The 60,948-nt window shown below is 40.2% G+C and overlaps 3 protein-coding genes and 1 pseudogene across 3 annotated transcripts; all 4 read right to left on the bottom strand.

The window, feature by feature from the left end:
• Positions 1-600: 600 nt before the first annotated feature.
• LOC143221926 (uncharacterized) lies at positions 601-8,850 on the bottom strand. The gene is made up of 5 exons (XM_076447594.1): positions 7,769-8,850; positions 7,219-7,705; positions 5,906-6,924; positions 5,186-5,812; positions 601-712 (listed from the first exon to the last, which is right to left on the bottom strand). The coding sequence occupies exons 1-5, from the start codon at positions 8,848-8,850 to the stop codon at positions 601-603; spliced, it is 3,327 nt and encodes a 1,108-aa protein (XP_076303709.1).
• An 8,537-nt stretch (positions 8,851-17,387) lies between these two features.
• On the bottom strand, positions 17,388-18,176 carry LOC143211604 (uncharacterized; annotated as a pseudogene).
• Positions 18,177-18,276: 100 nt separating this feature from the next.
• Positions 18,277-19,982, bottom strand: LOC143211597 (uncharacterized). Its single transcript, XM_076429422.1, has one exon. It carries the CDS (start codon positions 19,575-19,577, stop codon positions 18,321-18,323), a length of 1,257 nt encoding a protein of 418 aa, XP_076285537.1. The 5' UTR covers positions 19,578-19,982; the 3' UTR covers positions 18,277-18,320.
• A 1,266-nt stretch (positions 19,983-21,248) lies between these two features.
• LOC143211976 (uncharacterized) lies at positions 21,249-23,109 on the bottom strand. Its single transcript, XM_076430183.1, has one exon. It carries the CDS (start codon positions 23,051-23,053, stop codon positions 21,908-21,910), a length of 1,146 nt encoding a protein of 381 aa, XP_076286298.1. The 5' UTR covers positions 23,054-23,109; the 3' UTR covers positions 21,249-21,907.
• Positions 23,110-60,948: the final 37,839 nt, after the last annotated feature.

Below are 60,948 nucleotides of genomic sequence, written 5' to 3'. Positions count from 1 at the left end.
TCTTCGTTCCATTGGAATCGGAGAATATGGTCCCCTTGTAACCAGGGAACTCGTCGAATCGGCTCGTGTACTGGGCTGCCTTCTCGGATGAAATAGCACAGCCATGATATGCTCTGCAGAGATTTGGCGTGTTGTGTCTCAAAACGTAGGGCCATCCTGCGAGTCGAGGCAGTTTCCTTTTTGGAAGGGACAGGCTTGTCCGGATTGCAGGTGAATTGGAGGAGTCACCGTGTGAGGTTCCAATGCTACGGCCATCGTTTCGGATCTTGCCGGGCAGTATGAGGCTACGGGAGATCGTTGAGCTTGGTTGGGTTTGGGTGATTTGGGCGGGCGGCGTGATGTACGGTGTTCCCACGGAGCGTAGACTGAAGCAGGTTCCGTTGGTAGTTGACAACAGGTATCCTCGGCGTCTGTTGCGAACTACTGGGACGCGCGAATGTCGATCGTTTATATTTCCAGGCTGTACATTTTCCTTGGATAGCCTGTTTAATTTGTCGCGACGCTTCTTTGACTTCCTCCGCGCAATCCAAGAGGAAATTCTATGCGCATAGTCTGGAATTTGTGTCGAAGCAGCATTTGGTATTTCTGTGATTTTGTCGTTTATGATTTCCTCGTGGGTTGGCGGGGCTTGGTATTGGTGAACACGAGAAACGGTATCGCTAGTGGCGAGGATTTCGCGTTCGCATGCGTGGGCGTTTCCACGTCGATCTTTCTGGAGATAGGAGAGATCGTGGTTGTCTCGTGGTAAAGATTTTACCTTTTCAATCTCATCTGGATTGAGATGAGTCAGTGGGATTGTTTCGCAGAGTTCTGTCATACTCGGAGTAGCATCTTGTGGGGAGAAATGAACTCTCTTTGCTTCGAGGTCTGGAATTGGCGCGAGGTGATCATTTTTGATCGACTCGTACGGTCGAGTCGTACGAGATGTAGCGAGATGGTCCGAACCAGTTTCGGACTGTGGATTTGAATTAGAAATAGAATTATCCGAAGCCGATTCGGACTTTGGATTCGAGTTTGAAATAGAATGATCCGAAACCGATTCGGATATTGAGTTTGAATTAGGATTAGAGTAATCCGAAGCGGATTCGGATTTTGAATTTGAATTAGAATTAGAATGATCCGAAGCGGATTCGGATTTTGAGTTTGAGTTAGCAATAAAATAATCCGAAGCGGATTCGGATTTTGAATTTGAAATAGAAATAAAACAATCCGAAGCGGATTCGGATTTTGGGTTTGGCGCGAGCTGATCGATGTCGATCGACTCGCACGACCGGCTCGTGCGAGATGTGAAATTAGTAAACTGTTCCGAAACTGATCCGGAATCAGAAATGGGTTTGGGGTGGGAATAGAAAGGGTGGGCTTCGATCTCTTCTACCTTCAGTACCGGTAGGGAGGAGGTCGCCGCTTCGGTCAGTGCAACGCTGCACCGTGGGCTGGCCTTTCCGCGATTGTTTGTGACTCGGCAGTCACCTAAAACTACGCTCGGTTTAACATCTAGGCGAGAAATGTGCCCGGTATTTGGACTATTTACATTGACGGTGACGCACGCTACGGTACGGGCCTCAACCGTGTGCTCGCACGGATTTGGGAACGGAATAGAGACGTTATTGCGCACGACTGGTTGATTTGCGAAAGAGATTTCGGCTCGCTGTCTGTTCTGCGGGGGTTCGTATCGGCGCGGAGGCGGGAGGGGTCGAGACGCGTTTACAGAATATGAAGGATCCGCGGTACGCCAGGGTTCGCGGTACGCGGGCGTGGGTCGGTCAAAACCCGACGTCGTTCGTCGCTCAAAAGTAGGACTACGCGAATCGTATTCGTCGCGGGGAGGGTAGCCGTAGTAGTCGCGACGTTCAGGCGTACGATTGCGGGGTTTGTGAGATTCGCGAAGTTCGCGAGGAGGGGGATGATATTGGTCGCGATTCTCGGGGGTGCGACGTCGAGGCTCGGGGGAATAATAATCGCGGTGATTGGGCGTAGAGGAACGTGCCTCTGAAAAATGTGCGCGGCGATAATCGTCGCGAAGGGGTTCTTGGTATCGGAGTTTATCGAGTTCGTATTGTTTATAGGCGGAAATGGCCTCGTCGAAAACGATTCGTAACGGCTCATTTCGAAACGGGCGGACCTCGGCGCGTAACGTGGGGATAAGGCCGCGAATGAAACTGTCTATAGTAAGGGTGTCGATATCGTCGACGTTGGTCCCGTCGCGGTGGCAATCGAGGATCGCGGTGCGTAAGTCTTTTACGCGACTGATAAAGTCGAGCACGTGTTCGGTGGGCCGCTGCGAGATGCTTGCCAGTTCGCCTCGGTACTGGTCAACGAAGCGATGGGGACCCAGCACGTCTTTAAGACGGCTGCAGAGGTCTGAAATAGTGGAGCAATCTTCGTCCTCCACGGCCGCGTAGGCGCGACCGCGGAGCTTGTTGCAGACGAGTTTGGTCAGCGTGTGTTCTGCGTACGCGGGTATGACCTCGCGTGCGCGTTTGCACGCTCGGATGAATTGTAGGACGGTCATATTACTGCCATCGAAGGTGGGTATGAATTCTACTGCTTGCTTAACAGTGAAATTCACAGGGTCTGGGCGAGGAGCTTCGGTAAAGGGGGTTGAATCGTAGCGGGGGCGGAAGCGTGCAGCGTTCGAGTCAAGGTGGTTCATCCGCATCTCATGAAGGTCGCGACGCATTGCTAATAGTTCATTTTCACGCGCGCGTTGTTTTGACTCGCGTAGGCTCGCCGCGGTTTCAAGGGCGGCGGCGCGCTCTTGAAGGATGGCTTCTTTCCTGGCGAGTTCCAATTGGAACGCGAACAGGTCCGAGGAAGAGAGGGGTGAGGGCACGTTCGAATTCAATTTTGATTCAGCGGAATCCATCGTGAAAAGAAGAGGTCGGGATACATGTATAGGCCGCCTAAGGGGCGAGAAAGAAGAAGAATTCGGATTAAAACTTCAACAACCAACGACCGGTTTTATTCGGCGATCGTCGTGTCCTACCGACTGCGCCAAAAATAACCTCCTGTTACGTCCCGGGTCGGATATGATCCGACGAAACGACGCCCAGACGGGGCGGGGACGTAACCGGACCAATTTACTTAAGACGATCTTAGATCCACGTGGCGCGTAACGTCCACGTCTGATCAGGGACCCGATACCGGCGTTCGTCGTTGTTGAAAAGGGGCGAAGAGGGAAATGAATGGACGTCGTCCGGCGGGGATGTCGCGACGGAGCGACGAACTGCGCGATGACGGTGACAGCTCCCTGCGATCAGAGTGTCACTATGTGGGCGTGTTGTGTGTGACTCGTCCGAGCGCGTGGGTTGTTCGATTCGTGACAGGATTCTCGACCGAAGGGAAATTAGTGTTCTCTCGGTACCGAGCACCCTCTGGGCTCAGACGTACACGATTGATACACCAATTTTAGGGGTTATAGGAACGAATGTGAGGAATGTGAGGGATGTGAGGAATCGGTCGACGGACCGATCGGGATTGAACAACCCGGAGACGCGCACACACACACGCACACACTCGCGATCACTTTAACCGGTCACTGGGAACGACACTTTAGAAGTGGAAGATATCGAGGAGCAAGGTGTTGCTGAATAAGCTGCGAAATAGATGGTTTAAACAGACAGAATATAATGAATCAGAATATGTACAAGAATAAGACTTGCGAGCAGAACTCGTGAACCAAATACAATGTCGGTTCGCTAGCGAGCTCGAACGAGATATATAGCACAGAATAGTAACAAGCAGGTTACGAGCGAGCTCATACAAAGCAAAATGGCACAAAAATAAGAATTATCAGCCTTAATTATAATGCGAGCAAGCTCGTACAACAAAATAGCACTAGATAATAGTTATCAATACGAATAGTAATGCGAGCAAGCTCGTATAAGCCAAATAACACAAAATTAACAATTGAAATGTGAATAATAAAGCGAGCAAAATCGCATAAACAAGATAGCACGAAAATAGTAATTATAAATTTGGAATGATAATGCGAGTAAGCTCGTACAACAAAATAACGGTGACGGTTTACGAGTAACCTCGTACGACCAATAAACCAGAATAATATCTGTAAATACGTAATAATAATCTACGAGCAGACTCGAATAACAATTTAGAACCAAATGATATATAAAGAAATAGTGTAAATGGTAAGGAGCAATACGACCTGAATATCGTGAACGATCTGAAATAGAGTCCGAAAACGCGAGAAAAGACTGAGTCGAACTGAATTCGATTGAAGACGCGAGAGAACTGAATTAGTAGAATTCCGAAACTGGAAGAGAGTGAACTAGAAGAGAGTCTGAACTGGAAGCGGGTCTGAACTAGAAGAGAATTTGAACTAGAAGAGAGCTTGAACTAGAAGAGAATTTGAACTAGAAGAGAGCGATTCGCGCGATTTCGTCTTATTTATAATGAGAGCGCGGACCATAGGGATTCGGTGAACCGTGAAGTCCTTTGTCTAAATCGTACGAGGTACGGACGAATATGTTGTCGTCGATGTATACTTTTCGCTGTTTGAACGAGGCGACGGTTTAGATGTACGTACACCTGTACTCGCGGTTGCCATGCTGGCGTCCGCTTGTACCGGTGACTATTGCGTCTTTTCCGATTCCCTATGTTCGCGCTCACGGGGATATGTATATATATGTATATACGGCGAGAATTTGCTCGTATGAAGGAGGCCGACGCAAGACGTCGGTACGACGTTACATATTAATTTAAAAAAAATTATTAATATTAAAAAACTTTTTTTCTTTTCAGGACATCAATGAGCAATAATTGGTATCATAAAAAAAGGAATCCCTCAACCCAGTCAATATTTTGAAGTAATGTTTTAAAAATTTTAAAAATGTAAAAAATTTTTTATAATAAAAATCATTTTTTTTTTTAAATTATGATTTATTGAAAAACAATCCCTCATACTTCTCAATCTACTACTCAATCCTACTTAATGTAATAAAATTTTTTTTTATAATAAAAAGCATTTTTGAATTAAGATGTATTTTTTATTTAAAAAACAATCCTCCTACTTCCCAATCTGAAGCGCATAGAATATAATGTTTTCATAGGATGCGTCTCCATACTTTTTTTCTTTTTATAGATAAAAATTTCTCAATTGATACTGTAATGCCCCCAAGGAAGAGTATTGATTAAATTATTACAAATATATCGCTTATCGTCGTACGGACTCAATGCTAATTTTATTTCCGACATCGAATACACCTGATGTCGTACAGACGCTATACAATTACTGCTAACACTCTTTTCGGTATGATTATTAAGACATTCGACATAGTCTTCGAAACTTATATCTCGAGCGGTAACGTTTGTCCTAATGCCTTTGATCTTTTTGGTTTCGCAATCATCATGCACGCGAATCGCATACATTTTCGAACAAAGTCCTACGAACTCTGTCATGATTTTACCACCATTCTCATCCTTCATCAATCCTAGTTGTTTCTTGTTTGCAATCGGAACACCGTAAACGTTGTTCACTGTATAATTACTGGTGTCATATCGATGGATATCACGTTTCAGCAGCGTCTCGTACGCGTCATCGCAAGTGATTTCATATATCAGACTATCCGTATCCGTGTATAAAATCTTACAATTTTGCTGGAATTTTGGATACATGTACTCGTAATGAAAAGTGTATAAATGAAATTTTGATATATCCAATATGGACATGCCTACGTAGATGGGCTTGTAAAATTTAACGAGCAGCTTTTTCATCTGAATCGCGACGAAGTCTTTGGAAAACACTGTATAACTGTGAAAATTTGGTCTAGCTATCAATCGTTCAACTCCGTGTCTACCATTCCATCGAGAAAGTAATTTCACGATCGCATGATTTCGAACGTTCTCCATCGTTTTTCCAAACACAGCATTGTTCATTAATTTGAACAAATTCTTTGAAAAATCGTTAGTTGCGTTAGTGCGTAATTTTGTATTCAAGTCGATATATTCGTGCAACCATCGCGACTGTTGAAACTCTAGAATTCGATGAATTTTCTTCAATTTCAGATTATGTTTTAAACTTTGCTGGAGGTATCGATAATGTATAACATATCGCTCCTTATTGCGAAGTGTTGCCAGCAACTTTCTTTGACTCGAGCTGGTTGCTGCATCGTGACTTGGACAAAATGGAAGATCTGCGTGAGCATCGTGAATTTCGCGTGGATACTCTAAATCAACCTCCAAAATGTATCCTACAGGGCTATCGATTGGAATGGATTCAATGTTGAAATTATCAATATCCTCCACCCATCGAAAGTCTCTGTGCGGTAGAGGTTGCGACATGGCCCAACCATACAAATTATTCACGTCAAAATACATTAAGTAGGTGGATGGTTTACTCGAATCGTGCGTAGACAAATATTTGTTGTTTGCATATGCATATCTGTGAGAACATTGGCTCAATCCACCACGTATTCCTCGCTCCACGAACAAAAGCATATCGACGTCGGTGAACAACTCCAATTCAATCTTCGTCATTTTCAACATCACATCCCACGCGAAACCGGGGAGCGTGAAATAATGTGCTGGATCAAGCTTATAATTCTCGAGACAGTCATCGCGAAAATTTTCGAAAACATCCGCCAACAACAATACATCCAATTTTAGATATAAATCACTGTACTCTCCTAGCGTTTGTATAGTGAAACGCGACCAAACAGTATTTGCATGAAGGTAATCGACGTCGGATATCTCACTACCCTTTAACCGATTGTAAAATGCTTCGCGCGGTGGTAAACATGTATCATTTAATTTATCGTACGATGCCAGATAGTCGTATGGAAACACGCCTTTTCTGGTCAACAGATTGAAATCATCGTTAGAAAGATGTGTAAATTCACCTTGTACGATGCGTAATTTATTTTTGTCTAAATACGATGACAGCTTGTCCAGACTTGAGTTCAAGAACTTGAATGAGTCGATGAAGCGAAATTTCAAGAACTTTACATACTTTCGTTCTTCACCCGGCTGTCTCTCGATGGAAACGTTTTTTGTGAATGAGATATACTTCTCTTTCGTCAATGGTAACACGTCTATCCGTCACTCGAACGAATTTGCTAATTCTTTTATGATGAAATGTGCATCGTAGCCTGATAAATTATGGAAAACCACTGGTATCACGTACGAAGATTGATAGCTTAAATTGCATTCGTTATGAGCTGGACCACGATATGCGCCCGTGAAATGACAATGATCACGCACTCGTATATCGTTTTCCTCAAACGTTTTCTCACAGACATGACAATGTGTGGCTATACGAAAATTTAATTTTTCTGCTTCAGTTAGTGGATTCATTGGCACCGTTTTATCAAATAGCGGCTGTAATTTCTGACTCAGCTCGTACAACCTGTTTGCAAACCATGCAGCGCATCCCGCTTTATCACGATAAACCTGATACTCGCACACCGATTCATCGTAGCGACAATGTATATAGTATCCTATACTAAACGCGTGGTGTTGTTGATATTGTACGCGTGCTGCACGGTCTTCTCCCTCCTGTTCCTCAGGCAGCAGCAGACACTCCAAGTCAACATAGATAATGAATGGTGTCTGTTCTTTGTTTACAAAATTTTTAAAGTGTAACCACTTATCTTCGCTCGTTGGAAGCGTCAGAGCACAATCATTCATTCGTTCACAGTCGATTGTATGAATGTTTAATCTCTCCAGCGTAGGGAAATATTGCAGGCACCTGTGGGAAGAAAACTTTTCTTGCTTCAAAGAATTTAAAATAACAAAAAAACGTGCAACTTACCGATCACAAATATGCTTCGTGCACTTATGCTTGCTAAGCTGTGATGAAACCAATCTTGACAAATTTCGTATACATGCGAAATGGCCGTGCGTCTTTGCAGCATTCTGGATAAACAGCAAATTGACATGTCTTGTCCGTTTCTTCTCAGTCAAATGAAGTGTTACACATTTCTTGCGCACCCATTCGAACACGTTTATGGAAACATCGTTTTTTCGTTCAAATTTTCGAATGTCTTTGAACAGCATAGGCGATTGAAAACCTTCGGTTTGAAGCACTGTTTTGTAGTGTGGATATGATGATAAACGCGATGGATTTGTCTTGGCCGGATAGAGACCCACCACGACCGCCCAAAAAAAGCATGCCTCATCCTTGTTATTCACATTCACGACCGTTTTTTTCAGCTGAATCGTTCGAGGCAAGTAGGTTTCAGTGGTGCAGCCGGCTTGCAATGGCTGGTATTTGCTAAAGTTCACAATCAAATGCAGTATCTTCGACAATGCCCACCCGCTGTCTCGCTCTTGAAACTCTTCCAACGATGTCAAAATCGTTGGTACAACGTCTCTCTGATACCACTGTCGTAGATTGCTTGTCCGAAACAATGCAACGTTTCGCGTGCCGAAACTTTTCACGGAAACCTCGTTGGTGTGTTGCATGAATTCTGCCTCCAACGTCACGCTAGCTTTCAGCGATGAATGTACGTTTAAAAATTCTGTAACGCGGCCTGTAACCATTCGTTTCGCATGTTGTAAAAATTGTTTAGGATCGATATGTTCCACGTTGATAACGATGCCAGTCGATATGCGACTTTTAAATGCCGACTCGACATTTTCCCAACGGAGCGTCGAGGCTCTCGCACCGCCGCGATCATATAAACCTCTACCGGTGTGCGGCGAGGAAATACGTTTGTGCAATGAAACGTTTAAAGTTTTCATACGACACATAGTTGATGTTAAACTAGATTTCATGCTTCCCGACAATTCATCCTTTGCACTGGATAGATAATTGATGCAGCACTGCAGAGACTCGATGTACGAGCGATGCCATTCGTGATACTCGTCCATAGTTTTCACCAGCATTGACATGCTTGTCAAACACCTCAACATTTTTTTCCATGTTACAATCATCTTGCTACCGCACGGTTGTTGGCCAAAATATTCCTTTCAACTTTGATTTGCTAAATTTCCAATTCACAAAATATAATTACACTTTGCAATGTAACGTTTGCCCCGTTTTTTAATTATAAATATCAAAATAACTTTTTTGTCACGGCAAACGCTTGCAACGACGGAACGTTTGCAAAGACTACAATTCACATTCCATCGTGTCCTATTTATTCATTGCTACCCTTAGAGATAAGGGTGATGTCTAGATGACGTAAGAAAGAAGGGGGCGGTGCCTAACAGCTCTGTCCTTGGCCTAGATGACGTAATGCTTGTGCAATACCATTAAGTGATGACTCAGCAGCTCTGTCCTTGGCCTAGATGACGTAAGAAAGAAGGGGGCGGTGCCTAACAGCTCTGTCCTTGGCCTAGATGACGTAATGCTTGTGCAATACCAAAGGAGTATAATCTTTCAGAGGGATTGTCCCCCCTCCCCCGCGAAAAAATTTAAGTGATGACTCAGCAGCTCTGTCCTTGGCCTAGATGACGTAAGAAAGAAGGGGCGGTGCCTAACAGCTTTGCCCTTGGCCTAGATGACGTAATGCTTCTGCAATACCATTAAGTGATGACTCAGCAGCTCTGTCCTTGGCCTAGATGACGTAAGAAAGAAAGGGGGCGGTGCCTAACAGCTTTGTCCTTGGCCTAGATGACGTAAGAAAGAAGGGGGGGTATGACTCAGCAGCTCTGTCCTTGGCCTAGATGACGTAAGAAAGAAGGGGGCGGTGCCTAACAGCTCTGTCCTTGGCCTAGATGACGTAATGCTTGTGCAATACCATTAAGTGATGACTCAGCAGCTCTGTCCTTGGCCTAGATGACGTAAGAAAGAAGGGGGCGGTGCCTAACAGCTTTGCCCTTGGCCTAGATGACGTAATGCTTGTGTAATACCATTAAGTGATGACTCAGCAGCTCTGTCCTTGGCCTAGATGACGTAAGAAAGAAGGGGGCGGTGTCTAACAGCTCTGTCCTTGGCCTAGATGACGTAATGCTTGTGCAATACCATTAAGTGATGACTCAGCAGCTCTGTCCTTGGCCTAGATGACGTAAGAAAGAAGGGGGCGGTGCCTAACAGCTCTGTCCTTGGCCTAGATGACGTAATGCTTGTGCAATACCATTAAGTGATGACTCAGCAGCTCTGTCCTTGGCCTAGATGACGTAAGAAAGAAGGGGGCGGTGTCTAACAGCTCTGTCCTTGGCCTAGATGACGTAATGCTTGTGCAATACCATTAAGTGATGACTCAGCAGCTCTGTCCTTGGCCTAGATGACGTAAGAAAGAAGGGGGCGGTGCCTAACAGCTCTGTCCTTGGCCTAGATGACGTAATGCTTGTGCAATACCATTAAGTGATGACTCAGCAGCTCTGTCCTTGGCCTAGATGACGTAAGAAAGAAGGGGCGGTGCCTAACAGCTTTGCCCTTGGCCTAGATGACGTAATGCTTCTGCAATACCATTAAGTGATGACTCAGCAGCTCTGTCCTTGGCCTAGATGACGTAAGAAAGAAAGGGGGCGGTGCCTAACAGCTTTGTCCTTGGCCTAGATGACGTAAGAAAGAAGGGGGGGTATGACTCAGCAGCTCTGTCCTTGGCCTAGATGACGTAAGAAAGAAGGGGGCGGTGCCTAACAGCTCTGTCCTTGGCCTAGATGACGTAATGCTTGTGCAATACCATTAAGTGATGACTCAGCAGCTCTGTCCTTGGCCTAGATGACGTAAGAAAGAAGGGGGCGGTGCCTAACAGCTTTGCCCTTGGCCTAGATGACGTAATGCTTGTGTAATACCATTAAGTGATGACTCAGCAGCTCTGTCCTTGGCCTAGATGACGTAAGAAAGAAGGGGGCGGTGTCTAACAGCTCTGTCCTTGGCCTAGATGACGTAATGCTTGTGCAATACCATTAAGTGATGACTCAGCAGCTCTGTCCTTGGCCTAGATGACGTAAGAAAGAAGGGGGCGGTGCCTAACAGCTCTGTCCTTGGCCTAGATGACGTAATGCTTGTGCAATACCATTAAGTGATGACTCAGCAGCTCTGTCCTTGGCCTAGATGACGTAAGAAAGAAGGGGGCGGTGTCTAACAGCTCTGTCCTTGGCCTAGATGACGTAATGCTTGTGCAATACCATTAAGTGATGACTCAGCAGCTCTGTCCTTGGCCTAGATGACGTAAGAAAGAAGGGGGCGGTGCCTAACAGCTCTGTCCTTGGCCTAGATGACGTAATGCTTGTGCAATACCATTAAGTGATGACTCAGCAGCTCTGTCCTTGGCCTAGATGACGTAAGAAAGAAGGGGGCGGTGTCTAACAGCTTTGTCCTTGGCCTAGATGACGTAATGCTTGTGCAATACCAAAGGAGTATCATGTTTCATATATGCTTGTGCAATAGCGCTCTGCGGTACCGCTCTCCCGTGAATTGGAAAGTTCCTCAGAACCGCCAGAATTGGGAAGTGATCCAGAACCCCCCTATATATCCTACTTACATTTCCAAACATCCTTATGATATATCCCGTTGTGGATTTCCTATCTATAGGGTTTCCTGCCCAATCTGCATCAGCAAAACAATCTAATATTTCAATTTCTTCATTTTTCTTGAAGTTCAGCTTCAACTCTTTGGTTAGATATAAGTATTTTAGAATCCTTAAGGCATATTTATAATGGTTATTATCATAACAATTTTGAAAGCGGCTTAAATAATTTACGCTGTAGCTTACATCTGGTCTTGTTCCGGTACTTATGTATAAAAGCGCTCCTATCAGATTTCTATATTTAGTATTTTCGCATAATGTGTGTGCGGGTTCACACTTCAAATTTTGCTCCATTGGCGTGGTATATAACTTCGTGTTTTCTAATTTGTATTTTCTACCTAGCGACTCGACATAATTCTTTTGACTCAATGACATTTCACTATTTTTCTCGTCATATTCGATATCTATTCCTAAATACGTCTTGACTTTACCCATATCTTTAATGTTAAATCTATCAGTCAACAACTTTTTAATATTGTTCAAATTTCCTTGTTCTTTACAACAAATTAGCATATCATCTACAAATACTATTAGATAAATTTTATCATTTTTCACGTTCATACTGAATAGGCAGTAGTCGTGTTCACTTCGTTTAAATCCTAGCTTTACAAGATATTTGTCTAAACACTCGTACCAGGCTCTAGGACTCTCTCTCAGGCCGTACAGTGCCCTTCTAAGTTTACATACACGGTTGGTACCATCTTCATAACCTTCTGGTTGTTTAACATACACCTCTGATACAATTTTTCCATTCAAAAACGCAGATTCAACATCCATTTGGTTTATAATTAAATTATATTGCATACAATACACTAATAATACTTTCAATGTCTGCATTTTTGCTACCGGCGAATATATGTCGGTTAACTTTTCTCTTTGCTGGAAACCTCTAACTACTAATCTCGCTTTAAATCTATTATCATTCTTTTTTGTGAAAATCCATTTTAAATCAATAACTTTCTTACTATCTGGTTTAGGAACAAGTTCCCAAGTATCATTTTTCTTTAGGCATTGGATTTCATGATCCATTGCTTTTCTCCATTCATTACTCTCGCTGCTCTCCATCGCTTCACTAAAATTTACTGGACTTTCTGCATTTACATAATTTACATAGATACAACTAACATTTGTTTCAGGTGCATATCGATCTGGTTGCCTTCTATTCCTAGTAGTCCTCCTTAATTCAGGCGTTGACTCCTTATTACTGTTATCATCTAAATCTTCAATCTTTTGGTTACTATTATCTGAGTTTACACTTTCACTTTCAGAATTTTCATTTATTTCATTATTTCCATTAAAACCTACTAAGTTTGCACTTTCTTCTACAATATCAACATGATGAGCAACAATGACTTTGTTATTTACTAATATTCTATATCCTACATTTTCATAACCTATTAGGATGCCTACATCAGCTTTCCTATCCCATTTATCATTTCTTTTGCTTTCTGGTACTCTAACAAAGACTTTGCTCCCAAATAATTTTAAGTTACTGATATTTGGTTTCTTACCAATAAAAATTTCATAAGGTGTCTTTCTTTCCAAAGTGTTTGCTAGAGTTCTGTTTTTCAAATAGGCAACAGTCTTCACTACCTCGGGCCAAAATCTTTTGTTTAACTTAGAATCTGACAATAGACATCTAGCGGTATCCATGATCGACCTATTGTACCTTTCGGCTGTTCCATTCAGCTCGTGTACATAAGGTGGACACGGTTCAATATAAATTCCTTTTTCTTTTGCGAGTTGGTACATATTATTATTTAAAAATTCCTTTCCATTATCGCACCTAAGTTTCTTTATTCTTTTTCTAGTTAAATTTTCAACCAAATTTATATATTTTACAAAACATGCATGAACTTCATCTTTAGACTTAATCGGATGAACAGTTACAATTTTACTATAATCATCAATGATAGTCAAAAAATAATTTTCTCCATTGAAACCTACTGTTCGGTGTGGGCCATTTAAGTCCGCATGAATAATTTCTAATATATCTTGAGCTCTATGTCTATTTTTTTACAAAACCTATGTTGTGCATTTTATTCTGAATATATGTACCACATTTTAAATAATCTTCTTCCATTTGTTCCGGTATACCATCGACTAATTTTTCTTTACTCAGAATGTTTAAATATTTGAAATTTGTATGGCCAAGTAACCTATGAAATCTTTCTTTAACCGTCATTTTATTAAGCATTTTTTCTGAATTATAAGTGGACTTTACTTTGACGAAACCTTGCATTTTATATAAATTATTCACTTTCTCAGCTACTGCAATCAATTCTCTCTTTTGATTGAATATTGTAGATAATTTTCCTATTGAAACAATCTTATTGTTAACAGTTACCTTTCCATAACTTATTAAGTTTCTGTCCATTTCTTTTACAAAAAACACATCTTTAATCGTCACCTCATGCTTTCTGTCATCAAGAATAAAGTTACAAATTACTTGTCCAACTTTTGTTGCTTTCAGCATTCTACCATCTCCTATCTTTACATTTACAGGATTCTGCAAAACAATCGACTCATTATAATAACTATCATTATTAATTATATGATCAGTGCATCCACTGTCTAATATCCACTCGACCTGACTTTCGCAATTGTTTACTTCGACATTATTACCTTCATTTTTGCTGTTGACTTCTACATAAAAGGAATTACAATCTTCATTTCGCTCGCTATTGTTGTTATTGAAACGTCGTGGGCCTGCAAGCTGTGTACCTCCTCGCTGCCAAGAGCTGTAACCACGTTGCCATGTGCCTCGATGAGGGCGATGCCTTTGCTCCGTCTCTTGAAAATTTCCACCTCCTCGTCTTTGACTTCCTCTTGCACCTCCACGTACCGGATTTGCAGAAAAACTCATATATGTACACTCGTTTATGTAATGTCCTTGTTTGCCGCATTTGAAACATCTTCCGTCTCTTCTTCTTTCACTCTTGAACGCATTAGAACTGTATTCACCTCTTCTACCATTGTTTTTATTTTGTTGTTCAAACGATTTAATTTTATTTTCAACAAATTCGACTGTCTGATCTTCTGTTTTCATAACGTCAATAAGATCACCAATGTGACTCAAAGAACTTGTCAAAGTTCTTAGCAAATAATTTAACTTTTCCTTTTCCGTGACTGTCGCACCAGCACCTTTTAAATCAATAATTAATTTTTCAAATGCACTGAAAAATTCTCCACTTTCAGAGTAGTCAGTTAACTTTATTTTTTCTAACTGACTTCGCACACAAATTTGCAGAGCCGTTGATTTTCTTAGATACATTCTATCAAATTTGTGTATAATCGCACGTGGTATTTCCTCATCACAAATGAACTCCATCTGTCGATCAGAAATAGCGCTATATATATAATTAACTGCTTTCAATTCTAACCTTTTCCATGTAGCCTCTTCTTCGTTTCCTCTTACCCCAGTGACTACTTTTTCACATTCTTTCATCCTTAAAAAGATTAATATCCTTTTTCTCCACATCTGATAGCCTTACCCGTCAAATACAGGTAAGAAAATTTTTACTTCGTCGACTGTAGCACGTTGAGCCATCTTGTCTCCGTTCGCAATTCCTTTATCCTTGTATATCAAATTTCTCAAAAATATTACTCCTGCTGCAACTAGCACAAATTTCTTCAACAGTTTCTTCTTTAATTTTTCTTCATTCACTGGAGATTTCTTTCCCATTACTGGATTTCATTTTCCTGCCACGTGCTCCCACTGGCTATGTCTTTCACACACACGATTATCGTTAACGAAGCAAAATTTTGACAACCACGCTCTGCTACCATGTTAAAGTTTGTGGATAATTAATATTTCTCTTCTTATTGCACTTTAACTCATTTATTTAATCACAATAGATATATATATAGGAAAAACCCGTCTTTCGTATACGGCGTCTTCACGAACAGCAGCATTGTCTCTCACTCACAGTTTTCTCCTTCGTCCACACACTTGCCCTCGCTGGGCGCTGTAATCGCACTCGACTCCCGCGCTAATTTAAATTTACGAATATTCGCAACAGGATGATCCGAATGAATTAGTGGATAGAATAAGATTACTGGTGTCATCGCGAGCTGCTGGGCATACCGGACATGATAATGAAATTGTTTCAATAATCGAGGAGCTCCGAGAAGCGGGTTTGATTATAAATTAAAGACCGTTCTGATCATGTTCATCAGTACCTTTTCATGATGCCTATCAACAAGTTCGGTGCTATGCTCCGAAACGAGTCAAATAAAGATGGTGAAACATGCAAGAATTACGTGCGATCGAGCGCACTTTGCCTCGATGGCGATGCTTTCGACGCGAGAGATCGAAAGATAAGACGTTTAGCAAGCCCGACGAATGATGCCGATGCTGTGAATAAGGTATACATGGACAAAAAAATGACACATATTTTGAAAGCATGTGATGCCAAGAGTTCCAAGCTGCGGAAAGAAATACTAACCAAACTCAAATTCTTACGTGAACACATACTCGAGATGATGCATGATACAATTGTAAGAATGACATCATTGAACAGAAATGAGGGACCAATTTTTTCTGAAAGCTTTGAAAGAAATAATGGTTAAAGTTCATACATTACGTCGAATGATATAAATATATTTACATATTTTGAAAGATGTCAGTTTCCGGCGAGAATGCATTCGCAAGATACCAATCGCAATGTCAATGTAAAGTTCATGGATCGGATCATGCGATTATTTTTATGCATTTTAAATTTCTTTTGTTTAATCCTAAATCCTGAACATGAGCAAAGAGAAGACGCAATTAGTGGAGGAACTGCATGCCCCCGCCAGACGGATTTTTCTACGACGTCGAGTTTTAGTCCATGGGTATGACGATCTATGGCAAGCCGATCTCGTAGATATGCAGCCTCACGCACGCATAAATGGTGGTAATAAGTACATATTAACCGTTATCGATGTGTTATCCAAATATGCATGGGGCGTACCGCTCAAGACTAAAAGTGGGGGCGAGGTAGCTGCAGCGTTCAGAATGATATTTCGAAATCGATGTCCGAAAAATTTACAAACCGATCAGGGAAAGGAATTTTACAACAGTGAGATGCATAAACTTTTGACGAAACATGGCATTAATCATTATTCTACATATTCGGTTATGAAAGCTTCCATCGTAGAACGGTTCAATCGCACATTGAAGAATAGCATGTGGAAAGAGTTTACACTTAATGGAACCTATAAATGGATCAATGTGCTACCTCATCTAGTTGCAAAGTACAATGCACAAAAGCATAGAACTATTGGAATGCGACCGTGTGATGTCACCCCTACCATTTCCAACAGACTCTTATACACAGCGTATAACAACATAAAGATTGCTGCACCGGCGAAATTCAACGTGGGGCAGTCTGTACGCATCAGCAAATTTAAGACCATTTTCGATAAAGGTTACACACCAAATTGGACCACTGAGGTGTTTGAGATAGTCAAGGTACAAGCAACTAATCCGGTAACTTATCTACTGCAAGATTCCTGTGGAAATCCCGTTGCTGGAGGATTCTATGAACACGAATTGCATCGCGTTGCCAATCCAGATGTACACCTAGTGGAGAAAGTGTTGCGTAGAAAAGGAAATAAGGTGTATGTAAAATGGTTAGGATTGAGTAATGTAAATAATTCATGGATAAATAAAGACAATGTATTATAAACATTTATTATGAACACTTATTATAAACAATTTAACCTGTTTAATGAAAAAAAAAATATAATCTTCTATTTACATTGAATATAGACAATTTTATATTTATTATGAACATTTATTATGAACATTTATAAACAATTTAACCTATTTAATGAAAAAAATATATATATAATCTTCTATTTACATTGAATATAAACAATTTTATATTTATTATGAACAATTTAACCTATTTAATGAAAAAAAAAATATATATAATCTTCTATTTACATTGAATATAAACAATTTTATAGCTGCGAAGGAATTTGATAATGGCCCCACGGCAATGTTTCTGTTGAGTTGGGTATGATATACCGTTTGTCATCATATGGACTGAGAGCAATTTTGCGCTCTGATATAGTATACACTTTGTGCAATTTCGATCGTATACATGTCTATGTACGACTCATAGCCATTTCATCTTGCAAACATCGCATGTAATCATCAAACGTTATCGTTGTCCTTACAACGCTAGTCTTTACACCTTTTGCTTTTTTTGTATCAGATTCTCCATCAACACGCAATGTATACATTTTTGCTCTTAGCCCAACAAAGTCTGTCATTATCATCCCATTGTTCTCGTCTTTCATCAAGCCGGGAACCTTTTTATTTACAAGTGGGATATTATACTTATTCTCTATCGGATAATCGCTTGTGTCGAAACGGTTAATATGGCGCCACATGGTTTCATAAATGTCCTCACACATAATATGATAAATTAAGCTGTCGGTGTCTGTGTACATTACCTTACAAGTTTTACCATATTGAGGAACCATATACTCATGATGAAATTCGTACAAGCAGGTTTTGGATATATCTAATATGCACATACCCACATAGATTGGCTTGTTGAATTTCACCATGACTTTGCGCAACTCCACAGCAGCCAAGTTTTCGGAAAATACACAGCGGCTGTGGAAATTTGGTTTCGCGATCATTGCCTCTGCACCATATCGCCCATCCCAATGTGTCACGAGTTTTACGTCTACATGATTCCGAACATTTTCCATAGTTTTACCGAATACCGCGTTGTTCATCAATTTGTACAAATTCTTTTCAAAATCGTTACTGGCATTTGTTCTAAACAGGGTATTTAATTCTATGTATTCGCGGAGCCATGGAGACTGTGCGAATTGGAGGATTCGATGAATCTTTGTAATACGAAGACCGTGGCGCGTGCACTACTGCAGGTTATAATAGTGTATCACGTAACGCTGCTTATCATGTAACGTTGCAAGCAACTTGGCCTCTCTTTTGCCAGGTGGTTTAGCACGTGTTGGACAGAATGGTAGGTCAGCGTAAGCATCATGCAGACTTTGCGGATATTCTAGATCCACCTCGAGAATGTAGCCTATGGGTGAATCAGCAGCAATCAAAGATATGTCAAAACTTTCAATGTTGTTAACCCATTGAAATTCGGCATATGGCAAAGGCTGACACATTGCCCATCCATACAAATTGTTTACATCAAAATACATCAAGTATGATGATGGTTTCGATGGATCGTACGACTGCATGTACTTGTTATTGGCTTCAGCATATCTACCGGAACATTGGCTCAAACCGCCGCGTATACCACGTTCGATAAACATCACCATATCGATATCAGTTAATAATTCAAACCTAATTTTTGTATGTTTCAGCATAGCATCCCACGTGAAACCTGGTAACGTGTAATAGTATGCTGTATCTAAACCGTAGCTCTTAATGCACGTTTTACGAAAATTTTCAAAAACGTCAGTCAATAACAAAACATCAGTTTTCAAATACAAATCGCTGTATTCACCCAAGGTCTTTATGTTAAACCGCTGCCACACATTCTCGGCATGCGCATAGTCACGTTCCGATACGGTTTCGCATGTCAGCGAACTGTAAAATGACTCGAGCGGCGGCAAACAGAGATCGTCTAATTTATCTACGCAATCCAGGTATTCATACGGAAAGACACCCTTTCGCGTCAACAACATGAAATTTTCTATTGAAAGATTTTTAAATTCTGAACGTAAAATTGTCAATTTATTTTTCTCGAGAAAAGATGCTAATTTGTCCAGACTCGTATTCAAAAATTTGTACGAATCGATGAATCTTAATTTAATAGAATTACGCGAATCTGATTCCCGATCTTTAACATTTTTGGTAAACGAAATATATTTCTCTTTAGTTATAGGTAATACGTCGACATTACCCTCAAATGCATTAGCGATTTCTTCAATAATAAAATGCGAATCGTACCCGGATAAATTATGGAAAACTATTGGAATACAAAACGAATTTTTGTAATTTAAATTGCAATCTTGATGTGCGGGGCCTCTATATCGTCCTGTTAGATGGCAATGATCGCGCACCCGTATATCGTTTCCCTCAAATGGCTTTTCACAAATGTGGCAATGCGCTGCGTTGATAAATGCCTCGCACTGTTCATTTGTTAGCTGCTTCATGGGTACATTACTAGATAAAGCACATTTAACAAAATATGCTAAATTTTACAATTCTCCAACGAACCATGAGACGCACTTCGCAACGCGACGACATCGATATACCGATAGAGATGCATCATATGAACAATGCACATAGTATGCGATGCTAAATACTCTATGTGATTGAAGTTTCCCCTCCCCGCAATCTTCCATCTTCTCCAGAGTACATTCTAGGTCTGCGTACACCACAAATCGAAGCGGTTCTTTCCACATACAGTTACCGAAGGAGAGCCATTTGTCGTCCTCAGTAGGTAATACAATGGCGCAGCGATTCAGTTCTTTGCACAGTCTCGTTCATGGGCCCGCAATCTTTCGTTGGAAGGAAAGTAATGCAAACACCTGAAAAAAAAGAAAAAAAATTTATTTTCATGTGTTATAATATACCATGATACTTTTGTAAATGTGTACATACCGAACACAGATGAATTTCATATGAGCGTTTTTGCTCAACTGTGCGCTAACGAGTCGTGATAGGTTCTTAATCTACACATAATGCCCCACAATACTATCGGCACAGACTTAAGATTTGTACAGACTGTGCATGCTATTGTTCAGTCGCGCCGGGATCCTGAATTACCGACCCTGTAGAAAATGCCCTAGCACGACAGCGGACTCTATCGAAATGGAACGGTCAGCTAGTGAACTACATGACGTTACAACGCGGAAGGTGTTTGGCTCAGGACGCTAGATTTTACAGCGTTGTCAGCTTTAAAAGTGCAATGTTGCCGGATTATATTCGTACAGTAACCGTCGATGCCCGCCTGCCCGCATCGAAAGCGTTTCAGCGGTTTCTTGTCTGCTTTCCGGAGCTGTCGAAATTCAGAGTCACATTGCTCCTTAATTTAAAGTATAGAATTTTCATTCGTTAATAATTTTATTAAACGATTATCTAAATATTCGTTGACTTGTTAAAAAATCTTTTTAATGTTTTTAATTGTTTATGTAAATATAAAATTTTTTAATGTTTCGATATTTTTAATTCGCAGATTGTTTAATGCATTCACGTAAACCTAATTATATATGTACGACGTTCACTTAAGTAATCTACAGAACAAAAGTATAGTTTTAAAAATTATGTTTTGTTCATCTTGGTAACAAATGTTAACGTATCAAACTAATTAATTTAAATTTGAATACGAAAGGTATTATTTTCCGATACGGAAGTATTAAGAAAAGTGTAATCAATCATGCACGGCATGTGTAGGCTGATATTTGTATATTAAAAATGACGCGCTTTCCTTTCTGAACGGATGCAATTTTAGGTTTAGTTATTCCTTTTTTTCGACTTATATTCAAACCGATGCGAGTTTCAGGGTTTTTAATTTTTACTTAAAAAGGTGTCGTTGGCCAAGAGTGGTCACTAATATTGTTCTCGAGGTATAAATAGGATCATTTAGTCGTAAACAGTCTGCTGGTATTTTCTCGAGGCCTGCGGTATAGACAACGGACCATAATAGCGGTGCGCTCGACTCGCCTCTACCTGAAACGGGGGTACACCGCGTACTTTCCCAGCTCATTGTAACACCAATTTTCGAATCGCCATCGTTTCCAAGTGCTCTTTTTGAAGGGGAAACTTCAAGGAATATATTTTTACTATATTTTTTTTAAAATTTAAATCACTCTGGCCCCTCATCTAAAAAACGTAAAAAAAGAAAGTATTTAAATTTTTCGACATTGTAAAGTTGATTATAATTATCGAGGCTAAAAAAATTATTTTATAATAGCTCAATCCTTTCCGAATACAACAAAAAAAATGTAGCTCAATCGGGCCGGATATAAAAATTCGGAAGCGATTTTTGCCCAAAGTGGGCAGAAATCGCAAATTTCGAAGGCATGTCATTTCTAAAAAAATCGAAACCGGCTAAATATATAATGTTTAAAAATGTTGTAAATCAAATAAAATTTATACATGTGAACGTATGCAGAAATAATCAAAGTAAACACCATAAACTTGTGGAAGTTTGTTAAAAAAATTAACAATGCAAGAAACAAACTTGCATAACTATATTGAATAACTGCGTAGAATTATCAGATATTATTGCATATATCAAATTTTATTGTAATTTTGTAATTAACAGAAACGGGATCACATTCTTAACAATCATATAAATGTACGCAAAGATATTAATGCTCATGAATCTATTACTTTACATTACTTGTATGTAGTACTTCATAATTATCCTACTACATAATTTTTACCATTCAAATACACGCGCCATATACATTTGTAATCTTCAAATCATATTAAGTATCCGTAGTAGAAATTGGGTATACAGAATATCCGGTACTTGCTAATACGTTGCTATCGGTAACATTGGGCGCGACACCGAAGTGGTATTGGGGCCGCTTTGGCCCCAGCAAATCCGGCGTGACAGAACAATAGCATGAGACGTCTGTACAAATCTTAAGTCTGTGCTATCGGTCTGGTCTTGTATGTACAGCAAGTTGACGTGTCGATTCCTCTTCTGATTGGTGATACGAAGTGGAAAAAATGATTTTACCCTTTTTTTCTTCTCGAAGATGTCTTCAAAACCATACACATTGATCGAAATATCATTCAACTTTTCGAACCGGGTACTTTGATTCAACAGCATGGGAAACTCGATGTCTTCAAAGTTTAAAACATTTGTGTATTCCGGGTACGAACTATAACGGTTACTGTGAGCAGTCGCTGGATACAGAGCTGCCATCACCGACCATGCAAAGCATGCATTGTCTTTGGAGTGAACATTAATTGTAGCTTTCTTCAACGCTATTTCTCTCGGTATGTTGATCTGACACCCTGCATACAGTGGGTTAAATTTGTTGATACCAACTGTAAGATTGAGTATTCGCGACAATGCCCATCCGCTATCACGTTCCTGAAATTCTTCCAACGATGTTAGGATCGGCCCTACGATGCACAGCTCGTACATCTCTTCGAGGTCGGTTGCGTAAACGATTTCACAGTTCTTTGTGCCAACACCTTTGCGCGAGCGTTGATCACCTGTCACAAATTCACCATTAAACACAGCGTTCACTTTTAAAGACTTATGTTTTCCCAAAGCGTTCCGTATTTTTTCAAGCACAATTTCCCTCGCGTCCTGGAGGAAGCTGAGAGGTTCAATGTAATTGGAATTGATAACGGCACCTGTTAATATGCGAGCCTTGAAAGCCGAGTCTATGTCATGCCATATGAGTCCTGTGCTTGTATGTCCAGCACCTTCATGTATGAAACGTCTTCGTAAAGAATATTTTAAACCCTCAAGAGCGGCGATACTGGCGATTAATGATTGTTGAATACCGATCGATGATCGAGGACGTTTTGCTCGATTATGTTCTTTAAGCAACTCGAGGCATTCGTTGCATCTTTCCTCCCAGACAAGGTATTCTTCCTGCAATCTTAAGCGATCAGAATGGTCCCACAAATCGTGTTCAATTTTCTGAATTTCTTCCATGGTTATATTTTTTTTGCCTCACAATCAGCGACTGAACAAAACTAATTTGGTGGAGTGCATATATAGCCTCCCAAAACAGCAGACTCAGCAAAAAAAAAGCCAATCGGTGTTGAAAAAAACATAGTCCAGAAACGACCGCTAATTTTTCGGTGTCTCATTCGCTCGCGATACATCAATATCTTGAAATATTTACACAGCATTTTTTCGCACGCTCGATGTAATATTTCGCAGTGACTTCCTGTTGTCACAGTTTTGCGAAATTCCTAAGCAGTATCAAGGTCAACCATGCATGCGTCGAGATTCCTGTTCGTTCCTCATGCATGCGCCGAGATTCCTGTTCGTTCCTAAGGGGTTTCATATTTCATAAAAATGATCGATCAAAGACCGGCCAAATAACGTCATAAACGAAAAAAAATGCTGCAGTTACTGGAAAAAAATGTCAAGGTTGATCAAGTAACACGAATTAGTTATAACACGTTCGACATAATATTTCGCAGTATCTTCCTATCGCACCAATAGCGTCTTGGACGAAAATATGCTGTCGCTGCAGTATTTGCATGCCCAGAGTTATTCTTTGACATATATACCAAATGTTCGCTATGTTTATGAGATCGTCGGTTGGCCAAGCGGCTAATGAGTTGGACTACCAAGCGGTAGACCGGGGTTCGAATCCTGTTCGAGTAAGACAGTTTTTTTCTTTAAAAAAAAACGCAACCGCTTGTGACGTCACGGAAGTGGTGGGGGTTCCAGCGAAGGTGGTGGTATGCATCGCAACAGCTCGTGACGTCACGGAAGTGGTGGGGGGGGGGGGGTTCCAGTGAAGGTGGTGGCGGTAGGCTACGAAACGCCATTGTCGGTATGGTCGACAAAGTGTCAACATGTCTCTGGTGACGTCACTTCCCGGGAGCTGATCTCACTTCCTCATGACCTCCCAAAAAATGGGGGGGGGGGTGTAAAAAAATCGAGCAATTACCCTGGGGGGGGGGAAGAATTACTCTTGGGGGGCAATTACAGGGGGTGGGGGCAATTACAGGGGGGGCAATGCCCCCCACCCCCGGTGGGGCTTGGCGGAGGGGGGGAACCACCCTGGTCCAGAACCGGTATAGCCTTACTACTGGTCTCGAAGTGAACGGGCGCCAGGCACGGCGACGTGCCACGCGAAAGGATCGAACCCTTGGTTCGAATCTCAACACGAATTCGAATCTGCGAGGATCGTTTTGGCCGGTGACGGCCACGAACGAGGCCAGGGTACCACGTGAGGAAAGGAACGGGGCATTCCCCGCGACGCACAGTGCGGACTAACGTGGCATATCTCACTACACGTGTATATCACGATGTACGATAAATTCCTTTGGCAAAACGTTTTATTAGGTGGTAATTGATATTATTAATCATATAACAATAATTTTTATGCATAAATATTGTTAATTTTTTTTTTAATTTATTAATTTTATTGTTACATTTTTTTTGTGAATAATTATTATTGCATTTACATAGGTAACCAAATTTAGATTTTTATACAAAATTTTACCATGTGTCGCACTCTCCAGAGTCCCAAAAATCAAATAATATTACATTAATTGTAAATCAGTGTTGCAATAATAATTCTGTATAATGGAAAATGCTCACCAAGGTATATGCATTCTTTTTACATTTAATAAAGTAGATTTGTTTTTTGTATAAATTTTCAACGGTGGTGTTACTTATTACTTGCATATAAAACTTCAAATTAACATATCTCGAGAAAGGCAAAAAATATCCTGAGATTTTGACATATTCGGATATATTACTTGTTGTAGTTTAAGAATTTCATAGTTTAGCCTGCAACTAACTGCTACTCTTAATTTTATAAACTTTTTAATAAGTGCCCGTACCTTGCCTTTATGTTGTATTGTGGAAAATTCGTTAATTTCTTTTTAAATTTATTAGTTATATCGTTAAATTTCATTTTCTGCGAATAATTACCAATACATATACATTCGTAAACAAATTTGGATTTTTGTACAAAATTTTGCCATTTGTCTGCCACAGAAAAATTCAATATTCGTGTATATCACGATATGAAATACATTTCTTTTGCAAAAAATGCGTATTAGGATGGAAATTGTTATTAATAATCATATAATAATCATTTTTATGCATAATACAATTTTGCAATAATTATACAGGGTGGACGATTTATCTGAAGAGATTGAAATATCTCGAGAAACGACAACAAAAAGCAAATCTTGCGATTTTACTGAAATTGATCAATATTTAATCAGAACTGTGCAAGATCACGGGATTGAATCATTCGTTTTGGATCACATTCAAAGTACCGAGAATGACTCGGATAGCGAATAGCGTTTTGTTAAGTTTGTTAATTTTGTTTATACTATTATAATTTGTCTAAGTTTATTATTATTAATATTAAATATGGTTCATTTATTATTAATTTCGTTTTAAATTTGTTAGTTTTTAAAAATATATTTTTGTTTAAATAAAAATTGTTAATTTCTTAATAAATTTATTAATTATATTGGTAAATATCATTTTCTGTAAAAAAATTACCTATATATACATTAATAACCAAATTTAGAGAAGTGCCGAATATTAGGCCATTTGTCCGCACTGTGCGACGGGAACGTTTCTCACGAGAAATGAAATCACTCGAGAGTTTACGGGCAAAATAACGTCGTTTATTGAAACGAGATGGTCATACATTCCGCCGGGCGTTGCCGGCGGTAGTCAATGGATTTGCCGGCACGAACACGAAAGTCACGGCGGCTGTTCGGCCGATCGCGCGGAATGTTTTCGATCGCGTCGAGCTCGGTCGTCACAGGACTTCGCGTGAGAATACAAGCTTCGAAGGCACGGATTCGACCGAGCTCCGATGACGTACGCGTTCCTAATTCGAGACTGGGCGAAACGTGCGAACGGCGAAAGATGCGAAACGAACACGGCGCGTTGTCCCACCGAGGAACGATCCGAGGGCAGCCCAAAGAATTACCGGACGAATATCGTGTGCCCCGAATAACTCGTGCACGAGGATTCGGCGGCGACACGACCCGCGGTCTCGCGAACCTCTCAGGAGAGCGACTCCTGGTCAACGGTAAACGCTGGCGGACCCACGATACACAGCGGTACGAATTTTCGCGAACTCGAATAACGTCCCCGAACCAACACGAACTGGTCACAAAATATATCGAAATAAAGCCTGACCGGCACTTACCAATTTCGTTGTGATGGCGGCAGTCGCAAAGTACTTTAGTATAATCGCGTTCAGAATGTTCGCACGTGTTTACTGTCGTTAGTCTTTCGACCCAGTGGCCCAGTTCGAGATGGTTCGGAACGCGGAAGCGAGTTTTCCCCCCACTCTCGTCTTCGGCGACGCTCGAGCCAATCACGTTGTTTCTGGACGCAGGGGCGCCTCGATGACTTGCGGGCCCGGGCCTTCGGTATTTTGTATTTCCCGAGGCTCGGCCGATATTGGGCGGTTGGGCGGTATTCCAGGATCCGAGCCGTTCCGGTGTTGCTCTCGTGGCATTTTCCGGATGAGATGTCGACGAGGGTGGACTGATGGTCGTCCTTATTTGCAACAGCCTCGTCGATTTCTCCGGGTTGACAGATCCGGGCTCGGTCCAATCCTCGCCGTCCTCCTCGCTAGCGGCGCCCTACGATAGGTGTTCCGAGCGTCTCCGCTTGCGGCCTTCCGCCAATCAGCGGCCGGAGACGGGTATCGGGCTCCTCGCCGTTTTCGGTAGTTCCTGAAAACTCTTGTCACGCCCAGCGGCGCGACATTCAAATGCGATAATTCTATTCTTTGGGTGTTCGGATGTCCCAAGGAGAGCGCTCGTTATTGCCGTTTCGCTATTATACCGCTTTTAGTGACCCGGTCTTTCGCATAAGGTTCGGAATGACTTAGGCTGAATCTGCCACGTCACAACGCACAGCATGGGCGTGCACGTATAGGCAAAATTCAAAGTAGTAGTATCTGCAGTTTTTCACAAATATTTCAAAAACTAAGGCTGAGCGGCGCGGCGGTTACATGCAAAAAGTTGTTCAGAATCTTGAGTTTTACAACATATTTAAATTTTACCAAAATCCGTGAGGTGGGACCCTTTATGCACAATTACCTTTTTATCTTTTATTCGCTATTTCAAATTTTAAATTCAATAAAAACTTGTCTCTCTCTATCTCTGCTCCTACAACTATATTATATATGTATGTCAGCGATTAGAATTTCTAGACGTTCCTACACTTTTCCTTTTCGCGAGGGGACGGTTGTATATGTTTTCTTTACGAAGAGGATAAGCGGAACGAAATACGAGGACAAGCTTTGGGCCTAGGGCTGCAGGCGAGCCGAGCTAACAATAAGCTCGAACTCGACTGGTCGAGCCGAGTCAAGACTCGATTGGTCGAGCCGTTCGCACGATGCAAGCTACTCGCATCGAAGCGAGCTACTCGCGTCGACGTCATCGGCTCGCATTGGTTGCGAGCCGCTCGCATCGGTGCGAGTTATGTACTTGCATCGATGCCAGGACTCGACTCGGCTCGATCAATCCAGTCGAGCTTACCTCGGCCACCGACGAGATACTGTTAAAGACTGCCAGCCTTACGGGAGTTGGCGGGACTCGAATTTTTCGGTGTTCTCTTACGCCCTCTAGGATATATTCTGACTGGAGTGAGAAACGGGAGGCCACCGACGGCATTTCGTCGGTGCAGAAGACACTGTATTGGTATCGTGTTAGCAACGCGCCCGCGCGCTACACTCACCAGCGTACCTTTACTATATCCGTGTGCGCTGCTTGTGCGCTTGTGCCAGCCGCAATCTATTTTTAGCACTTGCCATGTTGCCATGTTGTATTGCTTTACGACTTACGGAAACGAAACTGAAATTCGACTGTCGAGCCGTCGAGCGTATGAATCTCAATCTGGAGTTAGCCTTCGAGTCCCCGTGCAGCGAGGATTTTTTTTTATTTTTATTTTTCATAACTTTTTTAATTACATTTTTTAACCTTCCAAAAAATTAAAAATGTCAAAACTATGTTCAAAATATGTATTAATTTTAAATAGAAACGTTTTGTTACTGTCATAATTGCATTAATAAAAATTGGTATATGAGAACACGTTGATGGTATTTATTTGGACTGATTGGAGAATACGAAAATGCAGGAAGTATTTTTTAGTTTATGAAACAATTTGTAGATTTATTAGTTGTCAAACAAATAATAAAATAAATTGTATAATATATATAAATTGATTTTATACTAGCATACACAAGTTTATTTGATCTTCTGTCTTCCTATAATAAAAAAATACAGTCATAACTGTAATTATAATAGAATTTCATAAAATATTGAGGTTATTGCAAACTCATCTTTTTTCGCGATGATGCTCTAATTAATTGCTACTCTCGAATGTCCATTTCCTTCCGAGACAGTGTCGTTTCTAGGTGTAAATAAAAAATGTTGATATAAAATGTATCATAATTAGACTACAATTATTCTAATAACGTGGAATGTAGTACATATTAAGTTTTAATTATCAGGATTTTCTTCTTCGACGTTAAGCACCCTTTACTGTTTCTCGTAATTTACGTATATGTACATTAGGGTGGTCCTTATTTTTTGACCAACGAATTTTTTTCACGACGCCCCCCAGAATGGTTCTCTTTGGTGAGAAAAAAATTTGTGCAAAATTTAAGATCGATCGGATAAAAGGATCACGTGGCGCATTTAAATTGAAAATTTTGAAAATTTTGAAATTCATCGTAACTATAAAGTATTATATATCGTTGGATTTGTAATTTTTTTCTAAATAAGAATATGGAAAAATTATATGACCTTAATTTAAAAAAAAATAACGATGACCTTGAAATTTCGAAAATTTGATTTTTAAAAAAAATTTTTTTTATGCCATTATATTTACCATATTGAACAATGCAACTTTTTCCTCTGACATTTTTTCGTAGAACCACAAATAACAGATATTTAAACATATCCATTTATTACCTATGACCCAATATAATTTATTACGTTACCTCCAGATGTACCCCGTGGACCTTAAGTCCACTTTTTTACAATTTTACCTATCTTGAAATTCATAAGCGCACACCCGGGAAACAGATGTAAACCCTCGTTAAAAATTTTATAACAACCCGTACTTAAACTCCCACTCCTATTCCTACTCCTATTCTTACAAGTTTTTCCACCAATTACTTTCAACTCCATCAACCAATCATCACGCTTTTTCAAACAAACGACATCCACACCGAAGTAAGATTTAGATGTATCAGAGAACCACCGATTAGATCTGTCTGAGCTAACGAACTGTAATCATCAGTATCGAGTAAGCGAACATACAACCTCAAGTGTTGTCTTTGATCAACTATCACCTCAACTTACAAAATCGGACTCGTGATCATCGTCGTTCAATCCAGATTTGGCAGACGCGAGACGTTACAGTAGTCATACAGGAAGACTACTCAATTTCTATATAAATTGAGAAGCCCAATGGAAAGTAGAAGTCGCGAAAAACTGTTCTTATTAGAACATGATGAAAATCAGATAATTGACGCTAAGTTGCCATCGAAACGACAAGTTTTAGGAGTGCTATTTTATAATTTGCGGAAAGTGAAATTGAACCTTCGGTCTAGTGCACACCTTGTTGTTAAAGAAGTGGAGGTGTTGTGGGAAAAGGCCAAAATTCCAGTTCAGTTAAACAGTCGCTGCGTCGAGAAATTGGAGTCATTATACCACAAGTGGAAGGTCTTACAAAAGAGTTGTAAACGACGATCCCAGATACAAGATCAACAGGAACAAGAGTTTCTTGATTGAGTTTCTTGAGTTTAGTGATCTTTTAGTAGCGGCGATTATTATAAAAAATTTGTCATTTTACCAACTAATGTGGCCGATCACATGCAAGAGGACATTTCAGGTTTTATATCAGACGAAAGCCGAAAATTTTTTAGTAGATTTAATATATTGACGGAATTTTTAAAAAAAGATCCAGTAGTTTGGCAAGATGAAGATTCTTACAAACTAGGTTTAGATATAGTTAAGGCTTTACCTGTGGTCAATGATTCGGCAGAAAGAGCCTTAAGCTAATACAGGATTACATACAATCAAATTTTAGCTCGCAATGAGGAAGAAAAGCAGTTGGTACTGCAAATGGTAAAAGATTACCGCCAGCAATATCCTGACGCAACGAAAACAACAATAGCGAAAAACATGTAAATCGAACGTCGAGGGTCCGCAGCACAGGCGAACCACACAGCTACCTCCCTCTCAGGGAAACCCAGAGGGGTAGCGTCATAAAATACGCTGGCAGCGCGGGTCCTTACAGCCACTTCGGGTCTGAGGACCCGTTCTTCCAGTGACTTGTCAAGTTTGGATTCTCTCTCTAGATTTTGTATTGTTTGTCTGTTCATTTAATAAAATGCATTCTTGGCGAGCGACTTCACCATTGATCGGCGTATTATTTGGTGACCCGCTCTGTCCTTGCCATCTTAAAAGCGGATAGTCTTACATTAGAATATAAGAAATAGTTCCTTATCACTATTCTGTAGAATATACAGGGTGTCCCAAAACCCCTTCGACTCCGGGAAATGGGAGGTTCCTTAGGTCATTTGAAGCAACATTTTCCTTTGCACCAATGTCAGCCGGGGCTTTGTTTAGGAGTTATTAACGAAAAACACGGACCAATCAGAGCGCGATCTAGACGCGCGATGGCACGTTCAGCCCGGCGCGCCGGGAGACGAGCGTGGTGTAACGCCGCGATGCCGTAACGAACAAGAGTTTCTCGAGATTATGTGAATCTTCCCCGATTTGGATGAGCTTTGGATATGTTGTCAAGACCATGATTCTGAACAACATTTCCCTTTACAGTTTTTGTCAGCCAGCTTTAGTTTACGCGATAAATGTAAAAACTTGTAATTGTAAATCGATCGATTGTACTATCTTCTACCCGATTTGGATGAGCTTTGGATATGTTGTCAAGACCATGATTCTGAACAACATTTCCCTTTACAGTTTTTGTCAGCCAGCTTTAGTTTACGCGATAAATGTAAAAACTTGTAATTGTAAATCGATCGATTGTACTATCTTCTACCCGATTTGGATGAGCTTTGGATATGTTGTCAAGACCATGATTCTGAACAACATTTCCCTTTACAGTTTTTGTCGGCCGGCTTTAGTTTACGCGATAAATGCAAAAACTTGTAATTGTAAATCGATCGATTGTACTATCTTCTACCCGATTTGGATGAGCTTTGGATATGTTGTCAAGACCATGATTCTGAACAACATTTCCTTTAGACTTTTTGACGGTCGCGGAAGAACTTTACTTGTCAATTCATATGTGTGGATCTTTTTACCCGACTTACGGCAACGTTACCCGAACGAGAGAAGAAGCAGAAACTGATTGTATTGAAAACTCACTTATTCAGCCGTAAATCCATTTGCTGCTTCGAAATGTGTGTCACTGGGTCACTCGGTGACGAACTGTACAGATGTCTTCAGGTATACGACAGTACCGAAAGCTAAGGGACGTACGGCCAGGTCGACGAACTGCACAGCCGGTGGTAGAAGGCCTAAGGGATGCGCGGTCAAGTCGACGATCCAGAATTTCACTTTCACTTTCGATTCGATAAATAATTCGTATGTTTATTTCACACAGATGCCTTGAAATTTTTCCACACTCACAATCACTGTTCACATTTGTCAACACATAGTTATGCACTAATAATAATTGCCATATCCCTTGTCCTGCTGCACAAATTACAACAATCAGGTAATGCAATCACTAGACTGCGGATTTCATGCATTTGTAGCAAACATGAGTAGATGCATTTTAAGACACTAGAGAGATTAAAATAATTTCAAAACACCAATGTATTATTTTCAACTTCTTAAAATGATCACAATCAAATATCTGTCTGGCTCCTGTCCCTTGTAATAGCGGCAGCCAACTTTCATTTTACATAAAGATCCGCAGTCTAGTGATTAGATTAAATAATCGTTTAATTAGTTTAAGCAATTATTATTAGTGCATAACTATGTGTTGACAAATGTGAACAGTGATTGTGAGTGTGGAAAAATTTCAAGGCATCTGTGTGAAATAAACAAACGAATTATTTATCGATTCGAAAATGAAAGTGAAATTCTGGATCGTCGACTTGACCGCGCATCCTTTAGGCCTTCTACCACCGGCTGTGCACTTCGTCGACCTGACCGTACGTCCCTTAGCTTTCGGTACTGTCGTATACCTGAAGACATCTGTGCAGTTCGTCACCGAGTGACCCAGCGACACACATTTCGAAGCAGCAAATGGATTTACGGCTGCATAAGTGAGTTTTTAATACAATCAGTTTCTGCTTCTTCCCTCGTTCGGGTAACGTTGCCGTAAGTCGGGTAAAGAGATCCACCCATATGAATTGACAAGTAAAGTACTTCCGACCGACAAAAACTGTAAAGGGTAATGTTGTTCAGAATCATGGTCTTGATAACATATCCAAAGCTCATCCAAATCGGGTAAAAGATAGTACATCGACCGATTTACAATTATAAGTTTTTACAATTATGTATGTCGTAAACTAAAGCCGGCCGACAAAAACTGTAAAGGGAAATGTTGTTCAGAATCATGGTCTTGACAACATATCCAAAGCTCATCCAAATCGGGGAAGATTCACATAATCTCGAGAAACTCTTGTTCGTTACGGCATCGCGGCGTTACACCACGCTCGTCTCCCGGCGCGCCGGGCTGAACGTGCCATCGCGCGTCTAGAGCGCGCTCTGATTGGTCCGTGTTTTTCGTTAATAACTCCTACACAAAGCCCCGGCTGACATTGGTGCAAAGGAAAATGTTGCTTCAAATGACCTAAGGAACCTCCCATTTCCCGGAGTCGAAGGGGTTTTGGGACACCCTGATTCAAAATATTCATTCACATGTATAGTACAATAGTACAAAACAAAATGACATATCTCTGTTATTTGTGGTTATACGAAAAAATGTCAGAGGAAAAAGTTGCACTGTTCAATATGGTAAATATAATGGCACAAAAAATTTTTTTTTAAAAATGAAATTTTCGAAATTTCAAGGTCATCGTTATTTTTTTTTAAATTAAGGTCATATAATTTTTCCATATTCTTATTTTAAAAAAAATTACAAATCCAACGATATATAATACTTTATAGTTACGATGAATTTCAAAATTTTCAAAATTTTCAATTTAAATGCGCCACGTGATCCTTTTTTTCGATCGATTTCAAACTTTGCCCAAATTTTTTTCTCACCAAAGAGAACCATTCTGGGGGGCGTCGTGCTTTGTATCTCGATAAAAATTTTTCGCCAAGTATAGCTTAGGTCCACCCTAATGTACATTAGGGTGGACCTTATTTTTCGACCATGAAATTTTTTGGCCCCGTAAACCAGAATTGTAACAAATGTTGGAAAAATGATCTGGAAAAATTTTAGGGCCGATTGGATCATGGGAAAATGGGGCGCAGCAAATTTGAAAATTTTGAATTTTTTAAATCTTGACATAAATAGACGTTATGATATATCGTTGAATTTGTCTTTTTTCTCTCTAAGAATCCATATATAGCATAAACAGTTGTTGATAGAAAAAACATCCGTGACCTTGAAAACTTGAAATAATGACTTTGAAAAAATTTTTTTCTCTGATACTATATCCACCTCCTTATATACTACAACTTTTGTTTGAAGAGTTTTTTCATATATACATGACTGACAGAGATACGGAAGCATACAACTGCGTATATAGCTATTTTCATAGCTACACATGCTGCCGAATAATGCAAATTACGCTTCGTAAACGAAAAAATTGGACTTTTGAGGCAGATAGCGCCTTAGATCGATGTTTTATCTGGCGTTTTTTTTTTACTATTGAAAAACCCCGTGTTTGTATTATCGAGAAATGAGTAAATGAATATCTTGCAATCCTGGAAGTCTCTCTACTCCCTTATATATGTATATATAAATAAATTCATTAATACGCTCCAATCTACAAAAGAAAAACAGTTATAATATCGGAAATAGAAGTTATTATGAATAATAAGTAGTCTGACTGAAACATAGACTGAAGGTGGTCAATGATACCGCTGAACGGGGCGTTAAACTAATGGAGGATCATAATAAAATTTTATATAGAAACAAAGAGGAGAAATAATATATACTATACAAACTGTGTATGATGGAATATCGACAGCAGTATCCTGACGCCACAAAACAGATTTGTCAAAGGATTTTTAAATATTTTTTAATATAGAGAGAAACACCTGATCAATCCCTGCATGATTAATTGCTTTTTTAAGAGGCATTGAAGACTGCTTATTAACTGAGAGTTATTAAATTTTTCATTTTCCTCAGTGTCGTCAAGTTTTTTCACATAGTCCAGTCGGCAGGTCGAAAAAAAGCGTCTACCTGGAAAGTATTCCGAACTTAATGAAATTTTGACACGTCATTTAGGGGTACTCTGGGGTGTCGAATCTCAGTTTTCGACCTCGAGGACCCTGTGCTAACTTGGGGAGGGGGAAAAACCACGATTTTTATTACCTTGTTTTGGTTTTTCGCCTATTACTCAAAAACTGTGGGTCCTCAGAACTTTTGTTTTTCATTTTTGGAAAGAGCATTAAATTTCCTTCAAATTTCACTGGTCAATCTTTTTTTTTGACCCAACAGGCACCGATAAACAGGCGTTCAAAATTAGGAAATGTTTCTCAAAATGACATTTTGAGCCACGCATTGTGACATTTAGCAGGCAATTGCAAGTTTTTGGCTCATAACTTTAGTTTTTGAACATATCTATATATAATCTTCATACTACGGATACCCCTTACATTTTCACTATTAACTGGGGAGGATAGCACAATTTATTTACTTCAACCGAGTGGATTCAAGCCTTTTTATATTTTTGTTGGTGTTATGTTTAATAGCAATATAGATATTAATAATAAAAAAAAACATCCCCGATCGGACCCCGCCGTCGTTTTTTTTCAGTTTTTGAGTAATGGGCGAAAAACCAAAACAAGGTAATAAGAATCGTGGTTTTTTCTCCCAAGTTAGCACAGGGTCCTCGAGGTTGAAAACTCAGATTCGACATCCCCAGAGTACCCCTAAATGACGTGTCAAAATTTCATTAAGTTGGGAATACTTTCCAGGTAAAAGTACCTGGCGACTGGACTATACGCGCTGTCGTAAAAAAAGTTCTGGTATGTTGATAGTCTAAAAATATGATCACAATGCTATTTTTCAATTTCTCTAAAAAACCTGCATTTGTCGAATTTTTGCGTGTTTTTCACTTTGTGTAATTAACATTTTGAACCAAAAAATCGGGAAAAAATCTCAAATATCAATTTCAATTAAATGCAATTATATGATTAAATTAATGCAAGTAAATGGGGAAAATTGACCGAAAATTGAATGGCACAACGGCTGTTTAAATAATTCGAAGGACTACCTCGTCCGGCTGGGCCCTTCATTCCAAATTGTAATATTCCAATATTCCAATATCATTTTAAATATATTCAAGTACTATTTAAAACTACTAATGAGTTTTAACAACAAAATATTTTAAATAGAAAACTAAATTTTGACATATAAGATAAGATTATAGCAAGCTTGCTATAAATGTCGAAAACTCGAGTCTGGCCAGAGACATTCAATTTTCAGGAAACACTATTCTATGATGACGAACGGAGAAAAGGGAAGTGAAGCTCGGGGGCTTCGGTCACCGTGGAGTGGAGTGAAACATTGTAACATGATACGGGTCGGGTCGGGTATATCGGTGTGAGACTACTAATCAAACAACAAAGCTTAATTATTTATCATTACTTTTTTATAGGATTGTCCTTAACATATTTGGTGAATTTTGTTTCTTTTTATGAAAATGGTACCAAAATTATATAATTCCGATGATATTTGCTTATGCAATGAGCGACGATACGCATGTTTCCGACACAAAGAAGGACAGCGTCGGGAAAAAAGAGACGCGGAGAGTCCTTATTCTTTTAAGATTTCGACTTCGACTTCGTCTGCTAGCTCTTCGCCTCGTCGCACAATGTACTCATAAATGAATCATGTTTCAGGAAGTGCTTCAGTTCAGAATGAAATAAAATAATGTTACACGCACTTTTTATATAGCGTCATATATGGTGCAAGAAATATTCGTATAGAGTCAAATAGAATTATTTTTTTAGATATCTTCGTACGAAATATTGCCTCTAAATAACATTGTATGGATAGGAGCCGTCGAAAATTAGTTAATACTTTTATCTTGTTACTACCTCTGCTTTAATAATTGCAGTCAATAATCAATAAATTACCAAAAATTCGGAAAAATGCATATAATGTTATTCAATTTTCCGGATGGGCTGGTTTAGACAAGGATAATCAGATATTGATAAGAATGAGATATTGTTGAAACAACCGTTTTTAATTCTTTTCAGAATTTTTTATACATATAGTGCATCGTACTTTAAAAAAATAAAAATAACCTTTTCCGATATTTCTTTATCTTTTGTAGGTGTATTATGTAATAGTGAACATTCTTATATTCAAAAAAATAAAGTACAAACTCAAAAAATGCAATGCTCTTAAAAAAATAATTTTAAGAATATTTTATTTACCTATATATTTCAATATATATGAACAATACTTCCAGCAGATACGATTAGTGCAGACGGCAAGGTCTCCCGCTGCGAATCGAATCTCCGGCCCTGGATCGAATCCCACACCGAATAATTTTCTTTTTCGTTAAACATTTTTTTTCTTTTCTTTCCATATAATTGTTGTAAAGATATATTAAATATATTTTTCAAAGCACCGATCTCACCGATGCGAGAAGATAGCTTACTCGCACCGAAGCGAACGGCTTACACGAAAGGAACAATGTTGTTCGCGATTTGTAATGTTGATCGTATCACCGTGATGGAAAACGATAATCTCGCCATGTATATGTATACGCGAGTCTAGCAAGCGATCCACGGTTGTCGCGATTGACAAGGAAGAGTTGTTGTGGAGACGGTTGCCAGAGAGTTTTTTGGAAAAGAAGGATAGCTTGACAGATTGAGAGAATGTGTGAGTCGACTCGGGACTTTTCTGCGATAATTCGTAATAGTAAATAGAGTTACTTTTTTTGGTTTGAGTGCTCACGCGAGTGATCCCGGGTAATAAGAGATTTGGTTTTGCACTCGGTGCAGCAATACTTGAATCCTCCCAGGCCGGCTCACAGATCCAAGGGCATTGGCAGCTTTGAAGCTCCTTTCCAGTGAATCCCAAAGCTGGGACGGATTGCAAGGCTAGCCGTAGTGCTGCCGGCAGAGGAGTGCCCTATGGGCCAGCCGGCAATTGTGCAGAGTTCCAGTGGAACACTATCTGTTAAACACTATCTGATAGTGGGCTTTCGTACGGCGAAATTCTTGTAGTTACTTGATTGAATAAATTTATTGCATCTTGCTTCGGCTTTTCCTCGTAATCCGTCGAGGTTTTTATGCCGAAGCAAGAATTTGTTTAACCGGGAAATTGTGTATTTTATTCTAGTATAAGTTCGAACATTGTTTAATCTGAACTTCTATGAATTCTGTCTTTTTAAATGATTGAAAAACATTTTGGTGCCCCGGGTGAGGAACAATGTTCGAATTTAATGGTATTAAATTATTACATCCTGTAGGGATTCTACCTTACCGACGCAGTGAATACTACAACATGCATATGTCGTAGATTTAAGCGCGTTTTTAGAATAAGCATAGGTTAAGGATTGGCCGTTGGAAGTTGCAGGAGACGGCTGCTGAGTGCTCGCGCGTGCGTTTACATTGTAGCGCGGCCGAGACGTTTGATCGGCCGCAAGAGTCGGGATCGGTTTCTCTTACGCGCAGCCGAAACGTTTGAGCGGCTGCGACAAACAAAATCGGCTCCCTTTTAGAATGCGTGCACGTGGACGGAGTGACTCTGCGGAGTGGGGAGAATGCGAGGCAATGCCCTCGATGGCCCGAGACCGGCCGGCAGATTTTGTTTAGCGCTCGAACGATCGAGATCAGTGTCTCCGCAGAGTCAAACGGTCAGAATACTCGACAGCCGACACGCGACGATGAAACGCATTAACGCCGGGGCGCACGGGTCGCGCCAAAATGTTTCTGCCGCGACATCAGAAGTGGGATCTGATCAAACCTCACAATTATTAAATCCGGATATTTTGCGGTCACTATTGGAGCTGCAAAGCCAGAACATGGTACGACTTATCGAGTCCATCAAACTTCCTTGTGCGCCTGTGGTATCGCTACCACAATTCAATCCGGAATTACCTGACGCCGATCCACGTGCCTGGTGTTCGACGATTGACGTCTGCATGACGGAAAAACCCTTGGATGGAGGAGCACTCGTTATCGCATTGAGCAAGGCGTTGAAGGGATCGGCATCCACGTGGCTGTCGCAGGTGTCATTTGCTGGAATGACATGGGCGCAATTTAAGGAAATCTTTCTCGTCCGCTACGGTTGCATCGAAACATGTGCCGCGACAGTGATCAACCTTTTGAACGGTCGGCCAAAGGTCGACGAGTGTCTTGCTGCCTACGCTAGCCGCCTTATGACCACCCTCACGTCAAGATGGTCGAAGAAAACCATCGAGGAGGTCGCCGTATCAGTTGTGCTTGCGCATACCGCACAGTTTAATCGGCGTCTACACCACCTGGCATTTACGAATGACATCACCACCAGAAGCAGACTGCAGCACGAACTGAAGGCATTTTCCAGCGCAAAACGCAAATACAACTCTACTGAGCCAGAACTGTCTGCAGAGAATAAGCGTTATAAACCAGCGCCTTCAAACCCTGTTCAGTGTCATTCCTGTGGTAAGCTGGGACACAAAGCCGCCGAATGTCGCAAGAGGATGGTGCGAGGACAAGTGCCTGTTAATACCAGTTCGGGGAGGCCAGAAGTGAAGAACAGTGTGACTTGTTATCGCTGCGGCGAAAAGGGACACGTCTCGACTCGTTGTACCAGGTCAGGAGCGACCAACAACGGCAGCGGTGTGACGTCATTCCGGGCAACGAGCGGCAGCAGCAACGCCGTGCACGCCGAACGTCGAGTCGATGTATGCGAAATCCGACCCATGATCAGTCAGCTGACACAATCTGGTGAGTCGTATTCATTTTGCTATGATTCCGGTGCCGAATGCTCTCTCATCAAGGAAGGAACCGCGAGTAGATTTTCTGGTACGCGTCATAACACAGTGATTTCGATCGTAGGAATAGGTAACTCAAACGTATTTAGTACCTGCCAGATTCAAAGCGAGGTCTCGGTTATCGGGTATACTTTTGAGGTCCTATTTCATGCAGTACCTGACAACTGCTTGAAGTATGACGTCATGCTCGGGCGCGATATTTTAAAACAGGGGTTTTCAATTACAATGACCGCGAATAGTTTCTCGTTAACCAAAATTAAAGCGGTAGATTGTTGTAAGGTTTCTAAACCCTTTGACGTTGATAAGATTGATACTGATGTACCTCCTGAACACAAGGCCCAATTATCGAATTTGTTAAACGAATTCTCTGATACTTTTATCGATGGTTTGCCAAGTACACGTGTGACTACCGGTGAGCTTAAAATACGGCTTGTTGATCCTACTAAGACTGTCCAACGTAGACCATACCGGCTCTCCCCTGACGAGAGACAATTAGTGCGCGATAAAATAAAAGAAATGTTAGAGGCTCGTATCATACGACCCAGCTGTTCGCCTTTTGCAAGTCCCATACTGCTTGTAAAGAAACGTGATGGGTCGGATCGTATGTGTGTCGATTACCGGGAACTAAACCATAACACAGTTCCTGACCGATTTCCTTTACCCTTGATTCAGGATCAAATCGCTCGCCTGGCTGATACTAATTATTTCACGTGTCTCGATTGTGCTAGTGGATTTAATTTAATTCCCGTACACCCTGATAGTATCGAACTTACTGCTTTTGTGACACCCGACGGTCAGTATGAATACCTGAAAATGCCTTTCGGCTTACGGAATGCTCCGAGTGTTTTCCAACGTGCTGTCACTAGGGCCTTAGGCGACCTTGTCTATTCTTATATCATCGTGTACATGGATGACATTTTAATTCCCTCGCGGGATGTAAATGAAGGGTTAGAGCGATTGCGCACGGTATTAGATCTTTTGACAAAAGCCGGATTTTCGTTGAAATTCTCCAAATGTTCATTCCTAAAAAGTTGTGTTGAATTTCTCGGATATAAAGTTTCCTCCGGGAAGGTCATGCCCAACCCGCGGAAAGTCGAGGCCTTGACCAAATTGCCGCCCCCGGAAACCATCTACCAGTTGAGACAGTTTATCGGACTCGCGTCTTATTTTCGAAAATTGATCCCGAATTTCTCGCAGATCATGCGACCGCTTTTTCTTTTAATCAACAATGGTAAAAGTAAACTTAGCTGGACTCCTGAGCATGAAGTAATCCGTAAGAAAATTATCTTTATTCTCACGAACGAACCAGTTCTAATCATTTTCAACCCCAATTATCCAATTGAAATTCACACTGACGCAAGTGCCGACGGATATGGCGCAATTTTCTTTCTGAAGGTGGACGATAAACTTCATGTCGTTGAATATTTCAGCAAGCGTACCACAGGACCTGAATCCCGGTATCACTCTTATGAGTTAGAAACCCTAGCCGTGGTAAATGCTATCAAGCATTTTCGCCATTACTTAGAAGGGCGTCAATTTACCGTGATTACCGATTGTAACTCCCTCAAAGCCTCAAGAAATAAAGTCGACCTCACTCCACGTGTTCATAGATGGTGGGCTTATTTACAAGCCTTTGATTTTGACATTATGTACAGAGAGGGCACACGAATGAGTCACGTTGACTTTTTATCTCGAAACCACCTTCCCGAGCCTACAGGTTCAACTTCAACCCCACCTGTTTCGGAGAGGATTGAACAGGTTCGCGTTGATATAGCCACCCTTTCTGAAAACTGGCTCCTCGCTGAACAACAGCGAGACGATGAGATCCAGTCGATTATGACAAAGCTAAGAACCAACGAACTTTCACTCGAAACCGCTCAAACTTATGAGATTCGATCCGGTGTCTTGTACCGCAAAGTCCAGAGGCACAATCGTACAAGATGTTTGTCGATCGTACCGCGATCCTTTCGATGGTCAGTAATCAACCACGTGCACGAATCAATAATGCATTTGGGATGGGAAAAGACACTCGATAAACTATACGAACACTACTGGTTTGAGCACATGTCAAAGTATGTGCGCAAATTTGTTGACAATTGCATTACGTGTAAGGTATCGAAGCCCCAATCAGGTAAAGTCCAAGCTGAACTTCATCCCATTCCCAAAGTTAGCGTCCCGTGGCACACCATCCATATCGATATAACCGGAAAACTGAGCGGCAAAAATGACCTTAAAGAATACGTCATAGTCCTCATCGATGCCTTCACTAAATTCGTTTTACTCTATCATACTTTACGCATTGACACCGCTAGTGTTACTAAGGCTTTGCAATCGAGTGTTTCCTTATTTGGATCCCCAAAGCGAGTAATTGCCGATCAGGGGAGATGCTTCGCAAGTGAAGACTTCAAAGATTTTTGCGATTCTAGTAACATTCAGTTACACTTGATAGCCACGGGTTCTAGCCGTGCCAATGGGCAGGTTGAAAGGGTCATGAGCACGTTAAAATCCATGTTGACGTCTGTTGAGACAGGCGAACGATCATGGCAGGACGCGTTGAGTGATATTCAGTTAGCCGTGAATGGCACTATTCACCGGGTAACAAAAGCGAGCCCCTTAGAGCTTCTGATAGGACGCGTAGCTAGACCCTTGAACTTATTGACTCCAGATGATGCAGAAGCTGCAGTAGATCTTTCTGAGGTGAGAGAGTGTGCGGCGCGCAATATTACAAAAAATGCCGAATGCGACAAAACCAGATTTGACAGCACAAAGTCCAAATTAGTTAAATTTAAAACAGGAGACTTCGTGTTAATTCTAAATGAGGAACGAAATCAGACCAAACTTGACCCTAAATTTAGAGGCCCATTTAAAATCATTGAAGTTCTTGATGGAGACAGATACCTCTTAAAATCCTTAACGGGTAATCGCACATATAAGTATGCGCATGATAGAGTTCGAAAAATGCCCGAGTGCCAAGTTTCGAATGAGTTTAATGAATCAGATTAGCAATGGTGTGTTTTGTGCGATTGTTACGTCTATGCTGTGTGCATAGACGGCGTTCTGTGTGAACTGTTACGACTATCAATATAGTCGGCGGTCTGTGTGACCTGTTACGTCTATGCTGTCTGCATAGACGGCGTTCTGTGTGAACTGTTACGACTATCAATATAGTCGGCGGTCTGTGTGACCTGTTACGTCTATGCTGTGTGCATAGACGGCGTTCTGTGTGAACTGTTACGACTATCAATATAGTCGGCGGTCTGTGTGACCTGTTACGTCTATGCTGTGTGCATAGACGGCGTTCTGTGTGAACTGTTACCATGTTTGATGCCCTGCAATGAAAAGTTAATACTTTCGTTACCTCTTGTACGTCAGGAAGGCCGAACTATGAATGTAATATGAAGGAATTGTTCTGTTGCAGATACACGCGAGGACGCGTGACATGTCAGTCCGGCCGTGTCGTAGATTTAAGCGCGTTTTTAGAATAAGCATAGGTTAAGGATTGGCCGTTGGAAGTTGCAGGAGTCGGCTGCTGAGTGCTCGCGCGTGCGTTTACATTGTAGCGCGGCCGAGACGTTTGATCGGCCGCAAGAGTCGGGATCGGTTTCTCTTACGCGCAGCCGAAACGTTTGAGCGGCTGCGACAAACAAAATCGGCTCCCTTTTAGAATGCGTGCACGTGGACGGAGTGACTCTGCGGAGTGGGGAGAATGCGAGGCAAGGCCCTCGATGGCCCGAGACCGGCCGGCAGATTTTGTTTAGCGCTCGAACGATCGAGATCAGTGTCTCCGCAGAGTCAAACGGTCAGAATACTCGACAGCCGACACGCGACGATGAAACGTATTAACGCCGGGGCGCACGGGTCGTGCCAAAATGTTTCTGCCGCGACACATATATAGGGGGTGAGCGCGCGTAAAAAAGTTGATTCTGATGAATACAAAGCTAGAATACTGTGGGAAAATAAAAATGATGAGGCCTTCGGAATTATTATAAATACGCTGTCCGACGAACAAGCAGGGCAGTTTCTAGTCGAAGACAAGGCACAGAGATTGTGGCAAAAACTACGAACTATGCATGAGGGAAACATTGAAGATAAAAGAATTGACGTAGGTTTAGAATTGAAAAATGCGAAAATGGGTAATAATGAAACCGTTAATGAATATATAGGTAGAATAAGAAACATTGAGTCTCGTAGCGCAGTTCTAGGACACGTGATAACCCACGGAAACAGTATCAACAGGAAAACCAAAGAACAAAGAGAGCTGGAACATAGAATGAAAATCAAGAAAATAGAGGAGAATTTGAAGGCAAGCGGTGTAAGAAGATCGGAAAGGATTCAAAATAAAAGGGAACAGGAAAATAATGTGGTATCGTACTACATGCAAGCACCTACCAATTACGATGAAGCGATGGCATCAGAAGAAGCTGAAAGCTGGAGAGAAGCGATGAATGCAGAGATAATGTCACTAGAGCAACATGAAGTATGGGATCTAGTACCAAGGGAAACACAGGCGAAGGTAATAAAGAGCAAATGGGTTTTTACCATAAAGGAAAATCCAACAACAAAATTGATAAAGTATAAAGCCAGATTGGTAGCTATGGGATGCCAACAGAGGCTAGGAGTACATTACGAGGAGTCTTTCGCACCTGTGATCAAGTTAGAAACAGTTAGACCCATGTTAGCATTAGCCAGTATATATACGCTAAAAATTAGACAGTTTGATGTAAAATCCACGTACCTGCATAGTAATATAACGGAAACAGTATATATGGAACAGCCCCCGGGATACGTAAAAGATAGAAGTAAAATATGTAAACTAAACAGAAGCACTTATGGGCTACCACAATCAGGTTATCATTGGAACCAGAAAATAAATAAAGTACTTACTGAGTTAGGAATGACTAGATTAGAGGAAGATCCATGCGTTTACAAACTTAAAGTTGGGAACAGTATATTATTTATAGGAATATATGTAGATGATATTTTGGCTGTTAGTACAGATGATGAGATCACAAATAGAATAGTGAAAGAGATTAATAAGCAAATAGAGTTAGTTGAGACTAAAGAGATCAATTTTTTAAATATAAGGGTTGAAGAAAAAGAGTTAGGTTTAAAACTACATCAAGGGAAATATATAGATAAAATATTACTTAAATATAAGTTAGAAGAGTGCAATCCGGCAACGACACCAATGGATCCGCAGCAAAATTTAGATTTTCACGAGGATTCTGCGGAGGTAGATAAAGGTCTGTATCAAGAAATGATTGGATCAATTATGTATTTGTCAGTGGCTACCAGACCTGACATAGCTTTTTGCGTAAGTAAGTTGTCACAATACAGCCAAAATCTAAAGTTGGTTCACCTAACAGCATTAAAAAGAGTTTACAGGTACCTGAAAGGAATGAAAGAATATAGACTGAACTATGCAAGGGAGGGGGATAGCATAAACGTAAGCGCAGACGCAAGCTGGAATGTTACACCGGACGCGAAATCTTACAGCGGATATTCGTTAAAGATAGGTAACAGTATCGTAAGTTGGAAAAGTAAAAAACAAAATTTAGTAGCACTTTCAACATGCGAATCGGAATTGATAGCAATATGCGATAGCGTTCAGGAAACATTATGGATATCGAGTTTAATAGATAATATGGAGTTACATAACAGTATTAGATTACCGATAAAGTTAAATACAGATAGTAGAGCGGCAATAGACTGGATTAGAAAAGAAAATGTAACTAATAGAACAAAACATATAAACAGAAAATACTACTTTGTAAAAGATGAGATTAGAAAGAAGAATACAGAGATAAGACATGTATGCTCCGAAATGATGGAGGCAGATGTACTGACGAAACCGCTGTGTAAAATGCAACATATGAGGTGCACAGATAGACTGATAGAGACACAGGCATGTATGCAGTAAGGGGGGGAATTGTAGGGATTCTACCTTACCGACGCAGTGAATACTGCAACATGCATATACAGGGGGCGAGCGCGCCAAGATTAGATCCGTTACGACGATTGAATAGAACGCATGTATATCACGTTTGTTATTTGGATTATATTAAATATTACGTTTTTGTTAAACGATGTTGTACATTTCCTTTAACCAGACCATGTCAAACGATCCCACACAACATATCCATTGGATATTTTCAATCAATTGTAGAGATCGAGTATGTTTGAGGAGTCATTGCAAGAGCTGTCAATTTTATACGATATGAATTGGCCGTCTTCAATTCGATAATTCAATGTTCACGTTGCAATGCATGTTCAAGTGAAAGTTGTTATTTTTGTTTCGATCGGCAATTCGTTTCTAGCTTTCGTATTTTGTTCAAATTGATATTTGATGATACGTGTTTCATTTGGTCTCATACGAGGTTTCATACGAGGTCATATTTTTGCTCGGTCGTGTTACGAGAGGATAAGGTTAGTTTGTATTAGTTTATTAATTCATATCATTGTATCTAACCTTTCCTCGAGAAGTATTTTAGCTGTATATTCTGATTCACAGAGTTTTGGTTGCATTTGATAACCAAGTTTTCTTTTGCAATGGCTCCTACGTCATTACGAAGGCTCATTGCGCTACAGAATTCTCGTTCAGCGGAAATTGAATTGACCAGCAGTCGATTGCAAGAAAGATCCCGTGATAGTTTGAATCCAAATATTATTTCATCACGAGTCAATTCACTGGTTGAGATTTGGAGCAAGGCGCGTGCCACACATGAAGAAATTGTCGTTCGGGAGGATGCCCTGAACGAAGTCTACATCACGGAGAACGTGTTCGCTCGTTTGCAAGCAACGTACGAGGACACGCTTGATTTTCTTCTCACCACAAGGTCAGAGTTAGACAGCCGTTCAAATAATACCGGAACTTCAAATACTGCTTCTGTAATCAATGATGATACACGCCCCGCGAAGTTACCAAAATTAGATTTACCGACGTTTGCGGGTCGTTACCAGGCTTGCCATATTCCGCGCGTGCCAGGCCCCTTACCGCTGCGCCCCTCGCCGCGCTACTACGCTGAGCACGCCCCACTCTTCCCACTACACTGACGCGTACCGCGTGGAGCAAGCTAAGTTAACAGTACGCGTCAGTGTTAGTGGGAAGAGTGGGGCGGGCTCAGCGTAGTAGCGTGGCGAGGTGGGGCCTGGTACCGCGCGGAATATGGCAAGCCTGGTCGTTACGAGGATTGGGAGAATTTTTGCGATCTGTTCACTACCCTAGTTCATAATGCGCCGACTTTATCTGACCCCACGAAATTGCAATATCTTAAAAGTTGTTTGAAAGATTCTGCCGCGGATCTTGTGAAGGATGTTACCACTACCAACGCGAATTATGCGACGACTTGGCGGGCTTTGAAGGCGCGTTTTCATAATCCTAGATTAATAGTTTACAGTCATTTGCGAGCGTTAATGAATCTTTGTCATATGAAAAGGGAATCTGCGGGTGAAATGCGCTTGCTCGCAGACGAATCTCAGCGTATTGTGCGTGCGTTATCGAATTTGAAAATGCCAGTTGATCATTGGGATGTTTGGTTAGTGTATATTAGGGTGGACCTAAGCTATACTTGGCGAAAAATTTTTATCGAGATACAAAGCACGACGCCCCCCAGAATGGTTCTCTTTGGTGAGAAAAAAATTTGGGCAAAGTTTGAAATCGATCGAAAAAAAGGATCACGTGGCGCATTTAAATTGAAAATTTTGAAAATTTTGAAATTCATCGTAACTATAAAGTATTATATATCGTTGGATTTGTAATTTTTAAAAAATAAGAATATGGAAAAATTATATGACCTTAATTTAAAAAAAAATAACGATGACCTTGAAATTTCGAAAATTTCATTTTTTAAAAAAATTTTTTTTGTGCCATTATATTTACCATATTGAACAGTGCAACTTTTTCCTCTGACATTTTTTCGTATAACCACAAATAACAGAGATATGTCATTTTGTATTGTACTATTGTACTATACATGTGAATGAATATTTTGAATATATTCTACAGAATAGTGATAAGGAACTATTTCTTATATTCTAATGTAAGACTATCCGCTTTTAAGATGGCAAGGACAGAGCGGGTCACCAAATAATACGCCGATCAATGGTGAAGCCGCTCGCCAAGAATGCATTTTATTAAATGAACAGACAAACAATACAAAATCTAGAGAGAGAATCCAAACTTGACAAGTCACTGGAAGAACGGGTCCTCAGACCCGAAGTGGCTGTAAGGACCCGCGCTGCCAGCGTATTTTATGACGCTACCCCTCTGGGTTTCCCTGAGAGGGAGGTAGCTGTGTGGTTCGCCTGTGCTGCGGACCCTCGACGTTCGATTTACATGTTTTTCGCTATTGTTGTTTTCGTTGCGTCAGGATATTGCTGGCGGTAATCTTTTACCATTTGCAGTACCAACTGCTTTTCTTCCTCATTGCGAGCTAAAATTTGATTGTATGTAATCCTGTATTAGCTTAACGGCTCTTTCTGCCGAATCATTGACCACAGGTAAAGCCTTAACTATATCTAAACCTAGTTTGTAAGAATCTTCATCTTGCCAAATTACTGGATCTTTTTTTAAAAATTCCGTCAATATATTAAATCTACTAAAAAATTTTCGGCTTTCGTCTGATATAAAACCTGAAATGTCCTCTTGCATGTGATCGGCCACATTAGTTGGTAAAATGACAAATTTTTTATAATAATCGCCGCTACTAAAAGATCACTAATTGATCAAGAAACTCTTGTTCCTGTTGATCTTGTATCTGGGATCGTCGTTTACAACTCTTTTGTAAGACCTTCCACTTGTGGTATAATGACTCCAATTTCTCGACGCAGCGACTGTTTAACTGAACTGGAATTTTGGCCTTTTCCCACAACACCTCCACTTCTTTAACAACAAGGTGTGCACTAGACCGAAGGTTCAATTTCACTTTCCGCAAATTATAAAATAGCACTCCTAAAACTTGTCGTTTCGATGGCAACTTAGCGTCAATTATCTGATTTTCATCATGTTCTAATAAGAACAGTTTTTCGCGACTTCTACTTTCCATTGGGCTTCTCAATTTATATAGAAATTGAGTAGTCTTCCTGTATGACTACTGTAACGTCTCGCGTCTGCCAAATCTGGATTGAACGACGATGATCACGAGTCCGATTTTGTAAGTTGAGGTGATAGTTGATCAAAGACAACACTTGAGGTTGTATGTTCGCTTACTCGATACTGATGATTACAGTTCGTTAGCTCAGACAGATCTAATCGGTGGTTCTCTGATACATCTAAATCTTACTTCGGTGTGGATGTCGTTTGTTTGAAAAAGCGTGATGATTGGTTGATGGAGTTGAAAGTAATTGGTGGAAAAACTTGTAAGGATAGGAGTAGGAATAGGAGTGGGAGTTTAAGTACGGGTTGTTATAAAATTTTTAACGAGGGTTTACATCTGTTTCCCGGGTGTGCGCTTATGAATTTCAAGATAGGTAAAATTGTAAAAAAGTAGACTTAAGGTCCACGGGGTACATCTGGAGGTAACGTAATAAATTATATTGGGTCATAGGTAATAAATGGATATGTTTAAATATCTGTTATTTGTGGTTCTACGAAAAAATGTCAGAGGAAAAAGTTGCATTGTTAAATATGGTAAATATAATGGCATAAAAAAATTTTTTTTTAAAAATCAAATTTTCGAAATTTCAAGGTCATCGTTATTTTTTTAAAAATTAAGGTCATATAATTTTTCCATATTCTTATTTAGAAAAAAATTACAAATCCAACGATATATAATACTTTATAGTTACGATGAATTTCAAAATTTTCAAAATTTTCAATTTAAATGCGCCACGTGATCCTTTTATCCGATCGATCTTAAATTTTGCACAAATTTTTTTCTCACCAAAGAGAACCATTCTGGGGGGCGTCGTGAAAAAAATTCGTTGGTCAAAAAATAAGGACCACCCTAGTGTATACAGGGTGTCCCAAAATTCGTGAAAATCCCGAAAGGGGGTGGTCCCTGAGACCATTCTAAGAGACATTTTCCTTTGCACCAATGTCAACTGCGGCTTTGTTTAGGAGTTATTAACGAAAAACACGGACCAATCAGAGCGCGTCCTGGCCCGTCGCGCCGCGCCGCGCCGGCAAGCGAGTGTCGGTGGTACGCCGTGACATCGCAACGAACAAGAGTTTCTCGATAATGTGAATCCTCTCCGATTTCGATGAGCTTTGGATACGTTGTCCAGACCATGATTCTGAACAACATTTCTCTTTAGACTTTTTGGCGATCGGCTTTAGTTTACGAGATAATCGTAAAAAAAGAGAAGAAGCAGAAACTGATTGAATTAAAAACTCACGTATTCAGCCGTAAATCCATTTGCTGCTTCGAAATGTGTGTCACTGGGTCACTCGGTGACGAACTGCACAGATGTCTTCAGGTACACGGCAGTACCGAAAGCCAAGGGACGTACGGCCAGGTCGACGAACTGCACAGCCGGTGGTAGAAGGCCTAAGGGATGCGCTGTCAAGTCGACGATCCAGAATTTAACTTTCACTTTCGAATCGATAAATAATTCGTATGTTTATTTTACACAGATGCCTTGAAATTTTTCCACACTCACAATCACTGTTCACATTTGTCAACACATAGTTATGCACTAATAATAATTGCCATATCCCTTGTACTGCTGCACAAATCACAACAATCAGGTAATGCAATCACTAGACTGCGGATTTCATGCATTTGTAGCAAACATGAGTAGGTGCATTTTAATACAGTAGAGAGATTAAAATAATTTCAAAACACCAATGTATTATTTTCAAATTCTTAAAATGATCACAGTAAGAATCAAATATCTGTCTGGCTCCTGTCCCTTGTAATAGCGGCAGCCAACATTCATTTTGCATAAAGATTCGCAGTCTAGTGATTAGTTTAAATATCACAGTCAAAAAAACAGCTAATACATAGCAACCGTTAGCTTTGAATTTACAAGTCTTTGGAGATATTCTCTCTACTGCGGCTCGAACGACACTGATTTTCCGCAAGATTTTTCTAAAGAATTTAGGAAGGGCATTTAGAGTGTCGAAATTCGAAATGCACGCTGTAGCACGTAGTACGAAAACGAAGGGACGTTTAGACGAAAAACAGGATACGAGAAGGACCGCTTTAAGACTTATGGCAATCACATGTTTAGGTTTTCCTGTAGATTGGTACGCAGAGTCGATGGGTAACCGTTCGAAAACGTCGTCTGTCCTTCTTTTAGAAAGTTTCTTAAGGAAGGTATAGGACAATAGGGATGCTACGCTGACCTGACATTTTTACCCCTTGCTGGGTAAAAGGACGGATGACGTTTTCGAACAGTTACCCATCGACTCTACGTACCAACCTGCAGGAAAAACTAAACATGTGTTTGCCACAAAGCTTACAGCGGTCCTTCTCGCATTCTGTTTTTCGTCTAACCGTCCCGTCGTTCTCGTGCTACAGCGTGCATTTCGAATTTCGACACTCTAAATGCCCTTCCTAAATTCTTTAGAAAAATCTTGAGGAAAATCAGTGTCGTGCGAGCCGCGGTAGAGAGAACATCTCCAAAGACTTGTCAATTCAAAGCTAACGGTTGCTATTAGCTGTGTTTTTGATAGTGATATTTCAACTAATCACTAGACTGCGAATCTTTATGCAAAATGAATGTTGGCTGCCGCTATTACAAGGGACAGGGGAGCCAGACAGATATTTGATTCTTACTGTGATCATTTTAAGAAGTTGAAAATAATACTATGGTGCTTTGAAATTATTTTAATCTCTCTACTGTATTAAAATGCACCTACTCATATTTGCTACAAATGCATGAAATCCGCAGTCTAGTGATTGCATTACCTGATTGTTGTGATTTGTGCAGCAGTACAAGGGATATGGCAATTATTATTAGTGCATAACTATGTGTTGACAAATGTGAACAGTGATTGTGAGTGTGGAAAAATTTCAAGGCATCTGTGTAAAATAAACATACGAATTATTTATCGATTCGAAAGTGAAAGTTAAATTCTGGATCGTCGACTTGACCGCGCATCCCTTAGGCCTTCTACCACCGGCTGTGCAGTTCGTCGACCTGGCCGTACGTCCCTTGGCTTTCGGTACTGCCGTGTACCTGAAGACATCTGTGCAGTTCGTCACCGAGTGACCCAGTGACACACATTTCGAAGCAGCAAATGGATTTACGGCTGAATACGTGAGTTTTTAATTCAATCAGTTTCTGCTTCTTCTCTTTTTTTACGATTATCTCGTAAACTAAAGCCGATTGCCAAAAAGTCTAAAGAGAAATGTTGTTCAGAATCATGGTCTTGACAACGTATCCAAAGCGCATCGAAATCGGAGAGGAGATAGTTCAGATAGTACATCGATCGATTTACAATTACAAGTTACTTATCTCGTAAACTAAAGCCGATCGCCAAAAAGTCTAAAGAGAAATGTTGTTCAGAATCATGGTCTTGACAACATATCCAAAGCTCATCAAAATCGGAGAGGTTTCACATTATCGAGAAACTCTTGTTCGTTGCGATGTCGCGGCGTACCACCGACACTCGCTTGCCGGCGCGGCGTGGCGCGCCGGGCCAGGGCGCGCTCTGATTGGTCCGTGTTTTTCGTTAATAACTCCTAAACAAAGCCGCAGTTGACATTGGTGCAAAGGAAAATGTCTCTTAGAATGGTCTCAGGAACCACCCCCTTTCGGGATTTTCACGAATTTTGGGACACCCTGTATAGTAGCTTCACGTTTGGATCCCGATTCGCGAAAGGCTTGGGAAACAGAGTTAAGTAAGAAGGATCGTTAGGTAATTTTAAATTATGATGCACTGAGAAAAAAAAGTAGTTACTTCAATAACACGCGTGTTATTGTAATTTTTTTACTTCGATGAATATCAATGTATTCTTTCCAACAGTATGAAATTTAGAAGCAAATCGTGATGTATTTGAATTGTCTATCATGAAATGATTGAAAATATTATTTGATTCAATACCGTATATTATTATTCGTAATATTTCTTTTTTTCCTTCAATCAGATGTGTTGTTAAAAAAATTTGAGAAATGTATTGATTTTTTGTAATTGATAGAAATAGTTAAGTTGTTGGGTGAATAACGGGGACGGTTCAAAAGAAGCAGATAATGCTCAATTCTAAATTTTCTTGACTCAATGATACGAAAATTTCAAAATAATTTTAAACAAATATTGAAGCAAGCATTTATGTGTTTCTATTGAAAGTATCTGACAGTATCTTTTCAATAGAATACGTCACTTATCTCAATAATTTTGCTGCATTTAAATCGATCATATATTATTTATAAAATAAGGAAAACTGCATTGGTTTTTTAGTATTGGCAGAAACATTTTCATTGTTAGTCGAAACCCGACTATGTCAAAACAAATTGAGAACGCGAAATGTAACGTGTCTGCACAAAAACAGACGCGGATATCTACAATATAAATATTATGTAGGTAGTTAGATCGTTTCGGCGGGTCAAAGACGCTGTGCCGCGCGCCGTCTCTTTTTGTTGATACCCGCTCTCCTTCTCGGGATCTCGATACGTTCGTATGTAATCGGATAGCTTCGGGGTTCCGAAGAGACCACGGTGTACATATTATACACCGTGTATTATGTAGAGGTGTTACGACTAAGCACCTCTGTAAGGTTGACGTTTTGTGATAGATAGAGGTTAGTTCGTCGCTAGATGGCATATCGGGCATCCTCACAGTTTTCATGTACGTGTGTGAATGCGATTGTGTGTAGCAGCGTGTCCATGTAGCCCGTGCTAAGATATGTGCCGTACATACCTTAGCACGGACTACATGGACACGCTGCTACACACAATCTCATTCACACACGTACATAAAAACTGTGAGCATGACTAGTATTCCATCTGGCGGTGACCAGAGAACTAACCTCTAAATATCACACCTTTCCGAGAGAAGTCCGAACATCTCTATAATACACCGTGGAAGAGACATAGGCAGCCGGATACTTTTGGGAAACAAAAGCGTATCAAACGTTCGGGAGCCCGACAGTTCTCGCCTGTTTTCGCCCGAGAATTCCCGACCCAACTCGAACTCGTGATTTCGGGTTCTCGCACAAGCCTGGCCAGTGTGTTTCTTTGCCGGCAGCGAACGCGTTTCTTCGACAGTTTTAAAACAAAGTCGACACGTTTTACATCAGAAATTACGCATGGCAATGGATATTCAGAATATCCTTAGAAAGTGGGAACTCGACCAATCAACGATAGACAAATTTCAAGGTAAAGTGTGTAATTTGAATTTGATTATACTTAGTCAACAGTTTTGAATTTTTTGTCCACTTATCACAGAACACGGAATTACGCCTGAGATAATCGAGGATTTGACGCCGGAATTATTGAAGGAATTAATTCCGCATATCGGTACTCGTTTGCTATTTCAACGACGAAGAGACGAGCACTTCGGGACAGTTGAAAGAAAGGTACGGTTTATCGATTATGTTTTTTCGTATTATTAATCTAAATAACCCCACGAGGCGCGTAATTTTTTTCATCCTTTTTGCATTTTTTCGTCCTTTTATTTCTATTTGTATTTCTATATTTTGGATTGGTATTTCTATTTGTTCTAATCGTTTTTTTCTAGAAAGTAAAAAAAATGTGAAAAACAAGTGAGAGAAACAGTCAGCGATTCAGATGAATTGATTACACTGTCCAACAAATTTCAACTTTTTAAAAGTATTTCGATTCCCACTATACCATTCTTATAGAGTTTTCCGCGCTGATTCCGAATCTGGTTTTAATTTTCCCCTATACGTCCAGTTTTTGAGAAAATGGAGTTTTAAAAAAAGACATATTTTTCAACTTTAAACAAATATTGCGATGTTATTATAAAAGATATTGAATTGTTCTTTACAGCAAAAGATTCTGTAAACTTTCCCGAATACAGTGATATCCAATATTAATACATTATGTTTGTTTAAACATGTTTAAACAATGATTAAAGACGGAGATGCACCACTTTTGCACCCATTTTTGCGGATATTTTTGAATTTATCTCAAAAAATAAGGGTTCAGCGAAAAATTGAACTATACCACGCGAAAGAGCAGACTTTTATCTTGAGAAACCCCCTTGTGAAGTTTGCATGGTCGACGTTTTCTTCGAACCAGAAAGCAAAATATCTTCGCCCGACATGAGTTGTCACCAGTGGCGCTCACCACCAGAACGGTCGTTCGCCGCTCCGTATCCCGTCGCTGCGCCGTATCCCGTCCCGAGTGCCACTGGCGGAAACTCATGTCGCGCGAAGATATTTTACTTTCTGGTTCGAAAAAAACGTCGACCATGCAAACTTCACAGGGGGGTTTCTCAAGATAAAAGTCTGCTCTTTCGCGTGGTATAGTTCAATTTTTCGCTGAACCCTTATTTTTTGAGATAAATTCGAAAATATCCGCAAAAATGGGTGCAAAAGTGGTGCATCTCCGTCTTTAATCATTGTTTAAACATGTTTAAACAAACATAATGTATTAATATTGGATATCACTGTATTCGGGAAAGTTTACAGAATCTTTTGCTGTAAAGAACAATTCAATATCTTTTATAATAACATCGCAATATTTGTTTAAAGTTGAAAAATATGTCTTTTTTTTTAACTCCATTTTCTCAAAAACTGGACATATAGGGAAAAAATTAAAACCAGATTCGGAATCAGCGCGGAAAACTCTACAAGAATCGCATAGTGGGAATCGAAATACTTTTTGGCTGTTGGACAGTGTTATTGAAGCTAATAAACAAGAGAGCGACGACGACAGCTCTGTAGAAACAAAAGAAAATACCTTAAAAAGGAAAAATTTTGAACGGGCTATTCATTCTGATGTCGAAAAAATATTATCATCAAGCCGATCTGCTCGAACGATTCTCAATAATTTTAAAGAAAAATCGCTACCTCGCCGTGTTAGAAATGACATGTTAGAATTACTAGTCGATTCCCTCATCAACCGTTCTACAGGGTAATTTTTTAAAATTTAATTTCGTATTGCTTTTTCAGTAAATTGCAGATTAAATTTTCATTTAAAAGGTATGGCAAAATAAAAAATTATTTTAGACAATTAAGAAGCAACGATTTTTACCATTTGGCGACAGACATAGTAAAAGTTTTCCCAAAAGAAGATATTCACAGCTATTATGTCCCTCCTGTTTCAAAAAAAAATTTTGCGAACAATAAGTCGAGATCTGTCAGTGGAACACTTGTTGAAAAATATAGAAATCGCATGCAGCGATTGAAATACTTTACAGAATCCAAAGATGTGAAACAGCAGTTAGGAAACCAGAACGAACCTACCACAGGTATCAAATATTTATTGTTAAGTATTTTCATTTTATTAATTATTTTATAAGAAATTAATTAAAATTTGTTATATATTTTATAGATACATCAGAAGTGGTCGCCCAAAGTGTCGAGTGGTTGCAAAAAAATAATGAACCGTGGAATCTTGTTAAAACGCATTGGGAAGTTACGAATCGCCTAAGGAAAAAAGAATTCATCGCAGGCACGACTGAAAAATTAACGAACATCTTCAATAAATGGCGTGTACTGCATCACCCAGAAGCTTGGAATTTGATAAAAAACGACTTCGCGGCGTGGGAACCCGATTCGGTTATCAGTATCGCAGATCAGTGGCCGCGATTTATTTTCGGTCTTCTCAAAGTATATCCGATACAAAAAAATAATAAAATTGAGCGCGCAAGGGAAATTCTAGCCATATTGGGTAGAATCGACAATGAAGGTAAGATTTTTAATTTTGTCATCCCCCGATGTCACACTATTCTTTATGTTGTCTCAAAAATTATTTTCACGGTGAAAAATTTGTAAAAATAAAAAAACAATCTACATTTTAAATATTATTATATTCACTATTTCACATTTTTCTTAGATGACAAAGCTATCGCCCAAATGAGCCTCCTCCCGTACATGATTCCACCGAGAGGCAGAGTTCGAACCAAAAAGGAACATTGGAAACCTTCAATGAAAGAAGCAGAGGAAAGCTTCGTCGTACATGTTCAAACTGCAGCCGATATAGCCAATGCACGCAGCGATCGCATTGAAGCCATGAGCTTGCGCAAATCAACGGTACAACCTTACATAATTGCGGTAGGACCGTCCCTTGGCAGTATTGAAGCTTTTTATGTATCCGTAGACGAAGTTTTGTACAAAGTTCCGACAGCCTTTGACGCGGTAGACGTCTGCTTTAAGACATTTCACGTCTTCAATATTTCCTATCCATCGGAAAGTCATCATTTGTGGTACTTGATTCAGCGTCAGTTGTATGAGCTTGAGACTAAATTTGATCGTCCAATAGGATACATAATCGACGTATTAACGGCCCTTCGCGACGTTGAAGAAGTTGCGTGAAAAAACATGAATAGCCTTTCAAAAGAGAGTATGGTCTTTTTCAATTCACATGTTACTCGGATCGAAGATATTTTGCAAGCTAATTTTGATTTTTCTTTAAAGATTTTTACCCGCACAAAATTTGTGTATTTTTATATTATCCTTTAATTTCTATTGTATAAACTCTCATGATTATTTTCTTTTCTATATATTTGTGCACAAAATATTCTGATTTTGGTAATGAAATACATATAGTAGTGATTCATGCGACATTTGAGTCTTGCGTGGTTTTCGATAAAATTCTTTATTTTTTGTTTACATTTTTTAACTGTGGTCCATAAATGAGTAGAAGCACTTGTAACTATTAACTGTATAAATATATTTAATAAGAAGATACAATAATATAATCCATATTAATCACACTGTGATAGAGCACGTGTTCCATATACGATGCGTAACCATCCGCTTCTAGGTTAAGTAACGCTCGATCATATCGATCGATAATCGATATATATACATCGTGCGAACACAGCATACGCGCCACATTTCCCCCTTTTGGTCGCACGATCTCAGCGTATTACCTGTAACATTCTAATACCTTTGATTACCTTTTCCTCAGTCAATCCTTTCGTCAATAGGTCAGCTTTATTTTCTTCTGATTTCACATGCTTTAGTATGACTTTATTCCTCTTTACTTAATCCTTTACGAAATAATACTTTCTATTGATGTGTTTCGTCCTGTTCGTTATTTTCTCCTTGCTTATCCAATCAATAGCTGCCTTACTATCCGTTTTGACTTCTATTTGGTTTTTACATAGGTGTTCTGCTTCCAACCCTTGTAGGATTGTCTTGATCCACTTCATTTCTCGTATTCCTTCGCAAATCGCCAATAATTCGGTCTCACACGTAGATAATGCCACTAGTTGCTGTTTCTGGCATTTCCAAGTCACTAAGTTGTTGCCTATTTTGGCCACATAGGCTCCGTATGATTTTGCATCCGTTGTTACACTCCAGCTAGCATCTGTGCTTATTGTCAACTGCAACTCCTTTCTATCATATTTTAATTTGTAATCCTTTGTTCCCCCTTGAGATATCTATATACTCTCTTTACTGCTGTCAAATGTAATGTCCTTGGGTCTTGGTTATACCGTGACAATCTGCTTATCGCGTAAGAAATATCCGGTCTTGTCCCAATGGCAATATACATGAGTGATCCTAGTAACTCTTGATACTCAGTCTTATCTACTTTAGGTACATCTTCCCATATATCCAAATCTTGTGTTGGACACATCGGTGTTTTTACAGGGTTGCAATTTTCTAAATTATATTTCTTCAGAACCTTCTCCATGTATGACGTTTGTGACAATTGTATTCCATCGATGCTTTCAATAATCTTTATATTTAAAAAATTTTTTTCCTTCACTTCAGTTAATTGGAAGTGTTTCCTCACTCTTGACATTGTCTCATCTATTATGATTTCATCTGATCCTATGACTAGAAAGTCATCTACATATATACCTATGATTAACTGTTGTTGTCCTTTCTTTAATTTATATGCACATGGTTCGCCTTCTATTCGTGTTAATCCTAATGATGTTAATGTGCTATGCAATTTTTCATTCCAATAGTAGCCTGATTGAGGCAGACCATATGTTCGGGCGCGCGGTAATTCACGTTGTAATTCCCGGTACCGCCGATTACTACCCGCCAAATTAATTTTGGGTAATAAAGTTAATGTTCGGATATGTCCGTTCGTACTTATAGGATCGCGTTTCGTTCCAGATCTGCTAGCGGATTCATCAGTAAGGCATCTAGCAAATCCTGCCTTATACGCGTAGGATCTCGTCTGATGCGACCCTGATGTTCTTCGCCTTAGCTACTGGGAGACCAAGGAAGAATCTTTATTCGTTATGCCAAATGGAAGTGTCGCGGTGCGAGCTTCGAAAACGACTGACGAAAAAATTGACTTCTAGCCGTCGAGCGTTTTCAAAGGTCGCTCTATGTATTCGAGAGGGCGTCTCTGAGAGGTCCCTCTACAATGGTAGAGAGGGTATTGCGTGAAGAACCTTCTATGTGGTGAGAAGGTGTCGTTGTGAGGACTCTTCTATGTGTGCGAGAAGAGTGTTCCTCGAATGGAACAGTTGAAGATCGCCGATTGCCTTTTGATTTGAAACGACCACGGATTTGTTTTGACAAAATAGCATCAACCAAATTAGAACACCATGGTCGCCCGGCGTTTCTTTCCAGAGGCTTCCAAGAAGGCCTGACTGGAAGGCGGAGTGGGGTGACACCCGACTCGGACAACACATACATTGTCTCTGTGATTTGAAACTATCTAAAAGGTAGCGTCTGTATGTGACGGAACACCATAGATGCTTTTTTTTTAACTCGCATACCTTATCATTATCTTTTGCAAATCCTGGTGGTTGTTCCATATATACTTTCTCCTTCAGATTTCCATAAAGATATGCTGATTTTACATCGAATTGTTTGATCTTCATTTTGTAAATCGCTGCTAACGCCAACAATATCCTTGTGGTTTCTAACCGTATGACTGGGGCAAATGACTCCTCATAGTTTATTCCTACTTTTTGGTTACATCCTACAGCAACTAATCTTGCCTTGTATTTTACTTCGCCTTCTAGTGTTTGTTTCTTACTATATACCCATCTATTCTTTATCGTTTTCATTCCCTCTTGTCGTTGCGTTAACTTCCATACACCATGCTGTTTCATCATGTTAAGCTCTTTTTTCATGGCCTCGTTCCAGGTTTCTGCATCTCTTGACTTCATTGCTTCCTCATAATTGTTCGGCAACTGTGTGTTTTGTGTATTAATAAAGTTCACCTGCTCGTTTCTTCCCTGTATCCTTCTAGATCGCCTTGCTCCCTCTTCTCTCAAACGTCTCTCTCCTTCTATTAACCGTTTCTCATGCTCCTTTCGAATGTCTTGGTTCGTCCTCCCTGGTTTACGTCCACGTATTCTTCCATTTACGTCCATTAACGTTTACGTCCATTAATCTGTTCTTCCTCGTCGTTTCCATTTGTCTGTTCTTCCTCGTCGTTTCCATTTGTCTGTTCTTTCTCGTCGTTTCCATTTGTCTGTTCTTCCTCGTCGTTTCCATTTATCTGTTCTTCCTCGTGGTATTCTTTTTCAACTATCGTACTTTCTTCCTCTACAGTCTTATCTCTCTTATTTGTGTACATGATAGTACTTTCTTCCTCTATAGTCTCATCTCTCTTATTTGTGTACATGATATCATTGAGATCAGTCTGTTCCGAATCCTCTCTCAAAAGTCTAGAGCCCATAATACTTTCATTAAATTTTACTGAACGCGCTGCCAGAATTTTCCCAGTTTCCGCATCATATATCCTATATGCTCTACTATCTGCAGAATAGCCAAGAAATATTCCCTTTCTCGATACTTTTTTTTTTTTTTTTTTTTTTTTTATTGTTTATAGTATAGGGTGTTTAATACTTTATGTACATGCCCCGGGATCATCGCAACCCCGGGGTGTGTGGGACTCCCTCAGCTGTGACCTTGAAAATGTCAAGGAGCACGTGCAATGCCCTGGGTGACGCTGTGCGGGGTAGTGCGATACACAGTGTCACGGGGTATACCCACTAACACTCACCCTACACTGGAGATCCTCCACTTACCATTGGGAAGGTCCGACCGGAACTATCCGAAGATTTTACTTCAGCCTGACCTGGGGTTCCTCCGTTGTTGTTGTCCGATTCTGTGTCTTCTTCTTCTTCTGTGGTGACTCTACGTCATCTTTAACTTCTTATGGGTCGACTCTACGTCGTCTTCTTCTTCTTATGCGTCGCTATCTCTTCTTTCTTCGTATCCTATCTCTTCTTTCTTCGTATCCTGTGGTCCTATTTGGTTGTTGCGTTCGTTTCCGTGTGTTTGTTGCGTGGTTAGTGACTATTATCTTTATTGTGTTTTGTATTACGTGTACCACCGGTTTCCCCTTCTTGTATCCTTTCTGTAGTCCATTTAGTCTGTGTTATCTGGCGTTCTATAGCCGTTTCGGTTTTCCTTCCGAATTGGATATCTATCATCTATATTTTCAGTGCTTATTCCGTGTGCGATGTGTTCGTTGTAGTTGGTTATCCTTCTACTATCTTCTGTTTACTTTTAATATTGACGTTTCTATTTTGCATTAGCGTTTTGCCCTCTGGTGTCTGTAAGATCTATGTTTACTTCGTTTTGATTGGTTTGCGGTTTTACGGCTACCATGTTGTCGTTTATGTTGGTGGTGGCGTCATCTTGTACTTCTTTGACGTCTGTTCGCACGTGTTTTGGTTGTTGCAATTTGTTTGCCTGTTTGTGTGTTCTGAGAT

The sequence above is a fragment of the Lasioglossum baleicum genome, chromosome 1 (genome assembly GCF_051020765.1).
Source record: "Lasioglossum baleicum chromosome 1, iyLasBale1, whole genome shotgun sequence".
In the NCBI taxonomy this organism is placed as follows: Eukaryota; Metazoa; Arthropoda; class Insecta; order Hymenoptera; family Halictidae; genus Lasioglossum; species Lasioglossum baleicum.
This window is presented reverse-complemented; position numbering and strand designations above follow the sequence as displayed.

Coding starts and splice junctions, on each gene's coding strand:
- LOC143211597 (XM_076429422.1), bottom strand. CDS start 19,577: ATGAAGCAGCTAACAAATGAACAGTGCGAGGCATTTATCAACGCAGCG.
- LOC143211976 (XM_076430183.1), bottom strand. CDS start 23,053: ATGGAAGAAATTCAGAAAATTGAACACGATTTGTGGGACCATTCTGAT.
- LOC143221926 (XM_076447594.1), bottom strand. CDS start 8,850: ATGTCAATGCTGGTGAAAACTATGGACGAGTATCACGAATGGCATCGC. Junction 7,706..7,768: donor ACGAAGCATATTTGTGATCG/GTAAGTTGCACG, acceptor TTCTTCCCACAG/GTGCCTGCAATATTTCCCTA. Junction 6,925..7,218: donor TTGAGGAAAACGATATACGA/GTGCGTGATCAT, acceptor GACTCATTCAAG/TTCTTGAACTCAAGTCTGGA.